General features: G+C 42.7%; 2 protein-coding genes across 4 annotated transcripts in view; both read left to right on the top strand.

Moving 5' to 3' along the window:
* Positions 1-11,297: 11,297 nt before the first annotated feature.
* On the top strand, positions 11,298-42,395 carry add1 (adducin 1 (alpha)). 3 transcript variants are annotated; one of them, XM_078286364.1, is made up of 16 exons: positions 11,298-11,419; positions 22,996-23,204; positions 24,418-24,580; positions 25,095-25,246; positions 25,820-25,900; positions 26,192-26,341; positions 26,501-26,644; positions 26,887-26,985; positions 27,338-27,508; positions 27,981-28,238; positions 31,177-31,272; positions 31,614-31,706; positions 34,217-34,373; positions 36,344-36,433; positions 37,440-37,473; positions 39,890-39,943. In XM_078286364.1, coding segments are annotated over exons 2-16 (1,884 nt in total). In that variant the 5' UTR covers positions 11,298-11,419; positions 22,996-23,009; the 3' UTR covers positions 39,891-39,943. The 3 variants fall into 3 exon arrangements, with proteins under 3 accessions (XP_078142490.1, XP_078142488.1, XP_078142489.1); XM_078286362.1 differs by lacking the exon at positions 37,440-37,473 and having other exon boundaries at positions 39,890-42,395; XM_078286363.1 differs by lacking the exon at positions 37,440-37,473 and having other exon boundaries at positions 11,311-11,419; positions 22,999-23,204; positions 39,890-42,395.
* A 1,307-nt stretch (positions 42,396-43,702) lies between these two features.
* Positions 43,703-53,412, top strand: part of nop14 (NOP14 nucleolar protein homolog (yeast)) — a 16,852-nt gene continuing 7,142 nt past the window's right edge. Inside the window, exons 1-14 of the mRNA XM_071896765.2 lie at positions 43,703-43,858; positions 44,946-45,131; positions 45,743-45,877; positions 46,728-46,869; positions 48,923-49,068; positions 49,262-49,399; positions 49,797-49,919; positions 50,154-50,285; positions 50,418-50,763; positions 51,387-51,517; positions 51,681-51,766; positions 51,895-52,030; positions 52,289-52,390; positions 53,099-53,252. Of these exons, the coding sequence (XP_071752866.2) occupies positions 44,946-45,131; positions 45,743-45,877; positions 46,728-46,869; positions 48,923-49,068; positions 49,262-49,399; positions 49,797-49,919; positions 50,154-50,285; positions 50,418-50,763; positions 51,387-51,517; positions 51,681-51,766; positions 51,895-52,030; positions 52,289-52,390; positions 53,099-53,252 (1,957 nt within the window). The 5' untranslated portion in view covers positions 43,703-43,858. The remainder of the gene's footprint in view (positions 43,859-44,945; positions 45,132-45,742; positions 45,878-46,727; positions 46,870-48,922; positions 49,069-49,261; positions 49,400-49,796; positions 49,920-50,153; positions 50,286-50,417; positions 50,764-51,386; positions 51,518-51,680; positions 51,767-51,894; positions 52,031-52,288; positions 52,391-53,098; positions 53,253-53,412) is intronic.

The following is a 53,412-nucleotide window of genomic DNA, read 5'->3' as shown; positions in this document are numbered from 1 at the left end:
TTAATGCAAGACCATGTACACTGAGGAGTACTGAGATTTCCATTAGACCTGGATCAAATAGTGTTTGTATTCAATTCTTATAAGATTTATCACACAAGACAACAATATGAGAAACTCAAACTCTGTAGAATCACAGGATAGTAAGTGAAAGTGATTTTAGTATATTTGCCAGTTTTTGACAACTTAACTGACACTATCTGAATTGTCCTGTCATAAACTCATCCCATCTATATATTCATTTATCCAAAATGAGCAGGACCACACAAAATATAAATCAGACTATATCTCCTCATCACTTTAATAGGTTGCTTTGAAGGAGTCTGTACATGAGGTTTGCCAGCCTTCAGATTTCTTTCACTGTCAGGTTTGTACATTTATTTGTTTTCTTCTGCTGCTGAGAGAGATCAACTGCAGGACTGGTAAACCTCCTTCTTCTCACAGCAGGTCTACAAGACAAGTGATCACATTTTGTTGTCTGGCCTACAGGCATCCCCACTTACTGCTACTTCATGTACAGGCCCATAGGGTCATAGGTCAAAGTCGAAGAGGCCCATTTGTTTTACGGCATGGGGTCTTAACAGTCCAGTACACTGAAATGCATTTTAGAATTCATAGGAATTCAAATTTCCACAGTCAGAAGTTAGATTTGTTTAACTAATGCAGTATTGGAAGTTTATATAGACATGGGACTGGTCAACATTTTCATTAGTTTAAAGAGCCTGTACTGCATTATTACCATTTGCTTTACATAGATTACATTATTGGCTAATTTGAAATACAAAAAGTTAAAACATTGTAGTAACATTGCAATTACTAATATCCTTCAATACTACTATAAATTGTTTATTTTCATGTACGCAATGCATTTGTAGAGCTGAGGCCAGAGTTGGTCCTTAAGATTAAAGTTACAGCATCTCGCCTTTCCTATGTCTTACGTTCATTTCTCTTTTTCTCTTATTTGACAGAAGTGTTGGCCCACTTTTATGCATAAAATAAAATAAAGTTATCGCATTATGTTAAAAGAAAGTTATCCCATTAGGAGTTGCCGGCAGATTTTGAGTTTGAGACAAATTTCAATTTGTAAAAACATGTTACACAGCATGGAAATGATTTGCAGACAAAACAAAACATACTAGGATGGCAAGAATTACACACAACAGTTAAATAAGTTGAATTCCCTTAAGCTGTCACAGCAGCAAATTCAGTGTTTGATTTTCAATTCCTATGTCCTTCCATAGCAGTATAATCTATTTAAATCAGTCTGGATATGATAACTGTCATCATGGATCATTAGAATATTTGGTATTACCATATGCAGCTGTAGGCCCGTGTGTGTAAAATCTTGACACAGTAGTGGGAACAACTGAGGAATATTTCGAGGGCTTGGAGCCAAAGGGGCGTAAGTGCGATTTTGGGCGAATATGAGTATTATATATCAATTGAAAGGTCTCAGTGAGATCTTTTCAGTGCCAAAAGGACACAACTGAAATCATGACCCATAAGTTTTACTAACTGAAATCCGTAACAGTAAAAGTAGGGTTTTGTTTGCTGCCAAAAGGGCGTAACTGCAGTTACGCTGAACTTTTGACACTGAACAAGCATTGTGGGTAGAGGATTCTAACAGCACTTAGGTCAACTCAAAATGCATGCTGACGTAAGTAATACTAGCATGGCAGCATGATCGCATCATTTTTAGTATCCTATTCATATCCTAATTAATATTCTAGGTCAATATTAGATGAATGTAAATATGTTAATATTCCCATGAAATACTTAGGCCTATAGATTCAAAATGTTATTTTATAATGTTAGGAGTGTGAACTGGTCAAGATGAGCTCTGATAGTAAGACTGCTGGTAGCTGAAGTTATCCCTCAGTGTTATGAGTGTGAGGAGTTTTACAGGTCTTTGAATGTGTCCCAGGACACATCAATAAGTGATGAAGGACCTACAAAAATGTATTATACTAGCAAAAGAAAAAAAAAGTAGTAGTTTAGAATCAAAAGTAGTTTCTTATGTCTATAGAGGTTTATTAAAAAGGTTTATTAAAAGTTTTTAACAGAAAAAATGTATCAATCAATTTGATATGCTCCATGTAGCTACAATTTTAAAGGCCTTGGTGAAAGTTGCTGAGCATTACTTCAAGATAAAGATATTCATTCTGATCTTGTTTTATATTTTAGTGTTGATTGAAGTGTAATTGCTAGATTTGTATTAAAATGAATGTGTTTTACAATTGTTTACTTACATACGCCCATATTCTGCATGGCTGTATTGGGACAATGTTTGTGCCAAAAAGGCGTATTTCACTCTTTTGCCGTTTTAAAAAAAGTTAACAAATATAATTCAACTTAAACTGTAGCAGTATTGTTTTTATAGTAATGCTCAATCTGATAACACAAAAAGTTAAAATATTGTGCTTAGTATGTGGTAACGACAGCTGATCTAAGTTTGATCAAAATTTGTTTTGGCTCTCCTGTAAAATCTACTATAACGCACTTACGCCCCTTTGGCTCCAAGCCCTCGATTTGATCATTAAAAGCCCTTGTATAAAGTTAAATTAAGATATTTACAATTAAATCATTGAGAAGTAGGGCTATCACACAATGGAACAATGAATTCATTATCAGTGGTGCCTTGTTTAAAAGTCAAAATAACTTTAAAAGTTATTTTGTGAACACTTGTGAGCAGAGTTATATATTTTGGGAGGCTTGTCTGTCCAATATTATTGACTGACTACACAACTTTCATAACCAATGCTCATATTTTCACAACCAACAGATATCGAAATCAAACTTCCATCTTCACACTGGTCACATGGTACCACACTAATGAGTCTGTGAATAAAAACAGGCATTCCACTACATTTAGCCTACTTTTCCATGAGGACTGAAAAAAATAAAAATAAATAAATAGCAGAAAGGCAACAACAACCTGACAGTACAAACACAAACTCTGACCTGAGGGAAAGTCAGTGTGACGGACTGTGATACCTAAAGCGCTCAGCAGCATGCAGTCAGTGGTTTAATGATTTGTCTGCTGCTGGTGAATGATCACACAGCAATATCCTGTCCTGGCCGGCTATCCAAGCCCCCCGAGGGTCTGGCTGACACGACTCTGGCATGCCCCGGTCCGACCCAAGCGCCAGCCAGCCAGCCATCGTATTGACAAGATCCGGGTGGCTGCCCCATGCCTTATATGACCCAGTCAAGGACCTGTGGAATCGAACTTGATGAGGCAGAATAATCACTTATTGAGGCCGCAAGGGAAGGGCTGGATGGGGTGGAAGCCCAGTCATAGCCCATGCATTTGGGGGAAACACTGGGAGGGGAGGGGTGGTTAATGTCACTAATGAAGCTGGAAAATAGATTTAGACAACAAAACAGCTATAGTGAAAACTCTGAATAGCTGGCAATAGTCCCAAATTCCACCCTGCTTATGCAAGAGAAACTAAGCCTGTATACTAGGTGCATTTCTTCACCCTTGAGCGGACAACATTCATTCATCGGTGCACTTCCTAAGTTTAGACATGTTTTTAAAACATGCGGCCATGTGCAATTTCTGTCGTTTCACTAAATCTGCAGTGTTTCTAAGACGAACCTTGAGAACGGCCTTCCTCTAGTCTACACTAACACCAAACCTTGTAAGCAAACTTCATTCCAAGACGACACCTCTATCTGTGATTCAGTCTCTCAAAACACTGTACCTAATCTGAGAGGACAGGAGGAATCGGTGGTGATGACGATGGTGGTGGGTGTGTGTAGGGGGGATAGTTTGAATATACAGAACATATCTTGACCTTGCAGAGAGCCATATAGATGCAGGACTTCAGTCAGGGGCAGAGGGCAAATGGGGTGACAGAAAGAATCTCCATAACTTATTATTACTGCTGCCAACCCACACAGGCCCGGACCCACTCAGACTAGACAAGCATGCAGGTGAAAGGTTTATGACCGTGCACTGATGAGCCCCAGCTGCACTGGATTGCCCTCTTCTCTTAGCACAAAATGCCTCCTTGACGCTTCAGCTAGAGAACTACTGAAACTCAGAAATGCAAATGACAGTCATTCTGCAGTGTGCACAAAGTCTTTACAAAGAAGAAGCAGAGCCACATCAGAAGGAGACTGGAGCTTCAGATCTACTGGGTGAACTCGTAAGGTGATGGTGAAAGCATGCAGCGGCCATGCAGTTTGATGGCGCTCGGTGCTGCAAACAAGCCCCATATAAACTGTGGTTACGTGGATATGCTCTTCACTCGTTCCAATAAAGGTCTTTTGTTGTTGCCATGAAAGAGCACCGTTGATTTATGCATGCCAAGGGTAGAAACCCCTGAATGACCTCTGAGTGCCAGACTGGCATGTAGAGAGCGCAGAGGGGTTTTCAATGTTTAAAAAAGGTTTGCGCGAACCACGAGACGCAATCTATTCGCGAGTTATTTTCGCACGAGCGTCAAGGACAGTGACAGCGACTGCGTAGACTTTCAGTTCAAACTGAGCGCAACAGTCAGCCAACAACAACGCCCGCTAACATGTTATTTTCCCCCGAAATTCGACTTTGAAACGTTGATGCAAAGTAACTCCCGAGTGTTAGTGCACCGTCGAAAACGCGGAATAAGTCGTAAATTATAACAATGTGTCTTTTCTTTTCTGTCTCAGTTGGGTTGCAGGCGACAGAGTAACAAGTGCAGCTGAGCTTGAAGTCCGCGAGAGCACGCATGAGTACGATCAACGGGCTGCTCTAACTTTAACAAATAAAAGTTTCAGCGTTGCTTTAACCGGTTACCGGCGCAAATGAAACGGTGCGTTTGGGCATAAACCCGACGAAAAACATGCGGGTACTCACTGTGTGGAAATATCCGCTTTGTCCCGGTGTGGGGAGAGATGAGAGTCGGTGCAGGAGGAGCGTGACAAGTTTGGTCTGTCGCTCTCTCAGCTCAGCATGGCGGCTGGGGGCAGCGACTGGATTCAAACCTCTCCGGGCTGTGATATCAACACACACACACACATAGGGAGGGAGGGAGGGTGTGTGTGCGTGTGTAAGAGGGAGCCAGCGAGCAGCCAAGGCAGCCCTCAGAGATCTCAGAGGCAACGTTGCAGCTTACCGTCGGATCCTATAACTTGGAGACTTTACTTTGCTTTCGTGTGTTTTTTTCACATCCTTTGCAACACGCTCTGCTTTTTTTTCCACAACCTTTCAGCACGCTAGGCCTACTTTTTACTCGTGCAAGTATTCATCAGTTACCAGCCTGAATTCATGGTGAATGGAGAATTTCTCGAGCCACACAGATTCGTAAAAAGATCTATGCAATTAGCCCATCTAACACAAAAAAGTTAAATAGTCGTTTCTTGTCTGTGAAATAAAATATCAGTCATTGAAACCACAAGAAATACATTCTAAGGAGTGAATGTAGGGCAAAACGATCCCTTTATAGTCACTTTTGTCTGTATTGCACACTGAAGAATGAGTTACCTTAAACACTGGCTGAAGTGATTCTCTGTAGGTGGGGCCGGCGGGTTTAAAAGGTCATTGTTGGAGGGCAAAGGTTATGCAACATTTCCCTAATGGAGGAGTGAATCAAAAACACAGCGCAGGACACACAGGCCGACCCTTGTCTTGTTGTGCAGGGCCGAGGAGGGGGAGAGCGGGGCTTTCCATGGCAGTGGAGGCCGGACACAATACCATCTTTGAGTAAAACACAGTTTGCTGCTGCTGAAAGACACAACAGCGTAGCAATTTACCTCCGTGTTGCTTTGTGGGTTCATTGAATAACAAATGTTATTCAGAAATTAGCCTACCCAATTGGGCAGGTAGGCATTCTTAAACTCCCCCCTGAGCAATACCTATAATTTCCTTTTTTTTTTTTTTTTTTTTTCTGAAAGGAAGAATTAGGCCAAAACCTCAAATTCTGTAATATGCCAATACTCAGAGCCATCCTCAGATATACCGCAAATTGTTTATTTTCATATCAGCCCCTGGTGATTCCAGAGCTTAGAGTAGATGGCTGGCTGCAGTTAAAAGGGGACTTAAAGTGCTGCCTGAAATGAATACGAAAAGCAGCTGGGTTTATCTTCACTCACTCTGTGACATGTGTTGCTAAAAGAAAACAGGTGACCAAGGAATGTGTGCTGAAACCCTAACGTAATTCTGCAGCTCAGATGATTTGTTGCCACTTAGCCTGATCTGCATTTTTTATTTATTGAGTTATTTATTTTGGTATACATATACTGTATATATATATATATATATATATTTTTTTTTCTGTCTTCTGAGAATTTTCTCTGCCCTTGTCTGTCTGTCTTGTCTATCTGCCTTTCACATGCTCTTGACCTCTCTCTTTCACACACAGACACATGCACACACACACATACACACACACGCACACATATACACACAAACACTAGGCATTGAAGCTTATTCTTCTGTTGCTCTGGAAAACAATGTCAGTTAAATGCCAAAAGTAAATGTAACAGAGACAGACAGAGACACACACACACACACACACACACAATGAATGAAAAAGTAACAGAGAGTAGCAGAGTGAGGTGTAGATTACCAGCACAAGTACATGATCTCCATGCCTGAGCCCCACTCTTCAGATTCACCAGTTGGATATATTTAGAGCCCCCGGCCGCTGGTGTCTCCATGCTGCGAGGCAGACCACAATAATTCACAACACTGGAAGGACCAGGGCCGGGTAGAGATCAGTCGGAGGAGACTGCGTGTGTGTCTCGACCGGTACAGCGCAGGATTAACACCACTAGAGCTAGAGGTCAGGGCCGGCGGTCCACTTACACTAAAAGTATACAGGCTACACTCAGGGGCTTTGGATGGAAAAATCATCCACCAAATGGCTTTTCATATTCAAAGCACAGTCCAGTGCACAGCGCAGAGAAAGAGAAAGAGTTGGCTCAGATGAAGCTATTCCATCTACTCAGCGACTTTTATGGCTGATACTCAAAAGTACTTTTATTACATTTCTGAAGGAATGGCTCAGAGGTTTCTCTCCTCTGACATTCATGCTGAAACAGAGGTAAAGGAAAAGAGCGGGCACTGTTGTCATATATCTAACTGAGCAACGGTGATGATAGCTCTTCTGGGATGGGCTTTGAGCTTTGTATGAACCTGTCTCAAACTACATAACCAAGGCCAGCTATCAAACCTTGCCAGAATCTTCCTTCTGACTGTATGCTGAAGAAATCAAACTGTTACTGAACATGTAGAAACATCACAGCAAGCTGCAGCACCACATTATTCAGGCATTATTTCCTGAGTAATAGAGACTTGATGAGACCGTTCCAAACTTACCAATGCCCACTGCTGTTGAGCAGCCAGCTTAAATCCCATTTAATAGAAATAGTTCCCATGGGACTGAGCCGTTCTGCCACAGCCATGCCAGCTATCCCAGATATGTTCACAAACCCAGTGGCAACAGGCAGCAGCCTTGTCTACCTAATGTTTGTGCTGTTGCCTGTGTGTACGCTTCCCCTCTTTGAAGTCTCTGATCTGCACACTATCCTTGTTGAGATGCACAATATAATGTCCTCATAGTTTGTGTTAAGATTAAAAATAATACATTTCCTCCCATGAACACGTTTTAAATATTCTATTATATAAACTTAAAAGGCCCCATTTATGTTGTTTATTGGCTCCAGGAAGAATTGTATTCATCAATACGCAGCAAAAATGATGCATAATGGTAAGGCATACATAATAAGTGACCTCTGATGGCAACTTATGGCTGAGCAGGGTCATCTAGTGGCAAAGACGGAACATAACATCCTTATGCTTGATTTATGCCCTGGCGCGCGCGCACCCACGTCTGCGTCTCGCGCGTGCACCAGTCATTTATAGTGCATCCAATGATTGCGCCTATAGGTGCGCAGAGCATATAGGCTACTCCTTTTGTTTAGCTGGTTTTCTGCGTTTGAACAAGTCTGTCCTGAAGATTTTTCCACGTTCTGGTGCATTCTTCGGTGTCGGATTGCACAACTTCAGTCATTTCTGCCGCCGGAATTCATGGTTACATTTTTTGATAATCGCTAGAAGAAGGTTCATCGAGATGACAGAACCGGAATTTAAATTGGTCTATCTTGGATGAGTTGTATACAAGTAGCCTATGTCTTACAACAGATCGTTGTATATAGCGCTAGAAAGGAAGTGAGGTAGTGTTTTCACCGGAAATCCCGCCCCCTCAAGCCAATCGACGTCTCCTGCTCGTTACATTTTTCCACATGTGCCTTTAGCTCGTCTACGACCCTCTGCGATCACAGTCACGTTCAAGTAGCCTGTAAATTGAGCTTCAGTGTGATGTGATCGGAGTGACAGCATAGCATGAACATGAGGACTGCTGCAGTAAAGAGCGGTACACAGCGGTAGTGTCATTGGGCTAGTAGTATATGACAATACAAGTGTTGTGTTGTTTTATTGATGATGATGATAGCCTAATGATGATGATGATGATGATTAGGCTATTATGCTACTAAATTCCCATTGCTCTAACAAGGCCTACATACTCCTTTCTAAATCAACACTGTTATTCCTTGTATTTTATTCACTCTCAGTTCTAGTGTCACTAAGTAAGTTTGAAAAGAAGCTCAATGTTCAGTGAGTCCCACAACTGTTTGTAGAGCAACACACTGTTTGATGGCTCCACAGCAGTTGGCCTTCTTCCTCTGGATGTTAAATGGCACAGTGACTGTGGTTCATTAGCAGACTGACTGCTTTAATATGAGGGTGTTTGCAGCCACATCATTTAAAGAAACACCATGGTCCCTCCATGTCAGGGTGTGAAATATCCATGGACAGATGAAGATAATATTGGATGTTTGTTCAGTCCCACAGCTCATACAGCAAGCCCAGTTCTGCCTAAACTCCTTCATTGAGCAGGTTCTTCAGAGCGCTCATGGCCTGACTGGCACCCTGTCAGCTGCTGAATGAGTATTTTACTACAAGGCCCACCACAGTCTACATCTGCTAAAAAGACATGTAACTGATGGGTGATGGGAGTACTGAAATCTGGATTAACTTTACTCTCTGCATGGACATAATACTGTACTGACATGTCTGCTGCCTCAGTCAGAGTTTCCCTGAAACCACAATAGAAGGATAAACTGACAAGGCCCTCAGATTCGTTTTCCAAAAAACAAAGTGAAACATATTTTGAATGCTCCAAACACGAGTAAATCTCCATTCAACAGGGGTTTGGATAAATGAGGTTACAGTGTCATTGTGAACTTTCCTTGATGTTGCTGCTACATGGCGATGTGGCTACCAGACCACAGTTTGAGAGCTGCTGGCCTACAGACGCTTTCTCACACTTTTTAGTGTTGTAAGGAGGATTTTCCCCTTGAACAATGAGAGTAAGGAAAACATGTCACACTTATTTGGCTTTATTTTAGGAAAGGTACACCCTCAGATACTCTTATACCATTCAATCTGTGATGTTCAGTGCATTCCAGGAGTTATTTTGTGATGCAGTGTAATTTACTTTTTTGGTTTACCCACTTTCCCTCAACCTGCCTCGTCTATTTCTACTTCAGCATCCGTCAGTGATTTTCCTATATTCCCTAGAATGCATCAAAAGGGAATGAAACAAAACCCATCAAAGCCACAAAAGTGAATAAAAAAAGCTCTGTGTCAGGTATTGACTACAAACAGGACCAATGCTGTATATCGATCTGAGCACTAGGCTTATGTTTGGTCATGCACTTCCTGTATCCATGGCAACGAGATAAACACGTCAGCCTCCATTACTGCAACGTCTCTTTTTAGTAATATATTTTTGTAAATTTAATGGTATTTTAGGCGATAACCATCGTATGAATTTAGACTCCTTTCTAGTAATTCTTCCATAAATGTCAGTGTGTTTCTGCACTGCACTTCCCACAGATCAATCAAACACTGCGTCTCTTTTTTTCCATTGGATTTCCTGTTGATGAAGTCCGAGTTTCTGTAGGTGGCGCTCTTTTCTTTGTCTGATAAAACTGTTTTCCTTGGTTCAGCCTTGGTGGCTATCGTTGCTCATGCTAAACACCCAGTTCTTCTTCTGTTGTTTATTCCAGTCAGCTGTTGCTGCTGCCAGAAACGGAAAGCGCATCACTTCCTGTGCAGCAGAGGATTTCATCCCGGACAGTCCTACCCTGTGGTCCTACCTAACAGTGAATGTTTAGAAAATCAAAAAGAACCCCAAAACTTTTATGAACTGGCAGAGGGTGACAAAACGGACATTTATTTATATGAAAATGTCACGGATTATTATTTTAAATTAGTGACTACAAATATTCCCTTCAACCATTGAGATTGTTTTTTTCTGAAACATGTCTAGCCTACTTTTACAGATGAACCCAAAAGTTGATTGCAATTGAATCCCCCACATTCGCCAAAAATGTAGCCTAATAGCGCACCGGTCGATGTAATGTGTTTAGATTTATCCTTTTTTTTTCCTTTTCCAAATGTTGGCAATTAGACTAATCGCACTAATCATTGGGTTACCGGTCGTTGTGTGTTAGGCTACTTTCTTATCCTAATTAGTAGGTTAGTTGATCTTGCAGCGAGTATGCTGCGATCAGTCCCGTCTTCACTGAAACACCAAGCACACCGCTTATTCTGGACTGAGACTAAAGTTATAGCCTAAATAAAAACACATCTTTCTTGTAGCCCACAGTTTATTTAGCCTATGCCTATTTGATCCCGTTGTCCTAACACGACAGTAGGCTATTTAGTTTCTTGGGGCTCCTGATACCGTATCGGGGGTCATCAGAGAGCTGGTTCGGGGAAACAACTTTGTTTTGCATGCTGATCCGTTTCGCACGTGCAGTGTGTGGAACTGGCAAAGCCCAGCATACTCGATCAGCCTGTCATTTTTTTGTTATATTGCATGCCGTTGTTTGCAATTGTTCCCATGTGCGAGATGTCCCGTTAATAGCGGATACATGTTTCTAAAGGTTAAAAGAGGAGCATCTTGTTCTTCTTGATAACATCTTCCTCCTCTTTTAATCTTTACGGTAGTTTGGCAAACAACTTATTGGTGCATTGATTACCGCCACCAATTGGACAGGAGTATGAATCTGAAAAAATATAAATCTGCTTTATCTAACCAGAACCACGCAATATCCTTGGCTGCAGACAGCTTTTTACCAGCAGAAAAATATCCTAATAACCCAAAGCCTAGGCGGACCTACGCCTCGAGCTCCAACCAGGCTCTCCGTTGCTGTCACGTGCCTCTGTAACACCAATGGAGAGGAGCAGATTACCCAGTTTGCCGCACCCAAGTGGGATGATGGTAGATGGGCGGAGCAAAGCAGAGGCGACAGGCGCAGATAAACCCACTCTGAAGCACCAGGGTAGGGGATAAAAATAGTGAAAATCGCCAGGCAGCGTCCAGCAGGCAGTCTTTTATTTGATTATTCCAGCAAAGAGAGGGTAAGTAATTAAACTGTCGATATAATTTGCATTTCAGCAGCAGGTTCTCGCCTGTGCGGCACGGCCCGTGTAAATAATTGAAATGTTTCTGCCTTAACGTTACAGTCTTTCTTCGTAGGGTCTCAGTGTGGCGAGGTCGCTCACTGTGTTGCTACTCTGTTGCCTTTAATCAATGGAGTCTGCAGAGGAGGTGTGTGTGTGTGTGTGTGTGTGTGTGTGTGTGCGCACGTTTAATTTTGTACCCGACTACTTTAGTTTGCAGTGTTTTGGTGCGGTTTCGTAGGTTCACCGCCGCCAGACGTTTCCCCGTGAAACCACAACAGCCTTGGGCCACAAATGATGGCCAGTGTGTTTTTCCCCTAGTAACGTTAGCCTGCTGTGTGAGTAGGCCTGTGGTTTACGTTGCATTATTTTGCGTTTTACACGCTCACAATTGCTGCACTTACTGTGGACTCTTGATATCCCAAATGTTTGTATTACTTTTCCTCATATGGTGGATCTGTGTTGGGTCGATGTGTTTTTGGTCCGGACATGTTTTGAAGCAGTGAACAGAGTCGATAGAAGAGAACCGGGCTGTTACTGTGTTGTGATTGAGCAGCTTCCTGTCCGAGGTCAGATGGCGCTGTGTCCTGCATAATAAATACAATCGTGCAAGTCGAAAGCATGATTTGCACATTTCTTGCCATTCTCTTCTTCGCCATGTAGAAGAAAACACCACGCCACACTGCATCAAGCCTGTTTCTCATGCCATAGGTCCATGTTCCCCTGTTTCATCTCTGCAGAAAGAAAATAAATAGCATTGTAGCAATAATAGTTGCAGTAAAACACGCAGTGTGATTTCAAATGACTTTTTTGTAGGGTGGAGAAGCCTTTCCTTGGCTTTAACTCAAATTCACCCATTTTTCATATGTAATAACAACGGCACAAGGTTACAAGACTATATTACTATATCATTTTAACATGTCAGGAGAACCATGTTTGTATTTTGTATTTGGACAGATGAAGTAGCCTAGAAATTCAGTTTTACTTTACAATCTAGTAAATCAGCCGGCAAAGTGATTTATGAAAAATAACTTCTCACTGTTAGCCTGTATTCTATCCTAAATGCCAATCATCAAATACAAGGCTTAATTTCAGTAAGAAATTGACTTTGCAGCAGTCAGAGGATGGATGAGAGCGTCAGGGAGGAGGATGTCGTGATGACCAGGGGAAAGAGTGACATGCAATGTCCAGTGTGGCTCATTGTCCGGCAGTTAGCTGTTTGTTTTTAGGCCCAAACTGGAGAACATACCCACTAAGCTGTTGCTGTCTCTGGCTTCTCATATATTTCTCCTGTGAAGTCCGCACACTGTAAAGTCCCTTCCCCCCTCTCACTGTATGAGGATTAGTGAGACTGAAAGCCAAAACATCAAGATAAACATGTGTGTGTGTGTGTGAGGGATGGTAACTCCCTGGATTTGGTGATTCTGTTAGCGAAACAGCCAAAGGACATAGCTCAGCTCTGTCAGTCTGGCTCCATATCACCGCCCTTAACACACACACACACACACACACACACACACATACACACACACACACACACACACACATACACACACACACACACACACACACTCACATGCACCGACACACACACACATGCACACACACTCACTAGATACGGACCTCTGTGTTTGTTTTACTCCCACTCCCCACGCCCACACCCTTGACTGCAGTGCAGATGAAAATGTGTTCCTCATTTCAACTCCATTTCGCTCACTCGCTCTCTCTTTCTTTCTATTTCACTCTTTCCTTCCTTCCTCCCCATATGCCATCACTTAGCACGGTTTCAGGAGACTTTCTTTTAGTGAGAGACTTGAAAACAGTCATTTCTGAACTCTCCTTCACACCACAGAGGTCACAGATCATGTCAAGACAGCCATGTTGGGGTCCAACATTTAGCATGTGTGCCAATGGTGAGGAATGTGAGGGACATTTTTGAACATCTGTAACTAGACCGTCCACAGGCATAGCAGAGTGCTACACATACACACACACACTTGATAGTGTGGGCTGGGGACACTCAGCAGGGAGGGGTGTGCTGTTTCAGAGAGCGATCTCCCACCAGTTTCTCCCATATGACATGTGACAGCCAGATAAAGCCTTAGGGAGGAGTGGGGGGGCAGCGTTCCCATCTCCCCCCTCCCTGCCCCGAGCCGAGCCACTGTCCTCACACTAACACTAACGCAACACAACGCCTCTCCTGGCCTCTGCAGCCAGTGGCCCATAATGCCTTTCCCATGCTGATAGTGCCAGCCTTCACCACTGATGGAGTTCACTTACAGTGTGTTTTCCAAAGCATGCTGGTCCAGCTCGCATAATGAGCTGTTCTTCTCGTCTCTACATGATAGAAAACGAAAAGAAAATGATATATCTCTATCGCTCTAATTGGTCTGGTGGTCTTTTCACTTAACTTTTAGTGCAGGTTTGGGTGGAGGGGAGCTTTTGGAAGAGCTGGTGTTCTTTGCTAAACATTGATTATTTGAAATTCACTGGACTGAGCATCATGTAGCCATGGTGTTTGTCTGTATTGTAAGTTCAATTTCCCCAGGAGGATCGTTAAAGTTTCATCTTATTTTTTCTCATGTGCTGCATTTAAGTGGCCCCCACTAGCTCTGTTATGTCACATATGCATCAGTTGACTAAGCACAACACTTGAGAGCCAGGCTGTGTAATATAAATGCATAGTGGAAGATGGTTGGAGACACCACAAAGTAATCTAGTGAGTGGATGAGGCTGTAATTTCCTCCTCGCTGGCAGAATGAACCATAATCCTCCACAGCAGGTCAAGGACAATCCACCTGGTTATGACTAACAGCAAGAGGATACAAACACAGGCACTAGTGATAATGATTGATTTTATGATCCATACAATTCTACAATAGCTACAAAAAGTGGATGATGGTCTCAAACAGTGCGGCTTTGTTTGTTTGTTTCTTTGTTGGTTTGTTTGTATGCAGTTATGCGTGGCTTTCAGTATCTGTACAATAGAAATGAATTCACCCAGGCCTAATGGAAATAGCTCACATGTTCAACATGGCTGTTTGGTCCCAGATGATAATGGCAAAAGTTTTGCTGGTCCAAACTGATTTCCCATGAAATTACAATATTATATAGCTCTGATTCAGGCTGTTCTTTCTTCTCCTTGTGTCTCGATAAAACCACTGAGATACAGTATGTTCATTGACTTGTTTCAGTAAAATTGAAACTTTTTAAATTGCTTTACTGGTTATACCTTTTTCCTTGGTACACCAAAAGATACCATGCTTGCTACTGCTTGTAGTTATATAAAATAAGTAGTGTTAATAAGTATGCGTTAATATTATTAAGTAATAAGCACTGCTTGGTGGACTGAATGTATGCCAAAATGGAGTGGACCGTAATAATTTGGAAAAAAGTCTCAAGGACATTAAAATGGCATTTTTGTTTTCAATAATATTGCTGTTAGATTATGTATTATGAAAAAAAAATGTTCTTGCCTTCTTCCACAAAGTGACATGGTTTTGTTTTAAGGAGGAGCAAGGTAAATAATGAACCTTTCCTGCACAAGTATTGCCTCTGCATTTTGCTTAATGTTTTAGTCTGTTTGCTGTTAGCTGTTAGCGGGTATTGTAAAAAACACCAGGATTTCACTGTGTGGGCTAATCACTGACACATACAAAGACACTATCTAGTCCTCGAAACACTACACTCGGCTGAGCTAAAGTGCCACCTAATGCATTCCTATCAGTCACTTGGTCAGTGCAAAGTAGTTCTAGGCTATGTGACACACACACACACACACACACACACACACACACACACACACACACACACACACACACACACACTAAACAGCAGTTGCCAATGGATCTTAGTCTCCAGTAATGACAGGCATCCAGCTCGGAGATATAAAGAGCCTTGTCTGGCTCTGCCTCTCTTGAATGTCTGAAAACTGCTTGAAACACAGGCATACTGTACACACACACTGAAAGGGTTATAGAAAAGACCAGTGAGAGTTTGAGCCTATCATTTTTCTCACACCATAATGATCTTTTTATTGGTGATTGCTTGACTGGCATATTTTTGGAACAAAGTAAATGGATCTTGTATTCAGAATGCTTTCCATCTGATGAGAGCTTAGTCGTGCTGAAAAGACCTCAAGTACAAGCTTCCGTCTCTCAAAAAAAAAACCAATTATGACAGACTTGAACTATGCACAGTACTCTGTAAAGTTCACAAAGAGCCAGGCACCGAGGGAGAGCCAGCGGCGAGGCTGGAGCCCCTCTTCGCATATCTTCACCTTTTCCTGTATCCTTTTCCTCCCCCACTCCTCCTCCGCTCCATGTTTTCATGATTGCCTCATAGCAGCCTCTCCACCAGGCTGCTGGAGAATGGAAACGGAGTGGAGTGTTGACTGGTGTAATAGAGTTCAAGAAGTCAGTTGAAGTCAATCATCTACTGGGAATTATATCCTTTGTCTAATACAACAGCATCCTGGGCAGTTACCTTGACTTGGATGTGCAGATTTGTCATTAGTTGTGGTTGTGAGACTGGGAGGAGATTTGGACTGAGAAGAAGGTATAGAGACTTTGATTGTATGATTGATTCCTGTTGGGTGAGTGGCTCTCTACTGTGTTTCCCTGCCTCCTTACACATTCCCTAAGCACTGGGAATGAAGCCACATGGTCAGGTGAAATAAATAATTTGTTAAAAAAACACAATTTCTTAAGACATGCATGTGCACTGACGAGCAAATGCTCCATATAAGGAGACGGCTCGCTTGAATCATTGATTGATTTTCATGTTGATGCAAAGGGATCTGCCAAAATAGTTGACTAGCCGCTTGTGAGCTTGCGTTTTGACGTTATTATTTGGTTAAACTTAAATTTTTGTTTCAGCCTTGTTTCTTACGTCTGTTTGTAGGCCATACTGTCTTCTGGATGTATAAATGTTGAAAAATATTTTGGATAGTCTTGCACTAAGCTTTTAACCATCTTTCAAAGGTTGTACAATGATTATCTGTTACTTAGCCTAATTATCACCTTCGGATATAGGCTAGTGCTAAAGGCCAACCTCTTCACAGGTTGTGTGATAATGGGGTTTGTGTGGTTTCTCCCGTATCATGTATAGCATTCTTTTAAATTGATATTGCCTGACAAAATAACAAAATAAATTGACAAAATACGTTTTCAGTAAAGAGTCAAAATGCATAGTTCATGCACATTCTTTATGGTAAATATTAGTTAGTAGTCATTTTTTGAAGTTATTTTGCCCTTAGTCCAATTAGCTTATCTTGAATTTTGGCATTTTGTATACACCGACTAGTAGATTAGTTGTTCAGACCTCCCACTGACTAGTCAACCATGAAAAAATAGTGTTACAGACTTTTGCACATCTCTATTGGTGCAGAAGTTGTGTGATTGAGGAACAGGACTAAAGAACACAACTGAGTGTCGGATATAGGAACCTGTCCTCGGTGGAAACCTCCCCAGATTGCTGCCCCCTGTCTTCTCAGTTGAGCTAATAGTTTCCTGTGGATGCAATCTTTGGCTTGAGTAGAGAAATTGAACCTGCTGCCTGGTTGTGGACACACGACTTTGTGACAGGCAGCACATTACTGTAGCGGGCAAAAATCAGCTAGTAATGCGAGTCCAGCTATACCAAAGCTGGCCCCTGGCAAGTTTCTCTGTTACCTCAAAATCTTTTTCCAGCTGTTTGTTCAGAAAGCTGGAGTGGGTGGGCTCAGTCGTGGGGCCCTTGGGTGCAATGGCAGAGGATCCTAAATTGTCTGGATGCTGGGTTAATGCCCTAATCTGTGATTGCATTATGGCACCCTCTCTTGAAACATTGTCGTCCCAACACTGGCTTTGTTTGCGTAGTGATTTTTTTTTTTTTTTTTTTTTTTTTTGAGTGAACTTTTTTTTTTTTTCTTCCTTTGGAGCTGAAGCCAGTTTATCTCGCCCTTCGATACTTCATTCCAAACTTGCAGGACACCAAGCGCTGGTCAGGACTGACAGCACAGTGCCAGATATTGACAGGCAGGGCAGCTATGGCTCCCCTAAAGTTTGCAGGGTGGTGCGCACGCTCTGGCTTGGGATGCACCCAAGGGTCCACTCACTGAGGGCGGTGCACTTTCCAGTTGTCATTGCGTCAGAATGGCCGAATCTGCCTCCAGGGAGTCGGACCGTTGCTGTTCCTCTCTGCTTTTGGCGTTGATGCGAAGGTGCAGCATTTGCCACAGGGCTCGCTGCGTGCTTTTCACCTGTTCAGTCTCCCTCTGCCTCTCTTAAAGAAGGTTTGGGTGAAAGAGGTGAGGATATTCCTGTTGGCCCTGGCTTGGCCTTACGTAATATGGTTGTCAGTGACCCCACCCCTCATTGATGCTGCAACATAACAGGAGCCTCTGATCCAGAATGGCCTACTGTCACAGCCACTTGGGCCCCCTTTTCAACCCTTTTCCCCATGGAGTCATTCTTTGGGCCTGAGAGAGCATCATTTTTGTCTGTGGGGTTGTTTCAGTCGGTGATCTTCACCCTGCAGAGTGCTTGGTCCATGTCAACAAAGTACTCCCTGCACAGACACCTTAATGTATGGCTCAGGAGGTCCGACAGCTCTTACAGAAGCTTAATATGTAAGTGGATATGTAGGAGGAGAGAGTCTCAATACAATAAAGAACATATGGTTATGATGTAACTGTTTCCTGAGTGAAGTGACGATCCCGCCAGCTCAGAGCGACTTGGAGACACATTATCACCAAGTTAGTCACTGATTCCACCCGAGCCGCCCTCTATAAGGGGAATGTGTTGGATACTCTGCATTTGGTGTGTCTTTAATTATCCACATCACCCAGCCAGTGTGAGTGAATTCTCTGTATGTGGGTGCAGATAGAAAGCCATTTTCTTGTAAACAATTTTTAAAATGTTGAATTAGGCTACATTATACAGCGTGATATCAAGAGAACCGGCAGAATGTGTGAAGAACTGAGGAAGTAGCTTCTTGCTAATGGAACAAATGATTTATGAAACGGTAACATATATAAATGGGGCATTTCCCTGCACATCACAACCTCAGACAGTTTGTAACCTTGGGCCCTAGACTAAGGAAATGATACTGCATAGAAAATATGTTACCTAATAGTATGATTTGATTCTGGATTCAACATATATTGCATTTCTAGACACGGGTGGGCGCGTCTGTCCCACAGTCACTGAGTAAGATGTTGAATCCCAGAGAGATCTTGAGTCTGATGTGGAATGAGTAACACGTTAGTTTGAAGGTGTATGCCTTGTGACACAGGCTGGCTTGCAGCATGATGTTGGCCCACAGCTGTTCTTACATAACGGTAATCTCTGAAGACTATCCTGTGTTTCCATGGTAATGTGTTTGGTTTCCATAGCGATTGCGCTCTAAGAGGAGCCGAGGCTAGCTGCGCCCCTGCACCTACATTTCTGAGGAGAGGTGAGAGAGATGGGCATCTGATGAGGCGGGAGCGCCTGTGGTTGTGAGATAACCTGTTTATGCGTAGACAGAGAAAGCTTCCTGCACATACAGCCATAGTTACTGCTACATCATCCTGAAGAAACTAACAATTTAGGGATTTACATTGACCATTTATAGTAACATGGCTTATTCCATAGAAAAAGGATGCGCTGGAGCTAGGGATGGCATGATATACCGAAATTCAGTATATCGCAACACAAAAATGTGACAATACGAATCGTGGGGCAGAAAAATGAACTGAATAGTAGCTCCATTTTATTCTGCTGTAGTAATCACAAATGAGACGGCTTGCACAATTTCACACGCTCTCCACTGAAATCATATTATTTCCACTTTGTAATGCCATTTTGAAATTGTTGTTTACATTCTGGTAAGCCAATGCAATTGCTAGAAAGATTTGTGGCTCATAAATACATATAATTCTGCACAGTCATACTTTGTTGTGATTGAACTTTCATTTATTACAGCGCATCGTGGTTGTATTGAATCATGAACCCCATATCACATATCGAATCGTATCGTGAGATAAGCATATCGTCCCATCCCTACCTGGGGCTGTGTGTGTTTGAATGGTGTCTACAGTATGACACAGTGTGGCACAGCAGCCGGAGTGATTCAGTTTGTGGCGAGGCAGAGAGGAGCAGGGGATGAATTTACTCAAACGCTCTTAGAGAAGATGGCAGAGGAAGTGACCTGTTTTATTTGTTTGAGTAATTGTTGTTGCTGCTAAGAGTAAGGCGCAACACAGTCTACATTCCCTTTAACCTCAGTTAGCTTTATTTTCTCTAGCATTTAGGTGGTATTACTGGCACAAAGCAGAAAAAAGGAGAATATCTAAAAGATGCTGAGAGAAGACTCCTGTGTGTGGGCCAGTCTCCTCTTCCTTGTTCCTCCTTTTCCTATCCATCTTTATCTTTCATGTAGTTTTAGAGGGAGCCATAACCAAATATTTCAAATACTTATGGATGACCACGGGGTAAAGCCTAAAGTAGGCAGAAACTTTCATGACTAAAATAATTATAGTGGCTTGTCATGCTAAGACTGTCGTGTATTTGCAGGTGTTAGCTTGTTGTGGTAGTGTGCACTGCAGTGTTGGCCTTGGTCCGGTCAGATGACAATGGAAAGGATCCTATTACACTTAGCTCAGTTATTCCCCGCAGTGCTCTAATGCAGGGAGATGGATGGATTGTAGGTAAGATATAGGGCAAGCAAATTTCCGATTCTCTCAGTGAAACCTCCACAAGAAGTCAGTATACCCCCACATTTTACTGCATAAATTTTAGACTATTATGATCTATGCAATTGCTGCAGTAATGGGCATCTCTAAAACAATCATAATATCCCATCTAAAGCACAAAAACTATTCACCAACTTTAGAAATCATTGTGTAGTGACATAGTGCCAAAGATTGGCACATTTCAATGGCTTAAAGAAGTATACATTTAACACATTATCACATTTAATGAATACCAATTTTCTTGTAGGTACAAACATTCTGAATTTTATTTGTAAGGGAGAATTTCGGTCCTTTTCTACACGACATTGATAAATGATGGCCCTGTGGTCCAGTGGGGTTTATTTGAACAAAGCGATATACATTAGAGAACTCGGAGGTGAAACTGCTGTTCTAGTGTCACTTCTCAGAGGGAATCTTGAACGAGCGTAGTCTCCACTCTAACCAAAAATAGTTAATTGGAAGGACTGCCTGTATGGATGCACAACTAAACTCTCATGGCTTCCTCGCTTGTTTTCAGTCGGCCCATTGTCAGCGGACATGTTTCATTCCTGGCCTTGCCACTGGCACTAAATGCCAACAAGAACAACAGACAGGAAACACAGCAACAGCAAGTCAGACCCAGGGAATGAGAAGTGACTGGCAGTCTGCCTTGTGGTATCCACTTTCTCCTGCGGATCAGGCTCTTATAATGAGCATAGGCTGCACTTGGAAGGGCTGCAGTGTCGTGTTATCATGTAGGTTGACTGGAACAAGCCCTTGATTTGGTAGCCATACCAACTTTGGGTGATTTTTAATCGCAGATGATTTGGAAACGTGATTATCTGGCAATATAGCAGGCTTTGATGTCTGTTCCACTGTAGCTGCTGCGCTCAGAGCAATCAGATGCCTTTGGCTTCATGAAACTGAAAGATTTTGCAGAGTGGAGAAACAATTGTGTTAATAACAGGCCAGGGATTAGGACTTTCCCCCTTCTTTCTCCCTAATGAGTGCGTTTGGCACCAGAACTAATTGCCGATGTCCTTATTCTTCTGTCAATAACTGATGTGAGTCCTAATCACCCCAGTGAGACAGAACAACAGAGGCTTCCATCCTGAACGTTTGGAGGGAGAGTTAGCAGTCTGCTCTCACATATTCTTCCTTAACTGCAATTTAGGACAGTAGGGATGATCAAAGGAACACAGCGGACAGAAGGGACCGCAGAGAACGATCTGATGGGATTCAATCTGAGGAAAACGGGGGAAAACGTGGTTCCAAAGGCGAAGGTCTCAACCACAACCACCTCCCCTCTGAACACTATTCTGAGTTTCTTCACACGAAGAAGGCGTAAGGATGCCACAAGTTTTTGGTTTTAATATTAGTCTCAATAGTGATAGAAACAGTGACTAATGTTTACATTTAGATTTTAGGAATTGAACTGACAATTTCATCCAGAATTATTGATTTACAATGAGTGAGCAGGCAGCGGGTGTCTTGTCTTGCTGAAGGACTTTCGACAGGACATGTGACCGTTTATGGATCACACATTGGCTCTTGCAGGGATTCAACGAATAACATTTGAAACACAATCACTAGACCATCCTGCCAATGTTATAATCATTTCATTTTCCTTCCTTTAATATGTTAATGAGAAGAAATGGACAACAACCTCATTACGGGGGATTAGCACACACAACATGAAACCTTGGTTTAACCAAGTGACCTAAAGTGTGTGAAAACGGTTGTTTTGATGTTACCGAAAAGTTCAGAACACCAATAAAAGGAGAAAGAAACAGAGAGTTTCTGTTGGTCCTCAGTGTGATACTGGATGCTTCGGGTCTGGTCTGCAGTTGTCATGGTAGTTTTGGCTGAACTCTTGTATTGATGTGGACTAATGGTCTACATCAGTTTCTGCCAGAGCGCCCCCCATTACCCATGCATGCATGCACACACACACACATGCACATACACACTTCCCTATGCTCTTAGTGTGTCTGTTCCTTCAGAGTCGGCTGTTGTGTCGTCTGTGTTGACTAATGGTCTGACAGACAGAGACGGAGAGTATTTATCCTCACATACACCCAAATAGAACCACTTGGATGGACATGGATCTATTGGAAATCTTTCTTTCTGCTCTCTGTCTCTCTCACACACTCTCTCTCTCTCTGGTATGTCCAAATAATCACACTTTAGAAAGTCCTGGGTAATAACAGTCCCTCTACAAATCCAGTGTTTTTCATGCTGGTTTGCAGAGACCTATGGCTAAATTTCCAGTGTTTATGTGTTCTTTTCTCTGCCTAGCCTTGACAGTTGAGTGGTGTTGTGATTCCAGGCTTTGGGTGAGCTACAGGAAACAGATTGAGGAAATCAATGAAAATCCCTCGGGGATGGGAAGGGCAGTCACATGACCATGACAGGAAGCAGAGGAGAGGCGGGTCTGTGTGATTGGCTTTCAGGACTAATGACTTGTGATGCTCATTTCCTCCTTTACCTGGTGGCGGTTTCTGAGTGTGCATCTGTCAGCAATCTAGCTGACCTCATTGTGTTTCCCATCTCACGTATTTATCCCTTATTTATCCCAGAATGATATGAACTTCCTCACAGGAACACACACACACACACACACACACTGTGCAGAGAGCTTCCACCACACAGCACATTCGTCTTAATTCTGTTTTAAACACAGATCTGATGGATAAAACTCCTAATACATTACTGAAATTTAACCTTTTGGGAGCAAGTTGGAAACTCTTTTGGGAAATGATGTGTTTCTGTTTCTGATTTCTGTTTTTTACTGTTATTATATAATATGTTAATCGGCCATCTCCTCCCTCCCCACTAGGAGGCGAGCCCAGGATGAACGGCGAGTCAGGTGCCGGAGTGGTGACAGCACCCCCGCCCACCACGGCGCCCCACAAGGAGCGCTACTTTGACCGGGTGGATGAAAGCAGCCCGGAGTACCAGAGGGAGAGGAACATGGCTCCGGACCTGCGGCAGGACTTCAACATGATGGAGCAGAGGAAGAGGGTCTCCATGATCCTCCAAAGCCCGGTTAGTGGGAGAGACACACCAGTTCTGCATGGTGATATACTCAAGATTACCACATAAAAAAAACACAGGGGAAAGGTCTAACAAATTAGCCCAAAGATAGGAAGTAGGAAGTACCTTGAATGCAAAAAGTGAAAGTTTATTAATGCACAAATGAACAAAAGTGCATAAATGAGCAAGGAGGGAAGAACACAAAAAAGGCTGATATACATGCAGCTATGCAATGCGTTTCAAGCTCAAAGCTCTTCCTCAGGCAGCATTGACTCAAGGTTGCACTGCTAGTTTATATACTGTAGATCAAGCTGTTGACACATAAAGCACAACCCTACATTTGTTGTACATTCACTACATTATTGATGGATCCCTCTGTAAAAATACTGCGACCAGCACTGGATAAATCCTACACATCGCCATGGCCCAGCATCTCTAAATGTGAATAACCTCCTTTAGTGTAAAGGCAGCAGCCTTCCCAGCATCACATGATGGCACCAGTTTATTCCTCATCAATAGTCTATCTGTGACCAGCTGAATGCCCAGGATAGAGAGCAGCACTGTTTAAAGGCACTGATGAACTCAAGATGCAGTATGTGTTGGAGGATTTGAGAATCTGATGATGGGAATATCAGGGTTTTTACTTTGTTGAGCTTAGGACAGTGTCAGAGAAATGGAGGGAAAGAAGTTAAGCTGGTACTTGTCTTTCATGTCCTTTCTCAGTGTCACAACCTTAGGAACTGCTGTATTATGTGCAGCTGATCTCTATTATTTCAACAGTTCATACCATATCTGCCAATATGCCATCTTTGTTCAACACTGTCTTGTCACATGACTTCAAACTTGTAAAAATAGTGGCATGGTGTGATTTCCATGATATGGAAGATCCTTCTTTAATTTTCCTGCCTCTTCCAAACCTCAAATTACAAAAATCTGTGATTAGTTTTGCCTTTTCTCCTCATTGCAGTGGGAAACCCCTGCCTGCCAAACAGCCGAGAGTTGAATTTGCCTGTACAAACCCTTCTCTGTGTCTCTATCTGTTGTGTCTCTGTCTGTTGTATCTCTGGTTTGTGTCACTGTCCTCGTCACTGTGTCTTTGTCACATGTGTGTTTGTTTGCACATGTGCCTGTGCATGCATTTTTTGTTCATGTGCGTGTGTTTCGTGTTTTTTGCCCGTGTTTGTGTTTTTGTCCCGGTGTGTCTGTGTGCGTCCACGACCGGCAGGCGTTCTGCGACGAGCTGGAGACGATGATCCAGGATCAGCTGAAGAAGGGGAAGACCCCGACCAGCCTGTTGGCCCTGCAGCAGATCGCTGACTTCATGACCACCAGCATCCCCTCCATGTACCCCGCTGCACCGCAAGGAGGCATGGCAGCGCTCAACATGAGTAAGTAGAGAAGAGAGTGAGTGTGTGTGTGTGTGTGTGTGTGTGTGTGACTTTTTGACCTTGGCCCGGCTATGTCCTGGCTCACCATGAGTAATACATGCCAGTATGAATGTCTGGACAAAGGATCCAGTTGCATTTCAGCAGGCAGAGTCCAACTTACGGTTATGACCTGTAAGTGTGAGATTTGTTTTCTGTTGGCAAGAACGTGAGGAAGCCTGTCATTATTCAGGGATTTCATTATTTATACTGACAAAAACCTTCAATTCAGGCATTTGGTTTGTGTAACTGTGTGTATCTTCTAATCTTTTTCTCTTTTCCTTACTGAGGCTTTTTTCATTTGTTCTGTATAGATCACTGCATTTCTGCTTCAAACAAACACTGAATCTCTCTCTCTCTCTCTCTCTCTCTCTCTCTCTCTCTCTCTCTCTCTCTCTCTCTCTCTCTCTCTCTCTCTCTCTCTCTCTCTCTCTCTCTCTCTCTCTCCCCTCCCTCCCTCCCTCCCTCCCTCCCTCAGGTTTGGGCATGGTGACTCCAGTGAATGATCTACGCGGCTCAGACTCCATTTCCTACGACAAGGGCGAGAAGCTGCTGCGCTGCAAGCTGGCTGCCTTCTACCGACTCACCGACTTGTTTGGCTGGTCGCAGCTCATCTACAACCACCTCACAGTAAGATGGACGCCACTGTATAGAAACACCACAGACACGGCCTGGGGAACGTGGCAATTTAACTAATTTTGTGCCACAGCAGTGCAATAAAGACAGTTTTCACGATGAAAGGCTTTTGGTGTGCTCGGCTAGTTTTGATCTGCTCCTCTGAAGTAGTACAACGTGCCATTTTGTGAACCCAAATGCTTTGGTGTTCGTATGAAGTATATAATTACAACACAAACGTCTGCAGTGGGATGTGGGTGGAGGATCCGTTTAAGAGGTTGCTGCAGCAAATTTCAGTTCACAATACATTTTGCTTGCGTAATAATTATTTAGAGAGCCTTGAGCGTTGTCATAGAATTAAATTTTAGTTTAGCATTGTATTATTATAAGAAACAAGTCAACCAAAACCTAGGTAGGGAGATTTACTGTATATTTTATTATATTTATTATATATTTTTGCCTGATGCATCACTTATGGGGCTGTAGTAAATGCTTTTGTGCCTGCCAACAACCTTGATTTATTTAACTCAATTTAAGATGATTTCCATGTAATTGTATAATCTAATGTTACTGTCTCTGGTCCCGTAGGTCAGGGTGAACTCAGACCAGGAGCGCTTTCTGATTGTCCCCTTTGGGCTCCTGTACAGTGAAGTCACTGCCTCCAGTCTGGTGAGAATCTGTGGCCATCTCTATGGCAGCTGCATGTCTTCTTTTCTTTTGTTCCATTTTGTTTTCTTTTCTTTTCTACCAGTGAATGATGTCACCGACTGTTAAATTTAAGTTCAAGTCAGTTAAGTTCATAAAAGACAAAGAAATGGTACCAACACACACAAAAAACAGACTGTCATCTGACGGCATAAAACCGTATTTGTCTGCTTAAAATTCATAGCTAAAGTGATGGTGATACTCTTTTGCTTGTGGCGGTGAGTAACCCTTTTTGTTTGCCCCTCCCCCCTCCAGGTGAAGATAAACCTCCAAGGTGAGATAGTGGACCGGGGCAGCACCAACCTGGGGGTCAACCAGGCCGGCTTCACCCTCCACTCTGCCATCTACGCTGCCCGGCCCGATATCAAGTGCATCGTACACGTACACACGCCTGCCGGTGCTGCGGTAAGGGACAGTGTACATGACCACACACACACACACACACAGAGTAGATAAACATACACAACACCAACACACATGTACACAGAGTCTATTGTGTGCAGACCATTGCAGACATTGCAGTCCTGTGTCGTGTGTTCAACGGTCCTGTTTGTTTGGTTTTAGGTGTCAGCCATGAAATGCGGCCTGTTGCCCATCTCACCTGAGGCTCTGTCCTTGGGGGAGGTGGCCTACCATGACTACCATGGCATACTGGTGGACGAGGAGGAAAGCGCTCTCATACAGAGGAACCTGGGCCCTAACAGCAAGGTAACGGCAAAGACAGAGAGAGAGAGAGAGTGTGCGTGTGAATAAAATGAAATGAGAACAAGAGGAATATTGCTGCTGCTGCTGTGGGAAATTGACTTCGTTAGTTTCATCATCAAACCTTGTAAAACCCCATTGTATAATTTGTAAAATACATAGAAAGATGAGAAAATATAAACAATTTTTTTGCATTTTGTCCAACAACAATGTGTGTGTGGACCTTATTTATTTCTCCCATCCTGCAGGTGCTCATCCTGAGGAACCATGGCTTGGTGTCTGTAGGCGAGACGGTGGAGGAGGCTTTCTATTACATCCACAACCTGGTCACTGCCTGCGAGATCCAGGTAGGATGTAGAACACACATACACACACACACACACAGCTCCTTGAATGAGTTATGTCAGTTACTATCATCATGGGTTGATGTAGGCTACCATGCACTTTCAGTTGCTTTTGTGATATTTGGCACCGTATGTTTGTCTGCATTTGTCATAACAATTGTCTTTGTCCCCTGTCTCTCCATTTCTCTATGTATGCTCATCTGTCTTCATGTTGATGTCTGTGTGTGTGATGGACTCTCTATATTTTTGTGTGTCTGTGTGTGTCCTCATGTCCACGTTTTTTTTTCATTTTTTCTCTGTATTCTGGGTCTATCCGTCTTGTGTCTGTCTATATCCCCCCTTAATTTCTCCCCAGGTGCGAACGCTGGCCAGTGCTGGAGGGCCAGATAATCTGGTGATGCTGGACCCGGCGAAGTACAAGTTGCGCCCACGGGTGCCTGAGCCGGCCGGTGACGGGACCTCACACCCCAAGTGGCAGATCGGGGAGCAGGAGTTTGAGGCGCTCATGAGAATGCTGGACAACCTGGTAGGAACATCGATGCTGGTGCCCTTTTTGCCTTCCTAAACAGAAATGAATCAAACTGAAACAGCTAAGTCTGTTAAAAAGAAATGCGCTTCACATTATGCAATAAGATACCTTTTCAGGTGGTTGAAACGGTAATTCAGAACATTGGATTTTACCATCAAAAATACACCAATGAAAACTTCTTAGGACAATTCACTGGTGATAGTTGGAGCACTCTTAATGTATGACAAAAATGCAAAAGGTCCTTCATTTAATGTGGACTTTTATTGCTGAGGTTGGCTGACGTTTGCCTTCCTCAGAGCAATCAAAGGAAGTTTTTTTGTCTTTTGTTGAAGAGCACTCCTCCTGCATCGTGTTTGAGCGTAAAAGCTATACAACAGCTTATTGAGTTATACCACTGTAGGCCTAAAGCGTTGATAAGTACTCACTGTATTAACAACTAAGCCGTGTGGTTTGTGTTCCTGCCTCCCAGGGCTACAGGACGGGCTACCCCTACCGCTGCCCGGCGTTACGAGACAAAGCTAAAAAGTACAGTGACGTGGAGATTGCTCCCTCCGCCCACGGTGGTTACTCCTATGGGGAGGACAGTGACTCAGGTGCTCGCTCCCCGCTGAAACACAGCTTCCAGCGTGGCCAGCGTGACAAGACCCGCTGGCTCAACGCCGGCGGCCGGCCCGACGAGCCCTTCGAGGACGGGCCCGACGGCAGCAGCCCCAAGTCGAAGCCTAAGGTGTGGACGAACATAACACACGATCACGTCAAACCCTTGCTGCAGTCTCTCTCGTCCGGTGTCTGCGTGCCAAGCTGTATAACCAACTGCTTGGTCTGTGCCTACCTTATTGTTCATAGTATAGACTTTTACAGCTACTTTGGTTTTGGAAACGGGTAGGTGGTCGGCATCCTGAGGTTCCGGGGTCAATCATGGGTAATCTAGGGGGGCCACCAATAGATTTTCTCCTCCTGGTGTCTTTTATCAACTCTACCTTTGAATATTATATATAAATAGTATAGAGCAGAAATTGTGGTGTGCAGATATGTTGTCTAATCCTCTTTGCTCAAGCCAGTATACATAACAACTGCTTGCACGGCTAAAGACAGATTCCTCTGTATATTCCTCCTTTCCACTAATTTTAGGCTCTGATTTCAGTGAAATGTGATTTCATTGAGATTTCCTATTAACCCACCTATCTAAAGCAGTTTCTTCTGCTCTGTGTTAATTACTTTGTAGCATAGTTGTGATTATTTGTTGCTACTCTTCGCTCCTGTTTTCCCCATATTTTCCCCTCTGGTCTCGTAAAGCTTCAGGATGCCAGGCCAGCTGCCCACTGCATGCCCCGTTGCATGAGTAGTAGTGAAATGCATTGTTGGTGTTGTTGTTTTTCCCAGAGGAGCGAGCAGCAGGGGTGTGGCATGAGCCCCCATGTGGGCAGGTGTATGTGGCAAGGCACAATGTTGTTGTTGCTAACCACACTACTGCTTTACAGACTCACCGCCCCCAAACACACCCTCTTGTTTTATGTCTGTCGTCTGTGCATCTTGAAGTTGGCTAAGTTTGTTGCTTATAAAGAAAATTATTCAGTGAAATGATACATACAAGAAAGTACAGCAAGCATAGAGGCTTTATGAAGCAAAATGTCACAAGTTTATCTGCTTTGTGAGCTTTTTCAGAAAGCTTAATTTTTATTAGACATCTCATAAGACCTTACATTGCCCATGTATAAGAGTAAGGTGGCATGTTTCTATAGAGAATATACTATGAGTTATACTTATATTATAGACATTGGATGAGAAGATGCTTTAAATTATACAAGAGGGCAAACACTTTTGGTATGAAATGACCTCCCCAGAAGAGTCATGCAGCCTGCTTTTGTGACTTTATTTCTCCCAAACACCCGCAACTGCTCTTAGTTGTACGTTTCAGTTGCCTCTATTTTCTTTTTCTCTGGTTTGATTCTGAAAATGGTTTTGAACCCCTCAAGGTGTACGCCTGCATGAGTGGATTTGTCTCAATCAAAAAAAAAAAAGAAAAAGACAAATGAAATTTGACCTGACTTTTGAATCAATTATCTCCTGTTGAGAAAGTAGGAAATGTTGTGTTGTGAGACTCTTTCTCAGTGAGTATATCGTGTCTACATGTTCATCCCATACTCAGCCAACCCAACCCAGCAACTTCCATCCAGAAAACCCTCCTCATCCAGCCCTTGGTTTGGCACTAAACAGCCCAGCATAAAAAATATAGAGGAATGAACCCATGAGCTTATGCTTTCCACAGCGAACTACATGCTTAGTTAACAATGATAAAAAATATTTAAAAAAAACATTTTGCATGAAAGCTGAAGATTTGATTTGTATATTCACCCGCTGCTCATTCAGTTTGGTGTAAGAAAATGGGTCTAAATTTTTTTTTCTTCAATCATGCTGAGCATTACCAGGTTTTCAAAACCGTTCTGTTACTGAAAAGTAGGTGGTGTCAAGCTATGCAAATTAAAATAACCTGGCCCGGGGCGGTCTGGTGGGTCAGTGGTCTAAGGCGCGTACCATGTAACCGCGACTTCCTGGGACCTTTGTCGCCTGTCATCCCCCTCTCTCTTCCCCCTCTCCTGTCTCTGTCCACCGTACTATCCAATAAAAGCAGAAATGCCATAAAAATGATCTTATAAAAAAAAAAATAACCTGGCCCTAGTGAGCTGAAATATCTATTTTCTGGGGTATTTTTTTTTAAGATAAAGAGGAACATGTCAACAGAAGGTTTGGTCATCTGTAGGACAGATACAGTATTGTCCTCATTCGGAGCGTTGGGGGTTATTTTTGTCCCAGCGTGGGCGAGCGTCTCCGGGTGTGTTTCTCTCTTTATCTCTGTCGTCCTTTTTGTTGTTGTTGTTGTGTATTAGCCTGGGAAATGACTTTGGTGATGCCAGCTCACCCCTCACTGCCACTCTCGCTTCGTAAGCCAGCCTCATCGTCTCACCCACCCACCCACCCACCCCTCACTCTCCCTCACCTGTCGTCACCCGCCCACCCCTCACTCCTCCCTGCCTTCCCTTCTTCACATTTTTAGGTCTCATTCTGTGATGCTTTTAAGTTGATCTTCAGTGTGCTCTTCAGTTACTTTTTGTTTCTGGTTTTGGAATCTAATAGTATATCAATGATGATGAAAATGGCTGTCAGTACTGCAAAAAATACTGTTAGACAGGTTTCATACTCTTGGCATACTAATGTACATTGCAGTATGGAATCATACTAATGTGGCAATGAGCACAGGCGTCTTTAATATGTGTTTTATACCTAAAACATACATGCTGCACACATTACTGGGGTGATGCGATCTAATATCACCATTCTGTTGGTGAATAAAAGTCGGAGATGTAGGTAATGATGTAGAACACCTCCCTGCTAAACTGAATTTCTTTACAATCTGTATATAGATATGAAACTCACCCATATTTTTTAAAAGGTGCATCATCATTGGTTCACTACCTTCAGGTCCTATTTCCATTCAGACCTTTTTACAGTCATCCAACTTTGTCCATTTCAGTTTGACACGCATGATTCTTGTATTGTAAAGCCTGCGTAGTAGTTTTGTCTTATCTATTTTTGTGCTTGGGTTTTCATGATATTTGCTGGATCTGGTTTTAGCTGATTTTTAACACTCCCTGTGGTGTTCACAGTGGACGAAGGAGGATGGGCTTCGCCAGGCTGCCGCAGCCAATCAGTTCATCCCGTTGAACACCAACCCGAAAGAGGTCCTGGAAATGAGGAATAAGGTGGCGTAGCTTTCTGACTTCATTTTTTGTTTCAAATGCTTTACAGTCCATTATTATTTTTCTCTCTCCTGCCTTTGGTTGTAAAAGCATCTCTTTAGGCTAATAGCTTTGTCTTACCAGTTTACTTATGAAGCCGTACCACCACCTCAACTTGCATTTTTGCCAGTAGCATTTTTGCAAGGCAGTTTCAGTAGGATATATCTTTGTCTTTGTACTGTGCCTCAAACCTTTTCCTGTGTGTGTGTGTGTGTGTGTGTGTGTGTGTGTGTGTGTGTGTGTGTGTGTGTGTGTGTGTGTGTGTGTGTGTGTGTGTGTGTGTGTGTGTGTGTGTGTGTGTGTAGATCCGGGAGCAGAACCTGCAGGACATAAAGACAGCAGGGCCGCAGTCTCAGGTTTTGTGTGCCGGCACCGTAGTGGAACGCGCCTACACCCAGGTCAGTCCCAACACCCACCACATGTAAGCCTAGCTGCTACAGCTATCCTGACCTGGACATGAATATGTATCGCATACTGCTGAAATACTTGAAGTGTGTTTTTGACATTTTTTATATTTCCTACAATTTGTGCAGTTTGGTCACTTTTGGATCTTACTGATTCTAATATTCGTCCAACTAAATGAAAGCACATTTGAAGTGTTTCACAATATATTCTATCCAGGTCTGGAGTCTCTCCTCAGAACAAATCCAGCAATATGCAAATATTGTGAGTGAAATTGTCCTGGACACTGATCTCTAATCATTGTTGTTAATCCCCAAAATGGGTTGCCATTATAACTTATCCATTACAATCTGATCCTCCATCAGTTTCTAAAGGGGTAACTTCACTGCTAGCAAAAGAGAGCAGAAATGTCCTCCATGTTGCGTCCCAGAGCATGGGGTGACTGTAACTGTGACGTTATTCTTTGACCACAGAGAGTGTCACTCTGGCAGGTGAGTAGTATGTGGGAGAGGTAACCTCACACTGCTCTCACAACCTTCCAGCTCAGGTTGTGTCCATTTCCCTTGGTTGTTTTTTGCCATGCGGTTTTTATGCGCGTTTTGCCTTCTCTTTTCAGTTATTGAGAGTTGAGGCTGTTTGTCTCAACACTTGCAGGCTGGTCATTTTGATCTCATGCAATGTTCAGCTAAATCCCAAATATACCTCTCCCAAGATTTTTATGTGCATGCACTTTTTTTTATTTATAGCAATATGGTGACATGCTCTCCATTTAACTCAACCATATTGTTTTGATAGCTGCAAGTGCAAAAGATGGAAAAACATGGGATTTCTTGGACTTTGTCTTCTGAGTTCAGTTTGCATGATGCGCCCTCCCATCCCTTTAGCGCTCTTGGAGCTCAATTTTTCCACATGTGGTAGTCAGGTTGGACTGCTGCCTTGAAGTGTAACCCTCCATGAGGGGCAGGACATGGGCAACTGCAGTGTGAGCTGCTGATTCTGTTCTAACATGCATCTTGCATCACGGGTACCTAAAGCTTGATCTATCACCTCATTATTATGGATCAAAGGAGGCATTGATGAGTTGTTGAATTGTTTAGACTCAGGTTCTGTGAACCAACCAGCACCCCCTTGTGTGGATAATTTGTCATTACAATGCATGGGCCCGCCTATTTGTTTCATCACTGCTACGCTTCACAGCCCCACTGCTCTCTCCAGCTCCACCTGCATGCAGTTGCAATGTGTGTGTGTGTGTGTGTGTGTGTGTGTGTGTGTGTGGTTGAGGTTGGGTGTGGTATGCTTGCGAATGTGTGCATGCATTTCTGCCTGCCTGAGAGATTGCTAATTTGAATGTGCCAGTGTTTAAGAGCTGGGTTGTGCCCCCCTCACTGGGTTTACTATTGCAGGACGCCCCTCTGTCTGACTGTACGGACACTATTGATGGCCTTGATGTGTCCGAGGGGGCCTATAGTCCTGCTAAGTCAATTAGAAAGGTACTTACTGCTCCAGTCACAACGACCTCTCACCCTGTATCTCACATCACCCCCCAACCATCCCTCTGCCCCTGCACCAAGGCACCTGAGATCTGGGCCTGTGTAGATTAAGTGTCTTTGAATGTGAGCGCTAAACTGAGGCCATTTTCCTTTCTGAGTCACACTGACATTTTTGTGGCAGTTTGATCTAATCATTCTACATCTTTATGCATACTAGAGCCTGAGAGCTTGAGATCCATTTTAAGGATAGTATTTTAGGATAGTGCAGTGATGGTCAGAATGATTTTTGCCAACTAGGAGCCTTGTGATTGTTGTCATGGTTTGGTCTGCAGAAGAGATTTTCACCATTTCTCCATAACTTATCGGTGAAGTGGCAGTGATAGGGGCAGATGTGATGGCGGTGTTCAGAGCATGTCCCATATAAAAATTGTGTGAACGATTAAGTGAAAATTGAAATTAAGCTAATGGTTTGCTGGTTTGAGAAGTACAGCCATTGTTGTTATTTGTCAGTTTATTTCAATCATGATATTTGACTCTTCTGCGTTTCTGGTTTTGCACTTTTGGCTTGGGCTCTGTCACAAACACACACAGTGCTTGGCTTTCATGTAACTAATGTTTTTTTCTTTGAATGAACAAAAAAATTAATCTTGCTCTGATAGAAAAGTCAGAAATGACCTATTATCACTCCAAAAATATGATTTGGTTCTGTATCATCTTTATATATCTTGTGTGTTCACTGGATTGAATAACAGTCTTAGATCTACATTGATTCATTTATGACACTGATATTTTTACTCATGCTGCATACAGGCTTTGTAAATAATAAACTGCCTTTGATATGATGATCCCAGCCGTGTTTTGAAACTACAATAGACTCTTAACTGTTTGTATTCCAAATATTTGACATTGCAGCTAGTTTTCTGTATATGACAATATTCCTTGTGTATTCTGCAGAAACACTTCTTTCTTACCTTGATGTCCTGTCTCCTTCTGTCCTTCCTCTATGTGTCCTGAAGGGGGAGCTGGTGACGGCATCCAAGGCCATCATAGAAAAGGAGTACCAGCCCAGGGTTATTGTCAGCAAGCAGGGGCCCAACCCCTTCACTAAACTGACCGACCAGGAGCTGGAGGAGTACCGCAAGGAGGTGGAGCTGAAACAGAAAGGGCCTGAAGGTAATGGCGACGAGTGGCGTAGAGAAGATGAAGATGAGTCAAAGTGTGATGTACAGTAGCGTCCGGTTTTGCCTGCTGGCCACAGTGGCTCGCTCACTCAGAATTATCTGGAATTAGGATTATTAGGAATTATCTGTAGTCTAATGGACCGCTCCCTCCTTTCACCATTACTGTTCCTTGATTTCCCTCAAGAAATGTCTGATTACACTGGAGAGAGGAGAGAGAATAATGCCACTTTTTCATACAAGTTGGATTCGGCCAGTGACTGTTAGCAGAACACAGCAAACATAGAGAAAGCAAAGAACTGAGCATAGGTCACCTTTTTTGTTTTGCAGTGTGAGTTCATGTTTGGTTTATATTCATGTTATCAATTCAAGTTAGCAGGCTGTTATGAACAAATGTTTTTTGACTCATACCTGCATTTCTCCTCTTTGTGCTTTGAATTTGAAATCTCTGTATCTTGTGAGTGAGAGAAAGGCAATAGGCATTTCTTCCTATTAGTATTATTATTATTAGTAGTAGTATTATTCCACTCCCACACACACACACACACACACACACACACATTCACATAGATCCCACCCCCTCAGTGCAGGGACAAGAAGAGCATCAGGGGGACGAATCGGCCACCAGCACGCAGCTTCCTGAGCCTGAGGCAGTAACAGGAGAGCAAGCCTCTGCCTCCACGCCCCCGCAGCCTGCGTCCGCACCCCAGCCACACGAGGACACGCCCGTCTTAGAGCAGCCCCCCTCGCCAGCTGCCACTCCCGCTCCGCCGGCCCCTGCGCAGGCCTCTGAGGCGGCCCGGGGGGAGCCAGAGGCTGCTGGGAACCCAGAGGCTGTTGGGAACCCCGAGGACGAGGCTTTTACCGCTCCGGACTCCCCCCACAAGGAGTTCCACTGTGCCGTGCTGCGGGCCCTCAGCAAGGAGCAGGCAGCGGCAGAGGCAGCTAAGGCAAATCAGGCTCCAGGTACAGCCGGCGAAGCGGAGTCGCGCTCAGCTCTGGTCTTCCGCTTCCCTCCTCCCTGCCCCGGCCCCGGCCCGCCTCACTGCTGGGATCCCTGCCTGCTGTGTCCTCTCCTTTTTCTGGGGGTCTGGAGTCCGCTGATGTGTTTTTTTTATTTTTTATACCGTGTGCAAACACCCTCCTTACCCACAGTTGAATCTCCAAAGTCTTTGCTTGATTTTTTTCCATCCCCTCTCACTGGTGTCTTCTCAAAAGGCGCCGGCGCTCTTGCAGATCAGGCGCTGTTCCCCAGTTTGATTGGACGAGGAGCTGAGGAGAGAGGATGGGAGGAGTAAAGCAACTGCATTTTGAGATTTGAAACCCATCCCCTCTTCCAAGGTGCCCTCTCCTCTTAAATCTAAAAGCTCTTTAACAATGGAGTGTTAATTGTGCTGACTTTTGAGGAAGCCTTGTCTAACTTCAGTCAACCAAATAAACTTTGTCATCCAATCAGCGCAGCTCATGTGCCGACATGAGTAAATGTTGTCCTCGTTCTCTTCCTTCTAACCTGTCCTGGATCAAATCTCCGTCGTTGTCCTTTTTTCCCCTGGAGTTTACTCTCCTCCCCCTCCAAACCAAGCCTCTCCCTCCTGTCTTTCTGACTGACTGCCACAAAGACTCATGGTAGTTTTGGTTCCTTGGGTTCTTTGGGATATGTGAAGGTTTACTGGGATTTGTCTTCCAGGGTTTGCAATGTTCTTCTCCTGATTAAGGCTTGCCCCCCTGTTTTGTTCAGTGTGCTGTCTACTCTTTTTATCCGTTTTGCAATGGTGTTGGTGTTAACACCAGGTGATTCTCTGAGACAAAAGGTGTGATAGTGTGAAGTTTAGTTTAAGTTTTAGCCACCTGTTGAATGTAAAAGATAAATACATTTAACAACTCATTTATGAACTGATTTCTGTACTGTTCATTCATTTTGGGAGATCCGTTTCTTATTGTTTATTCTTGTTGACGTCCTTTCAGACCAAGAGCAGCTAGTAGAGCCGGAGGAAGAGGCCAAAGGTCAGAGCCCCACCTGCACGCCCCCCAGCACCCCCGTCAGAGCAGAGGAAGGTAGGTTGGCCTGATCTTCACCTGGCCTGGCCTAGTCCTGCCTGGTTCAGCATGGATTTCTCCAGTCCTCTGCCTGGGCGGTTTGGGCTTTCTGGGGTCAACAGCGGGAATGCAGGGGCTCCTGCCCGTCCATCTGCCTGTCTGTCTTGGGGTCATGTGGTGGTCTTTAATAAAACTACTCTAGGTGCTGTGCTGTGTTGCATGTAATAACAGGCCAAGAGGTTTTGAAAGGATAATTGGGTTTACGCTCATGTCAGATAATCTGCTAAAACGGCTAAAATACACACATTGGAAAGGATTAATGTTAGAAGAGAGTTGAGAGAGTTGTAGATACAGTTAAGTGAGATATTGTAGTGGAAAACATATTAGTTATTGGAAGAACATTTTGCTAAATTTATTATAACAGTAGTTTAGGGACCCCAGTGCAGACTGTTTCAGTCTTCTATCTCTTTTTAATTTTCACCCTCTTGGTCTTTATTACTATTGGATTACACCTTCATTAGCAGTATCATCCATGATGATACCAGGACTGTCCTACAAACCAGGAGGTTATAGTCTGAGTTATAAGAGGAAAACTAAACTAGGAATAGGAAACCAGGGTCTGTACTAAAATATTAATTGGCGTTACCCATCATATATTCTCAGGCTTTTTTTCTTGTATGAGCTGTAGCAAGCTCTAGTCAGTGTGAGCCATAAGGGGGAAGGGGGTGGCAGCGTTGATCCCAGGTGTAATCTAATATCAGAAATGTTGTTATATAACATATGTCTCTATGTACAGTATCTCCTCTACCCCTTCACTTCCATTCTCCATCTTTTTGGAGTCTCCTAAGAATGGTTTCTAACCATTCTTTTTTTTTTTTTTTTTTTTTTTTTTTTTTCTGGTGGATTTTCTCTTATTTCACGTTTTTATTTCCTTTTTAATTTAACACGGAGGCTGTGGTTTGACTTGCATAGACATTTGTTTCTACTTGTGCTTTTTCTTCTTTGTGGCTGCGATTACAATCAGGAGATGGAAATGCAAAAGAGTACCTGTTGCCATAGTAAGTATGTACTGTTCCACCTGGCTCACCACCCTCCTACTTACCCATCACCTCCATGCCTGTGTTTGATCATTGACCCTTTCCTTGCATGGCTTCAGTAGTACTGCTGTTCTGTGGTCTCACTAACCCGTCGGCCAGGGTTTACGGCTGTTCAGTCAGTCTTACTCGGGTCTGAGTTCCTCCGAATCTGTTCCCTGGTGTTGATGGGGGTTATTTCAGAACTCCTCCCCCTCTGGTAGTTTGCCCCGATTCCCAGTTCCCAGTTTCTATCAAAACAACAGCGATAGTGGATGCAAATTGATGATCAGATGGTCAAAATAAACAATCCAAAATCATACTCCAATCGGCACCCAGCTGTTTACAGGTTATGAAGAAATAGTAAACTTCCCATGTGCCCTAGTGGGATTAAGCCCAGTCCCAACGACAGCGGAGGAGAAGCCTGAAATAAACCTCACAACATACAGACCAACCTTTTCTGTTAGGTAACCTCTCTTTTCTTCCCGGCATTGACCCACTGTCAGATTAACCTACCTATCTTGCACATACGCACATTTTACCAATGTATATGACGCATTATACTTCTGTCTCATGGATGAAACAGGTAACGTTTTGAAAATATGTTAAATGTCGTTTCTTTTAACAGATGAGGCCTTTACCAGGTACATCAATGCTTTATTTGAGTGTGGCTTTAGAACCGAAATCGCTTTTTTCTGGCTTTGCTGAGACTTGCTGTTGGTTTAGCTTGAAGGAAGATGGCAGCCCAAAGCTTGGCTGTGTGGTGTGTAGTCTCCATTTATCTGTCTGTGTGTTTTGTGCCTCACCTTTACTCTGAGGGAACTGAGATGCACATGAGCTTTGTTTGTAGCGCAGTCTGAGATTTAAAATGGCAATTAATGCATTTATGTGAAGTATTTTCCTGGGTGTTTGATAATATTTCAAGGTGTTTTGGCATTTGGTGTCTGTAGCATGTAAGCAACATCAAAACTGAACAAAGCTATAGCTGTTTTGCAACTGACTGCACAGTGTGTGCTTTGAGCTGAGGCAGTGGTTTGGATGCTGTTTTGGCTACTGAAGCAGACTTTCTGGATCCAGCACCTGTTTAGCTTAACTCTTTCTGCTGGGAGTATTGTTTAAGTATGGAAAGCGGCAGCCATTGATGCAAGGAAGGAGACAGTCATCTAAGTAACTATCACGCAACACCAAATTTCACAAGTTGTTAGAGAAGTTAACAAACACTCACACTTACACTCCTCATAACGTAGCACAGTTTCTGCAGTCTCATTGGAAGGACTCTTTACTCACTGAACTCAAACATATAGTTTGTTCTTTAGACAAAAAACGAAATTGTCAAACTTTTCAAGTCCTTTCACATTATTGATTCTTTCATCTTGCTGGGTACATTTGCTTCAATAGGGCTATGAATGAAAAATAAATGTTAAAAAAAAAAAATAATAATAATATGGCTAACTTGGTAAAACATGCCTAGATGGATAGATAGATAGATAGATAGATAGATAGATAGATAGATAGATAGATAGATAGATAGATAGATACTCCCAGCATCTCTGCTCTTAGGGGATAAAGATAAAATTAATAAAAACTGGTGCAGCTCTCTGACTTGTCTAACCTGACTTGTGTTGTTTTCCTATTACAATACTCTGAAAACATTTTGCAATATTATTTTTTTGTTTTGTAGATTTTCATTTGTGTTTGTTTGTACACAGGGTGCAAATGAACCAGAGAACTGCACTCATTAAGATTTCCCTGTATAAATAAAGGTAAAATAAAAAATGCTGTGTTGCAGCACAGGCTTTTGTTTTAAGAATAGGAGAGGTCAGAAAGAAGATCTTTCAAGTAATACAACTTGATTCATCTGTTTTATTAAATTTTTTGTCATTCTAAAAGGTAAGAATAGTGAAAGTTGAGATGTTGTGCAGTTATAGGAAAGGCGATGCATCTTGGTTTTGCATATGATCTGATGAAAGGTGCAGGTGTTAGGTCAAATCTGTTTAAGAGTGTGTATGAAATGCTCTTCTGGCTGTTGGTGAGAATGTTGCTTGTTGAAGTGTTCGACGTGTGTGAAGATTGAACTTGAAAAGAAAGCTGCTCCGCAAAGTGTAACAGGTGGATGTGAATATGTCGATTAGCATTAATGAGTCTTGTGAGGCACTCAAACTGAAGAGCGTAACTTTCTCTATTGCTCGAAGTCAACAGTCTCTAATTGATGAAGCTACATCAATCTCGGAGATGGAAGATACTATTGGTGTAAACTAAAGAAGTCATGTGGACTCGACAAGTAGCTGGCTTTTGAAGTAGAGTAGGAACAGTGTTTGCAGCCTGACTCGAGTGCGAGCTCAGCAGCGCAGACCGACAGTCGACGTGCGAGGTCGCTAACTCTCCCCTCCTCCTCCCGCAGAGTCCTTGCCGGAGCAGACCTATAAGGACGAGAGCGACGCAGCCACGCTGAGACAGACCCTTCCCGACCTAACCCCCGACGACCCCTCCGACGCCCCCGCACTTCCTGCCGAAGACTCCGCCCCCGCCCCCGCCCCTGTCACTGCAGACGCAGCCGAGGGGGAGGAGCCCGCCGACGCCGGCGACCAGGAGGGTGACGAGTCGCCCAGCAAGTCGCCCTCCAAAAAGAAAAAGAAGTTCCGCACTCCTTCCTTCCTAAAGAAAAACAAGAAAAAGACAGATTCCTAGATTGGCCAATGCTGGATGGGTCCTCACGGCTGGCTTCTGCCTCTTTTTCATTTTTTTTTGCTTTTCGTCCGCTACCATTGCACCCTTTGAGCAAGCCACACTTACACACATTTATGCTTTTCGTTGTTTTGATATAATTTGTCTCTGCTTATTAACCTGTTTCTCTTTGTTTTTAGCGTGTGCCAATTTTGTATACAGTGTAAAAAGGGTTGACTGCTTGAAGGTTTTTAATTAATAGTGGCTTTTAGTTGTGAGCGAGTGATGCATTCTGTCTCGTCCGGTCCATCTGAGCGGCTTTTTACGCATGTCTACTCCTTAAGGCTCACACACCTGATGTGAGCTTTAGGTTTTTATTGCCCTCGTTTTTTTTAAAGAATATTACTAAACTGATGTAACCACTAGAATGTATTGGGATTGTATCAAAAACATGTCGAAGTGTCTTTTAAAAACAAGGAATGCAAAAAGAGAAGCTTGTATCCTCTCATTTAACTGGTGGTAAATTCTGACAGTGAAAGCTACAAATTGCATAGTGCTAATTTTATCTCCGAAGCAGTGCGCCCATGTAATTACACATTAGCAGGCCAGGGGAACCACAGTAGGGCTATCTTCAGTGGATGGAAAATACTGTCTAAGTCCATATTAATGTATCCTTAATCTATTCTTTGATGCAATCGTCCATGCTCATCCTAAATCAAGTCTGGAACTCAAAATCCTCCACCCACAACCAGGAAATAACACTGGAGACTTACAGTTATGCTGTTTAGTGCTTTAGAGCTTTAGAGCTTTATATCACCTGGAAGATTGTTTTAACATTTCACACAGCGGATTCATAACAAGCAGCAGTCTGCGGTGCTGCAACACCTTGCCCAACATCACTAGGTGCTTGTTGGTACTTCCAGGAGTGAGACTCTTTGTTCTGCTACTGGGTTCAAGTGTTGACTACAGTAGCATCCGAAATGTTCAGTGTGAAGGAATGTGTAAAAGAAAAGATTCTCAATTTAGATTTTTATTTTCTAATCCTTTGATCTTTGCTTGCTTTGGCATTTGCTCCCTGGTTTCTCCCCATCTCAGTGAAAGGCAGAAACCAGAGACAAATGTCTTATGTTACATATTTGACTTTGTTGTGGATCATGAAATCTAGTTTTATTCAGCTTTTTCTGACAATGTAGACGGAGCCATTATTACTTTCTGTGAGAGAGCACTGTGAACCACCTCCTTTTATAAACCACTGCCTGGGAACTGCTTCTAGACGTCACGGTATATCATAGAATAGGTACAGTTGTTACAAAACATGTGAATGATAATATCACTACTATGATGCTGCATGTCAGAGCCCCTCAGCCTGGACTCTCCTGTGTAAAACTCCACTCCAAACAAATCCACTTTCTCAATGAGTATCTGTTGCTTTCCAGTTGCGGTCGAGACACTGTGGACACTGGAGAAGCAATTCTGTTTTTAATGTCATTGATGTGTAATCAGTGGTGTGATTGCAAATCGGTTGTGTTGAAGGTTACAGGGCATTAATACCCAGGCCGCCCCCATGTAAAGCTTCATGGCCTGTTAATCCCCTTGGCTATCGAATTCACAGTGAACTGAAAGGCACAAATGGCCTGAGCCTTGAGTACAGCTAATGGGACGTTTCACCTAATCTGAGATGCTTGATAAACCCCGGCCTCTGTTAACGCCACAACATGAAGTGGCTTATTTTCAATACCTGAAGGACTGCATGGCGCTAGAATGCGTAGAGCTTGTTCTGTCGACTGTAACTCCCCCTTTTGTTTTTGCTATATTGTGCTAATAACAATACTAAAGTCCTTTATAGTCATGGTTTTCATTTGAGTCACTCAACTCATCTCACAGCTATGCTGATTTGTATTCTCTGTCTGAACTACTTCCCATTTAAATGTCTCATCATTATACCATCTACAGACTTAATACCACCGCCTCTTTTTTTTTCATGGTACTGTCTCTTTTTCAACCATGAATAAAAAACACTACCTTGAAAACCATTTTTCTCTGAATTTTGTCTGATTGTAGTCACTCAGGTAGATGGTCAGTTTACAGGTCATGTTGAATATGTAGGCTGATTTAGGCCAGTGCCCATTTCAAAATGTACTATAGCAGCAGTCAACAAGAAGCAAACAGGACATGATCTATACAGAGTCACTTATCCACATCTACCCCCAGATGGCAGTGTTAATAGATATAGGTCAGGGGGTATTAAGTTGGATAAAACTAGGATATATATATATTTTTTAGAATTGCCTCTAATCCTGTCAAAAAGGCCACTGCCAGCCTCTTTTTAGAAGGGTTTCATCCCCCTTTAATTTTACATTCATTCAGTTTGATAATGGTCACACAGAAAACGTGCATCAGCTGAAAGAAGGTAGCTTAATATTTATAACATTTTTCAAATTTCATAGGCTATATTTATATTTTCTAACATGGAAATTCAATTTTAAATAGCCTATTGCAGTATAAGTCTGATGCTATTTTACCAATTTACTAGCAGTGTGCTTTGGTAGCTTGTATAGTTACACAGCAACTCTCCTTAATAATAACAGTAATTGAACTGTTACATAGGCTACTAGGCCTACCGGTTACATATAACAAACATATAACATATTAGCAAGTCAAGTGAAAGTAACACTGACATGAAATTTGATTGATTAGAAAAAAAAAGAAAGAAAAAAAAAAACCGCAATGTGTGCATGTTTGGATTTGTTTCTGATTCTCAATTGATTCTCAAATGTATTCCTACACATTTGACACAACACCATCTGAATCCTGCAGTGTGTGTGTGTGTGTACAACATCCACATTTAAAGCTAGGTTTGAAGTTTAAATCTTTCTACACTATGAATTTTCTGATGCCAATGAATTTATCTGTGTAGGCTATTATTGAATATGCAACTTAAAGCATAGCCTACATGATGGTGCCTTGAATTGAAATAATACCATGGAGTTTTTGTCCAAAGTGGCCTACTGCAGTTTCTCTTGTAGATTATATTAAGCTTATTTTATTTTCTATGATTTTGAAGAAAAAAAAGTAGCTTACTGTATTCATTATAAGCAAAGTATTGATTGACAGACAACTTCCCATCCTGTTGCCTTGTTGTTGTGCTCTTGTGTCAATTATTATTATTACATATATCACATTTATTTATTCAAATAAAAGTGTTGAAGACACACTTGCAAATATATATATTGGACTAAGCTATTATGGTATTTTTCTAACATTATTACGACATCAAAAATTAATATAAGCTCCCACTTATTGGGTTTGGTGATTAAATAAATACAAATAAATCTCAATCTATATTTTTCACGTTTAAACTTTCGCGCTTTCATTTTGAAGGCCAGTCGCCCACACCGGAAGTGTTTTGTTGTGGTTCCGCCAACATCCTTCATATCCCTCCGCCTCCAACACTAGGGCAAGGAGGTGTTATATTAACCACTAGGGGCGCTGTAGGAAAACCCCACAGCGGAAGTCCCTCTCGCCTGCTCCTTGTTTTGAACCTTCACCTCTCAGACTGGCTGCACGCCGGACAATCTCAAATGGAAAAACGTGGATAGTAAAGAAATAAGTGATTTTATTTTAAAGCCCATATTGGCATAACGTTACTATTTCATGGTTTCCTCCGCGTGGAACAAATAACGCGAGTCCTCGACATAGCTAAAAGGTAAACGACGCCAGAATGTGATATGAAGTTTGTTTACTACTTGGTCATAACGTTAGCCAGCTATAAATGTGAGATAGTGTTAGCTAGACTAGGAGGGATGTAATTGTACTGATCCAGGTTTTTTTTTACATCGTAACAGCAGCAGAATCAAAGTCAGAAATCAAGAAACCAAAGGCTAGTTAGAGATATGAAAAAAGTATAGTAAGTAAAAAATATGAGGTAGATAGAAATGCAATAAATGTGCTAACGTACAATAAATAAAGAGGATAAGCAGCATCTTCAGCTTGGTACAAGAGTTTTTACAGATTTCATTTCATTTCAATGTTTATTTGAATAGGGACAGATACATAGACAGATAGAACATATTAACGCAAACAGTCTGATGTCACATATCATTAACATTTATAGCCTAAGCTAATTTGCAATGTTTGTCCCTAGATGAGCTTTTGTTAAAAAACACATATAGAATACACACACAAAATGACGTTGTCAGCATAAGACAGATGGTACCAAAGATGGTATTTACAGATATTAGGAAAAAAAGAAAGAGATCGAGATAACCCGGTGTAAGAAAAGGAAACAGGGAAAGAGAGAGAGGGAGACAGAGATAAAACTAGAGCTGGGCAATGTGTTTGTAATCAATATCACGATAATCACGATAAGTTTTTCTTTCAATATCTCTATATATCACAATATGGCTTACGGATGCAAAATCACATGTTAAATAATCAAATTGACTGCTTTGAACTGCATGGTAATGTTAGGTGTGATGCCAAACCAAAGTCTGAAATCTTCAAAAAATATTCCTTAAAATGTTTTGTACCTCATTTTGTCAGAGTTTCTAAATAAGATTTGCTTATTGTTGTCAATTTAGACAACAGAATTGTGTATCGCGATATCACAATATCATCATATCATCACGATACGATCCCACTGAAAGACGATACACGATAATATTGAATTATCACCCAGCCCTAGTGCATCATTAACTGCCCACCTTTCAGTCTCTCAGATGGGGGGTATCATGAACAGAGTGTGACCGTGTAAAAAGAAACTTGTGAACTCATCTGTCCCTGCACTGCTGCAGATGGGGAAGGCACCGAAGAAGAAGAAGAGCCTTGCTGACAAGGTCCGCAAGACCAAGACCTCCACCGAGATCAAGAACAACCCATTCGAGGTGAAGATCAACAGGAAGAAATTTGAGGTTCTGGGGAGGAAGACCAAGCATGATGTGGGTCTGCCGGGTGTGTCTCGGTCCAAAGCCATCAACAAGGTGAGAGGCTAAATATCTGTAAATATCTGAGTCAGGGTTGGTAAGAGGGAGACACGGGGGATGAGGAAGTCTCTGCCCCTGCCAACCTGGATCTTTTCCCACACTTACCATAATCTATGATGGTCAGTAACATTTTTTTTTTTTTACCTCAAAAGTGATATCTTGAGGTTTATGGGGATCAAAGTAAGACAATGATCCTGAGATACATTTGCAAAAAATAATGGGTGTTTTGCTCATTTGAATTTGTTGCCTATTGAAATAAATACATTTTAGAGTTTATTCTACTAGGTAATTAACATCAATACAAGTGAAGTTTTGAGCTCTCTGCTCTTCATCAGACCAGATTGATTGGTCAGTGGCACAGCCTAGATCAAACTCTGGTTAACACATAATGACACAAATGTGTAACTCTCCACTAAAGAAACACCATTTTGCAGCCTGTTGGAGCTTAGTCAAACCCATTTGAGCTCTGCCATGCTGCAGGGACACACAGTTGGCACTGGTGGAATGCTTTTGTGTGTGTGTGTGTGTGTGCGTGCGTGTGCACATTTGTGTGTTTGCGTGAGGAGTGGAGAAGAGATCGTAAACCCTTCTCGATGTTTGATCCACAGAGAAAAGAGACCCTTCTGAAGGAATACAAACAGAAGGACAAGTCCAACAAATTCATCGATCGACGCTTTGGAGAGTACGATACCAAGATGGCACCAGAGGACAAAATCCTACAGAGGTTTGCCATGGAGCGACAGGTCAGTCAAGTCATGATACGTCTGTGTTTGCTGTGTGAAAATGGAGGAAACTGCCACAGGCTTACATTACCTGAGATAACACATAGCACAAACACACAAAATTCAGGCTTAATGTAGTTGTAAATGTAAAGTTATAAGTTCTTTCAATTAAATAAACCCACATTCAGACAGATTTAATGTCATGTTTAATTATGTAGCTATCTAAGGCTCAGGCTTCTCACTAGTTTGATTTCATTGAGCATTAAGAGTAACCTATGTATCAGTTTAGATTGTCAGCTAAGTTGCATAACATCGGCCTTGTGACATTTTACACAAATTGATTTGATTACTTACAGTTGCAGATGAGGCAGTAGTCATATCAGTTCTGTTGCTGCTGGCTCATCTCGATGCTGCCAGTCACCTGAACATCCATAACCACCAGTACACACTGGCTAGAGCAAACCTGTAGAGAAATATTGTATGTACTCAATAATGTTCATGGAAATCTCCCTAGTACATAATGTACTTGGCTGTGCCAACAATGTAAGTTCATACAGAAGAGTTCCAGCCATTGATGTGAACGTTAAGTGATGTGTCCTTATTATAAAGATTAATTATTAGAAAGATTATTCATTGCTACATGGTACACAGTATGTTTTATGTTGTTGCTTATAAGTACACTAGATATTTGAGAAATTGTCATGAAGTACTTAGAGTACTATTGCTTACTTGCAATTCTCTCAAACACAGTTTAACACAGATTTTTACAATCGCAAAGTTTTTACAATCGCAAATACATTCATTGTCCCTGGAACATTGAAGACTGTTAGCTTCAAGCCTTAACCTCCATTCGTTTTCCATTATCTTTCAGCGGACCCATGATAAGAAGGACATGTACAACCTGAATGAGGAGGAGGAGCTAACTCATTATGGCCAGTCATTGGCTGAAATGGAGAAATTCAATGACACAGTGGACAGCGATAATGAAGCGGAAGAGAAAGGCCTTTTGTCAGGTGAGCGCTGCCACAGTCTAGAGGCTAACTATACAGTCCAACAATTCATTGTAACCCAAATTTATGTTGTACCTCGAGTCTGGTCCAGGGTCCAATATTTGGACCATGAGTGAGCAGTGTAAAATATTCTGAGTTTGTTCCCTTAAATTTCTGCAGTGAATGTTTATGAGTAATGGATGTATCAATTATTTGTTGTTGTATATCACTTCAATCAACCTTACCACAGTCAACAAATTTTCAGTATAAATTAATTTAATGTTGGGTCATTGGCTACATTTACATGCACTGAGTAACTTGGCCATATTTAGGTTAAGATTTTTACCTGCACTTTTGATACCCTGCTATTGATATCACTGTTGCTATGAATAAACCAATTTAGAGGATATTTCCATCCACTTGTGGACCACAGATGCATCAGTCCACCAGATACCTTCTCCCTCTTTGAATGAGCAATTCATAGTATTCTGTTACATCACCACAAGGCCTTCTTGGTAGGAAAATAACAGGTGATTGTAATAAATTAACAGGTGATTACAATCAAATGACAAACGCAGCCAATGAGCTGTGTGTATTGTGAAGCGCCATATTGGTAGGAAATGCATGTGACATCATGGGAATACTATGAATAGCAGGTTATTTCTAATACAGGGGACAGAAATGATGATCCCACTAGTAATAAGTCCTGCTCGCTGTCATGTTTTTTGTTGACATCAAAATGTAGCCATAATGCTCGCTGTACGAGTTTTGAGTTTGTGCCAACAGACTCTCTCTTTAACGCTCTCGCTCTCCCTCTCTCCCTCTCTCCCTCTCTCCCTCTCTCTCTCTCTGGTGTCATTTAAGGGTAAAGACACAATGGTTAAATTGCGCACTAGAGGGAGCAATTACCACACTTGTCCAGACATTTGACTTTTCTGAGTGAGGGACAATGAAAACAAGTTTAAATTCACCATTTTTGACATTTATTCTAGTGTAGGATTAGATAATCTGAAGCAAAATTGAAAAATTAATTTACAGTATTCTTATCACTTTGTTTCTATGTTTGATCTCTATACAAATAAACAAAGCTGCTAGCCTGTTTGCTTTTGGGTGCAGTTGAGGGTCGCAGCACATTCCCACTCGAATTATATGCAGCAACAAACCAAGCCTTTTTGTGTTTTTTGTTACTGCCTGAAAGTAATGGGCTCTTATCCCAGGTCAGCATGGCCTGGGTTCCCGTTCTCGTGTCTCGTAACAACCAAGTAGAAAGAAGAGGGAAGGGGGGCTTACTAAATTTAATGAGGGGATAGATGATGGTGTGGAAGATGAGAGAGAGAGAGAGAGAGAGAAAGTAAGAAGGGAAACCACAGTGTCAAGAGAATAAACCAGATTGTTTGTAAGATTGCAGCTTAATTGTTAATATTTGTAAGGGCCCCGGTTTTCCTTTTCTCTGGCATCAGCACTGTTCTCCTTTCTCACTACTTAATGTGTTACATTCTGAGTAGCAGCCGATGCCATCTGGGAGGCGTCCCGCATTGTGGAATCAACAGATTTAAGCACTCTTTTATTCTAGAGTGAATCAGAGGGCTGAATGGGCAGTTAGGGGGTAGAGGGACTTCTGATGGGTCCCGCACTCAAGCTAAGCTATATATTACACGCATTAGGACTGTGCACATCATGTAGATATACTGTATATAGATGTTTGAATTGTATGAAAAGTTTCTGAGAAATTAAGTATCATCATATTGCATTGTATCTTTAATCATTAGGCAGTTGGGTTTTAATATAGGTCAATAGCCTTGGCACGGTATTTGTGTGATTTATTATTCATGTATGTGTGTCTATGTTTCTTTCTCTATCTTACCCACCGACCCATCTTTGGATCATCACCTTGCACACTTGGGATTGTAATTGTGAGAAATCCCCGAGAGTGTGTCTGTTCCAGTAATTCATGATCAGAGGAAAGATATTTACGATTCCCAGCCCCCCTGTGGGATTTGAAAAGTCATTAGGTAGATGACAGAGCTGGTATGTAACAGTGACTAACAGTGTTTCTCTCCATCTCTCTCTCTCCTAGCTGAGCTGACTGCCTCCCACTTCGGAGGAGGAGGGGGCCTCCTGAGGAAGAAGATGCCAGGAGAGCCGGAGGAGGGAGGAAGCCAGAGGGCCAAGTCCAGGCAGGAGCTCATTGAAGAGCTCATCCAGAAGTCCAAACAGGAGAAGGTGAGCCGCTAACACGCTCCTGACGATGGAAACGCCGAACAGTCCAGCTTTGGGTCCACGCTAACCTTTTAGTGTTGTTAATCTTGGATCTGTGTTAACGAAGACAGTCCACCTCGTGGTACGACGAGGTAGACCACGATGAGACGTGGTTTGCGGTTCAGATGATTCATCATCTCGTGTCTGTCTTCCTCAGCGGGAACGGCAGGTGCAGAGGGAGGAGGCGCAGGAGTTGACGGAGAAGCTGGACCAGGACTGGAAGAGCATCCAGGCCCTGATGGCGCATAAGACGCCCAAAGCTGACCGCGCTGAAAAGCAGGAGGAGAAACCCAAGGTACGACCAGTAGGGATGCACCAATCCGTCGGCCAGATGTTCTAAGTAGGTCATCGGTGATCTGGCAATCACCATTTCAACTGCCCAATCAAAAAGAAAGGTTCAATTGCTGGATCAAGAAAGGTGGAGTCGGAATTGGCCCCAGAAAACCTATCTATTCCTACCTAATCTATTCATCGCTAACTATCAGTTTCCTTGGTTCTACTGTCTAATATAATAATTTAATGTAACCACTTTATTTGCTGTCTATAGTGACAGTTGTCTTGTGTAAATGAAAAGTTTATTGATCTGGCGTTCTGTTTCACATACGATACCCTTAACCACAGTCTCACACCAGTGGGATTATTGATATCATTCCTCCCTCGTTCTTTCTCGACTTTCCCTCTGTGCTTTCCAGCTGGATGAGTATGACATGATGGTGAGGGAGCTGGGCTTTGAGATGAAGGCGCAGCCCTCTGAGAAAATGAAAACCCCGGAGGAGGTGGCCAGGGAGGAGAGGGAGCGGCTGCAGAAACTGGAGGTCTGTAAACACAACATTGTAAACGCAGCGCAGAGCTTTGCCTGATCTTGTCTGCAGTCGTTCAGCATTGTTGTATCAATGTGAACAATGTCCTGTCAATATTCTGTCTCTTTGAAATGCAGAGTTGTTAAAAGTACCTATCCTGTTGTTTTGTTTTAACTTGTTTTCATGCTCTGTATTATAGTAGTTGTCTTCTGCTTTGTGGTTTTGTTTCCATGCGGTTGTTTTCTCCAGGCCGACCGTCTGAGGAGGATGATGGGAGATGCGGCAGAGGAGAAAACACAGAGTCAGACCCACATGTCTGCAGACGACCTCAATGACGGCTTCATCCTGGATAAGGAGGACAAAAAGATCCTGGCCTATCAGGTAAGAGGCAACATGTGATGTATTTGCATATTTTATCTATGGATCAGAATAATGTTTTCTCTGTTGTCACATTTTTATCCATTTATATGTTGATGCAGAATTCATTTCATTTGCATTTCTTTTTATCTCTAGGATGGAAAATGGAACATTGAGGAGGGGTCAGAGAAAGATGAAGACGAAGATGAGGATGATGAAGAGGGAGAGAGTAGTCAGGAGGAGGAATCGGAGGGAGAGGAGGACGATGAAGATGGAGATGAAGATGAAGAGGAGGAGGAGGAGGAGGAGGAGGAAGAAGAGGAGGGCAGCTGTGAGGAAGAAGACTGTCACTCGGACCTGGACTCTGAGCAAGAGAGCGAGGAAGAGGGGAAAGGACAGAAGGAGAAAGAGAGCGGTGCCAAGCCGAGGAAGAGTCTGACCACAGAGGAGATGAAGGCCCAGCAGGAGGCGGCTAAAGCAGAGCTGCCGTACACATTTACTGGTAACTGCTGTCACACATAGAAACATGTTCAAATTACTAAAGAACCCATCATTTTTAAATTGGAGTTTAATTATCACTCAGTAGTTAGACTGACCAAAGCTGATCAGTGGCTGTGGGCATTGTGTTGGTGACAATACTAGCCAAATGCTCAGCGGCAGCAACAGATTTCACTGTATTTTAGGAGATGGCAGTAAGAAAAAAATAAACTGTAATAGCAGTCAGCCATACTTGCTGTAACTTGCTGAACATTGTATGGACACGAAGCCCCAGGCCAGCACGTGCTAATTTGTTGTTGTGAATTGAATTTAAATTGAATTTTGTTTTAATTGTTGGAGGCTTATCATCTCTTTGGACTGCCTTTATGTTTAAGTTCATTGCTTAACAACTGGTGGGTCTTTAAAACATAAATTGTCACCTCAAGAAGTATCTGATATTACAAAAACTTGCTTTTTCCATTGGAACTGACTTCTGAACCATGTTTATCTTCACAACCATCACAGATAGAAACGTCTTGAATAAAGCTCAGATGAGTGTATATTATTTTAGAGAAGGCATTTATCCTCAACATAAGTATGCAGTGATCCATCTACTATACTTACATGCTGTGTCCGCCCCTCTCCCAGCCCCAGAGAGCTACAGTGACCTGAAGGATCTGCTCCACGGCCACTCCCCGGACAACCAGCGCCTCATACTGGCCCGGACTCAGAAATGCAACCACCCCAGCTTGGCTGTGGGCAACAAGCTCAAACTGCAGGTATGTGGAGCGTACATGTCAAATATGTATCAGTGCTGCACTTCTCCATATCTCTTAGACAGCTGTGGCCAGTTTATCATAATCCAAGTGTCCCATGGATGTGAGAGGGGGGTTGTGTTCTGTGTTGTATGAGGTGATAATATTTTATCTCTGTTTTTGTCAGAAACTCTTTGGCTTCCTTTTGGAGTACGTAGGAGAACTGGCCACCAGGAGTCCGCCTGAACTCACCACCGTCGATAAGCTCATACCGTGAGTTCAAAAAGTTGCTTTCTTTCACCGCCCTTTTGCCTCCTTTCAAATATTTAGTCCTCAAATCCAAACCTGTCTCTTTGTCCCTGCTCCATGTCTTTGTTTGTGTCCCTCCCTTCCTTTGCTAGAGAGTTGTACGGTCTGTGCCAGATGTTTCCGGAAGCCGCCTGTAAAGCCGTGCAGAGCGCCCTCGGAGACGCTGCTCATAGCATGGAGGAGGTGCTGGAGGTCAAAGGGCGCACTGCTTTCCCACCACTAGACATGGTATGCATCGCCTCTTATATATATACCTGAAGTGGTCAGTTGATGATATGAAGGTGTGATACTGATATAGATTAATATCGCTATGAGTAACAGAGATTTTAGAAGGTTTAAAAGTCATTTGGCTCAGCGTACATTATTGATCATTAGGTAATGGGTGGTTTCACAGGCCTGCATTAATCCTAGCCTCAGAATGAGAGAATATCTGTTGGCAAAATTCTTGTTTCTCTGTTTGACAAATACAATTTTGTGTGTTTTAAGCTAATCTACCTGAAGGTGACAGCCTTGCTGTTCCCCACCTCAGACTTCAGACACCCGGTCACCACTCCAGCTCTGATTTTCATCAGCCAGGCTCTCACCAAGGTACACACAGCTGTGTGTGTGTGTGTGTGTGTGTGTGTGTGTGTTTCTGTATCTGTGTGTCTCTCTTCTCTATGTAGTTTATTTTCTGTCATAGTCCTCATCTGGCTGTCTTGACTGTCCTGCTGGCTTTCCTACCTACCTACCTGCCTGTCTGTGTGTGTGTGTGTCTGTGTGTGTGTTCATGTGTCATGGACTACTTTTGCGCTGTGGCCTTTAATAAGTAATAAGCTTTCATCATTTCCCATTCTGTTTGAACTCAGTTGTTCTCCCCTCATCAGTCAGCATTCTGTGTTTGTCTGTTATTTCTGGATGAGGAGACGCTGGCCATACATACTCACCAAAAGTTTTTAATTATTTGATTATGTTTTTGTTTTCCGGATCGCATTCAGTCTCACAGTTCTGTGTTGTTACACCACTATTGTGTGACTCAAAGCTGATTCATTCAGTGTTCATATGCTAGTGTTGTTGAAGCAAGTCACAAATGAAAACATGATGGTTGTGTCACAACTCCAGTTTGCTTCTTGCATAATGAGTTTGTAGCTGTTTTTTTTTTAATATTTATAATGTCTTCAGTGTAATTGATGTAATCTATTGCATGTAAGCCCTAAATGATTTTAATGTCAGTACTAATGCTATATCATACCTCTCTGTCTGTGTGTGTGTGTGTGTGTGTGTGTGTGTGTGTGTGCGTGTGCCTCTCGGCCTCAGTGCCCGGTGACATCATTGCAGGACGTGACGTCAGGCTTGGTGCTGTGCTGCCTGGCTCTGGAGTACGTCTCTCTGTCAAAGCGCTTCCTGCCTGAGCTGATCAACTTCCTGTCTGGGACGCTGCACCTGGCTGTGCGGGACAAGACCTCGACAGGTAGCTGCACACACACACACACACACAACACACCACTCACAACATGCAGCACAGACAGGCACGTGATGCACATGGGGGCATTTTGTTGGGCAGCAGAAGGTGGACACTCACAAATTTTTGTGTTATTAGTGAGTCATAAACAGGTGGGTGATACGGTTTA

Source organism: Centroberyx gerrardi, chromosome 2, assembly GCF_048128805.1.
Source record: "Centroberyx gerrardi isolate f3 chromosome 2, fCenGer3.hap1.cur.20231027, whole genome shotgun sequence".
NCBI classification, from domain to species: domain Eukaryota; kingdom Metazoa; phylum Chordata; class Actinopteri; order Beryciformes; family Berycidae; genus Centroberyx; species Centroberyx gerrardi.
This window is presented reverse-complemented; position numbering and strand designations above follow the sequence as displayed.

What these genes read in the sequence shown, in the direction of transcription:
- add1 (XM_078286362.1), top strand. Translation starts at nt 23,010, where the DNA reads ATGAACGGCGAGTCAGGTGCCGGAGTGGTGACAGCACCCCCGCCCACC. An exon ending in CCATGATCCTCCAAAGCCCG is followed by an intron (nt 23,205 to 24,417) that starts GTTAGTGGGAGA and finishes CACGACCGGCAG; the next exon opens with GCGTTCTGCGACGAGCTGGA. An exon ending in GCCCCAAGTCGAAGCCTAAG is followed by an intron (nt 28,239 to 31,176) that starts GTGTGGACGAAC and finishes TGGTGTTCACAG; the next exon opens with TGGACGAAGGAGGATGGGCT.